At 35.7% G+C, this 60073-nt stretch overlaps 1 long non-coding RNA gene across 1 annotated transcript; it reads right to left on the bottom strand.

Annotated features, from left to right (window-relative positions):
* Positions 1-46077: 46077 nt before the first annotated feature.
* On the bottom strand, positions 46078-52335 carry LOC141584036 (uncharacterized). Its single transcript, XR_012516918.1, has 3 exons — positions 52225-52335; positions 48618-48863; positions 46078-47526 (listed from the first exon to the last, which is right to left on the bottom strand). It is a non-coding gene; the product is annotated as an uncharacterized LOC141584036 (long non-coding RNA).
* Between the last annotated feature and the right edge of the window lie 7738 nt (positions 52336-60073).

Here is a 60073-nt window from a genome sequence, read left to right as displayed (position 1 = left end):
CTTCTTAACATGGTTAGCCAATTTCCCAAGTACTGTTTATTTTCCCATTGTTTATACCTGTCAACTGTGTTGCTGATCACTTGGCTGCTGGTTGTAGATGTGTGGCTTTCTTTTCTTTTCTTTCTTTCTTTTTTTTTTTTTTTTTTTGAGACAAAATTTCACTCTTCCCACCTAGGCTGGAGGGCAATGTCACCAGCTCAGCTCACTGCAACCTCCTTCGCCTCCCAGGTTCAAGCGATTCTCCTGCCTCAGCCTCCTGAGTAGCAGGCATTGTAAGCACCCACCACCATACCCAGCTAATTTTTATATTTTTAGTGAAGACAGGGTTTCACCATGTTGGTCAGGCTAGTCATGAACTCCTGTCCTCACGTAATCCACATGCCTTGGCTGCCCAAAGTGCCGGAATTACCGGCATGAGCCGCTGTGCCCAGCTGATATGTGGCTTTATTTCAATGTTCTCTATTGTGTCTATTTTTGTATTAGGTATGGAAAAACATTTAATCTGTAGATTGCTTTGAGTAGCTTGGACATTTTAACAATAGTGAGTCATCCAATCCATAAGCATAGAATGCTTTCCCATTTGTTTGTATCATCTATAATATTTTCAGCAGTATGTTCTACTCCTTATTGTAGAAGTCTTTCACCTCCTGGTTTAAATGTACTTTATTTTTTCGAGTGGATATTGTAAGGTGGTTTGTGTTCTTGATTTGTTTCTCAGCTTGAACATTATTGTTGTGTAGATATGCTACTGATTTTTGTCCACTGAGTTTGTATTCTGAGACATTACTGAATTCATTTATCAGGACTGGAAGTCTTTCGGCAGAATCTTTAGGGTTTTATGGATATAGAATCATATTTTCAGTGAAGTGAGATAATTTGATTTCCTCTTTTTGTATTTGGATGCCTTTTTTCTGTATCACCTGCCTGATTGATCTGGCCTAGATCTTCAGTACTAAGTTGAATAGTGTTATGTAATGAGAGTGGAAAATCTTATCTTGTTCCAGTAATTATGGAGAATGCATCCAGTTTTGCCCATTCCTTATGATGTTTGCTTTGGGTTTTTCATGGATGGTTCTTATTATTTTTACATTTGTTTCTTCGATGCCTAGTTTGTTAAAGGCTTTTATTATAAAAGGATTTGGGATTTACGAAATGTGTTTTGCATGTATTGAATGATTGTATGGTTTTAGTTTTTAATTTGGTTTATATGGTGAATCACATTTACTGATTTGCGTATGTTGAACCATCCTTGCATCCCAGAAATAAAGCTGGCTTGTGGTGACTTAACTTTTTGATGTGTTGCTGGATTAAGTTTGCTAGTATTTTGTTGAGGATATTTGCATCTATGTTTATCAGGGGATTGGCCTATAGTTTTCTTTTTTGTTGTGTCTCTGCCATATTTTGGTATCAGGATGATACTGATTTCATAGGATAAGGTTGGGAGAAATTCCTCCCCCTTTATCCTACTTTCAACAGGATTGGTTCCAGTTCTTCCTTGTACATCTGGTAGAATTTGGCTATTACTCCATCTAGTCCAGGGCTATTTTGGTTGATAAATTACTTATTACCAATTCAATTTTATTACTAGTTATGAGTCTGTTCAGAATTTAATTTTCTTCTTGATTCTATCTTAGAAAGTGATATGTTTCCAGGAATTTATCCATTTCCTCTAGAATTTCCAGTTTGTGTGCATAGACATGCTTATAGTAGTCTCTGAGGATCTTTTTTATTTCTGTGTGATTGGTTGTGATGTCACATTTGTCATTTCTGATTGTGCTTATTTGGATCTCCTGTCTTTTTTTCTTTGTTAATCTAGCTAGTGGTCTATTAATCTTGTTTACCCTTTCAAAAAAATCAACTTTTTATTTTATTGAATCTTTGTATGATTTTATTGATCTGAATTTCATTTAGTTCTACTCTGACTTTAGTTATTTCTTTTCTTCTGCTAACTTTGGGGTTACTTTGCTCTTGTTTTCCTACTTTCTTTAGATGCAAGTTTAGGTTGTTATTTTGAGATCTTTCTATCTTTCGATGTAGGCATTTTAGCACTATAAACCTTCCTCTTAACACTGCTTTTGCTACATTCCAGGGGTTTTAGTATGTTTTGTCTCTATTTTCATTTGTTTCCAATAATTTTAATATTTCTTCCTTAATTTTGTTATTTACCAAAAAGCCACTCAGAAACAATTTGTTTAGTTTCCATGTATTTGTGTGGCTATAAGAGATACTCTTGGTATTGATTTCTATCTTTATCCCCTGTGGTCTTACAAGATGGTTGTTATGATTTCAATATTTTAAAATTTATTAAGACTTGCTTTATGACAGAGCAGGTGGTCAATCTTAACGTATGTTCCATGTGCAGATAAGAATAATATGTATTCTGTGATTGTTGGGTGGGATATTCTGTAGAATTCTACTAGATCCAATTGGTCAAGCCTTAAATTTAAGTCAGAATTTCTTTGTTAGTTTTCAGCCTCAATAATCTGTCTAATGCTATCAGTGAGTTATTGAAGTTTCCCACTATTATTGTGTAGCTGTCTCAGTCTTTTCTTAGGTCTAGAAGTCATTGTTTTAAAAGTCTAAGCACTCCAAATTTGGGTGTATGTATTTCAGATAATTAAGTCTTCTTGTTGAATTGAACGTTTTATCATTATGTAATGACTTCCTGTGTTCTTTTTTACTGTTGTTGATTTAAAGCCTATTTTATCAAATACAAGAATAGTGGCCAGTGCTCTTTTCTATTTTCCATTTGTGTGGTAGATCTATCTCTATCCTTTTACTTTGACTCTGTGGGTGTCATTACATGTAAAATGGGTCCCTTGAACACAAGAGAAGGATGAATCTTGTTTTTTGTTTTTTGTGTTTTTTTGTTTGTTTGTTCTTGTTTTTGTTTTTGTTTTGTTTTGTTTTTAATCCAGTTTGCCCCTCTATGTCATTTAAGTGGAGCATTTAGGTAATTCATGTTAAAGATTAACAGTTATATGTGAGCTTTTGTTCTTGCTGTGGTTTTTTACTAGTTCCTTTGTAGTTTTGATTGTGTAGTTGTTTTATAGAGTCTGTAGGCTATGTTCTTGTGTGTGCTCTTGTGGTAACATATATTGTTCTTTCATTTCCATGTTTAGAACTCCCTTTAAAACCTCTTAAAGGGCTTGGTGGTGGTGAATTCCCTTAGTGATTGCTTGACTAGGAAAGACTTTATTTACCCTTCATTTATGATGCTTAGTTTGGAGGGATAGTAAATGCCTGGTTGTAATATCCTTTTTTATAAGATTGCTAAAAATGGTCCCCTGATCTCTTTTTATTTCTAAGGGTTCTACTGACAAATCTGCTGATAACCTGTTGGGTCTCTCTTCATATACAATATGACCCTTTCTCTAGCTTCCTTTAATATTTTTTCTTTCTCACTGATCTTTGATAATATAATGACTGTGTGCCTTGGGGATAGTTATCTTGTACAGCATCTCACAGGAGTTTTCTGGATTTCTTGTATTTACATGTCAACCTCTAGCAAGACTGGGGAAATTTTCATGATTTATATCCTCAAATATGTTTTCAAGTTGCTTACTTTTGTCTCCTCTCTCAGGAATCCCAATAAGTTATAGATTTGGTCTCTTTACATAATCCCATATTCTTTTAAGGCTTTGCTTATAATTTAAAATTCTTTATTCTTAGTTTTGCCTGACTGGATCAATTTGAAGAAGCTGTCTTCAAAGTCTGAAATTCTTCCAATTGTATTTTGAAATTTCTGTAATGAACTTTTCAATTCTATAAGTTCAGTTTGATTCTTTCTTAATATAGCTACGTTGTCTTTCAAATTTTGGATCATCGTTATGCCTTCTTTGTGTTGTATTTCAATTTTTTCTTGAAGCTCAAGTTTCTTTGCTATCCATATTCTGAATTCGATACCAGTCATTTCAGATATTTTATTTCAGTTAGGATAAATTTCTTGGGAACTATCCTTTGGAGTTGATGAAATACTCTGGCTTTTTGTGTTGCTGGAATTCTTGCATTGGTTCCTTCTCATCTGAGAGAGCTGATTGTTTATTTGTTTTTTAATTTGCTATTGTTTGTAAGGAGATTCTTGATTTTTAATTCGTTTTTCCCTTGAGGGAATTACTGTGGTGTGTACTGTGTATAATTGATTAATTTCATTTCTCGGTGCTTTCAGGGTGTCAAGGCTCTGTACATGTTACTTGGTTTCAGATAGGATTGTGCTGTGGTTTTCTTATACATTGCATATTGTAGTAATGTAACTTTGTATGGTGATGTAATTCAGGGTTCAGTACAGTAGTTGGCACTTAGGAAGAAGAAATAGCATGTAGGGACAGGGGCAGAGGCAATGGAGAAGCATTAAAAAAAGAAAAAAGAAAGAAACCCTCCCCCAGTATATATTCACTTTCAGTGGGGATGGAGCTGCTGGAGAAACCTGAGAAGAGGTCTCTTTCAGCTCATGCTTCTCAGTCCTGATGGGAAGATCTGCTGCTGCCAAGTCCACACTGGTGCACTGATGCATGGAGGAGAGGGGGTTGTGGAGATGACCACTTCTACACATCCATTCCTAGGCTTTGGTGATACTACCTTCAGCAGCTGGTGCCACAAAGAATACTTTTGTAAAATTCACAGAGACACATTAGGATTTCTGCTTTGACCCTCGTGGGTCTCTATATAGAAGAACCCAACCAGCAGCTATATTCAACCAAGTGGTCTTTATTTGTATGCTCTAGATCCATGTCAGTCCAACAGCAGACTCCAGACGGCTGAGCCAGCACTGAGTTTGAATACACTACGTCCCCCCTTTTGACCAAGTTGTACCTGAAAGGCACGTAATCAGGTCAATCTGGGGTTGCAATTAGAGGAAAGAAATGCATCATATCCTGGGAAGGTCAGGTTGATTTTCAAAATTCATCTGTAGAACCCTCCTTTTCTTCATCTTCATTATCACCCAGTGTATTTGTTTTCTAAGAATGCTATAACAAATGATGACATACTCGGTGGCTTGCAGCAGCAGAAATTTATTTTCTTTGATCTAAAGGCCAGAAGTAAAAAATTGAAGTATAGACAGGGACATGTTCTCTCTGAAGTATTAATAAAGAATCTTTCCTTGACTCGTCCAGTTTCTGGTGGCTCCTGGAATTCCTTGACTTATGGCAACATAATTCCAATTTCTACTTTCATCTTCACATGGACTTCCCTCTGTGTGTCTCTCTGTGTTCAAATCTCCCTGTTTTTTCTCTTATAAAATCATCAGTCATTGAATTTAGGGCCAACCTGGATGAATTCATCCCAACATCCACACATCAGCAAAGAAAATTTTTCTTAGTAAGGTTACGTTCTGAGGTCCCAGGTAGACATGAATTTTGGGGGAGCACAATTCAACCTACTATACACCTAAGTAATGATTAAGGGAAAATAACTACATTCAGGTGGCAGCCACATTCAGTGACCAATTTTACAAGTTGTGTGAACCAGAAGAGGTGACAGAGGGTAAAATCAGAAATTATTTCAATTGATTTTGGAGGAGGTCAGTTAAACACTCAACAGTATTAATTTGGCTTAACCAACAGTTAGTGAGTGTCAGTCATTTAGTGAACTGAGAGCCCTACTGAGCTGGTTACTTTACTTTGAAGTCTTAATAAGAGATAAAGTTTCTCTCAAAAGAACAGTTGTCACTTTTTATTGTAAAGATGAGGCTTGCTGAAGCCAAGCCTGCTGTGTTCTTGGCTATTTCATTTTCACTGCATTTATAAGAGATATGGACTGGGCTCTTCCTACAGGAAGAGTCCAAGTTGACCCATTCCAAAGTAAGACTATTAGATTAAAGTCACAAGACCTTCACTGGCCAGGCATTCAATTTCAATAAGATTCCATAGCAAGCTAATAGCGCTTGTCAAAAGGAGATTACATGAGAGCCTATGACAAGGAGGAGAGAAATACAAAACCCCAAGGGGTACACCTTAACACCAAAGGATGAAGGCTGCCCTCCAAGGCCAGATGCTACATGCTTAAAATAGTTAGAGAAAATTGTAGCTCAAAGGTGTCACTAAGTCATGGAGCCCTCAAAGGTTTTTATTCGTGATCGAGGGACTCCCCTGTGACATTCATAGAACAGGAATGAATATACAAGCATATAGCACATTGGTACATACTACACAGTTAGACTGAAATCTACAGTAATAGAACATTGAGTTGGCTTCAAATGACAAGTCATACAATGTCACATTAGCTTCCAGTCACTACTGTAGAACTTTCTCAGGCCCCATCAGGTAAATTTGGGTTCCTTTCTCCATGTGGGACAGGATAGAATAAAGATCTGATGGTCTGTCTCTAGAAAACCCATTCAAGTTTGAGTCCCTCTCATTTCTGAAGTTCCCTAGCATACTAAGACCAGTGTACATTGCCTAAAAAATCCCTTAGGCACAAAAAGATATTGGTGGCTCCTCTAATCATCTTTCTACTTAAAGCAGCTGAAGTTAGGTAAAAGGAGAAAGTGAGAGATCAGGAGATGTGGAGGAAAGAAGAAGCTCCACACAAGTGAGTTAGGCATATTTGTATTCCATTTCAAGCAGCATAGAGGCTGCTCATAGGTAAACCAAACAAACTTGTAATGTTTTCATTTCACTGAAAGCCCTCTAAGAGGCAGCAAGGTTGTCTTTACTGATTCCATATACAGGTATCGATCGACTTACGACCTATGCAACTTACGACCATTCGACTTTATGACCACAATCGCTAGCCACGACTACTCCGCGTCTGGCAGCGCAAACGTTGCCCACCTGGGCGTACGACAGTGCGGACCAGCTTCCGGCAGCACTACCATCTCTGCATGCACCATTTTTTCAACTGTTATCCCAGACTTGGTACAGCAATTTGTGTCTTGTGTCTTGGATATTTTTCATCAAACCCCTCCCAAGATGTCTACCAAAGGAAATTGTCTTTGTCTACGCCTCAGCCTACCAAGAAGGAAAGAAAGGCCATCGATCGCGACACGAAAATGAAGGATTGAACTGATGGTGCACGATGTATTTCATCCATATTGTGAAATTTATGAAGAAAAAAAGAAACATACCATTCAGACAAAGCTCACCATGTTTAAGAAAAAACCAACTCTGGTAACCCCAACTGCTGCCTCAGATGACAACATCAATTATCCGCAGCCAAGCACCAGTGGCCAATAAAATGTTTCATACATGTTTATATATTTTGATATGTTTTGCAATTGGGAAAATGTTTCCTATGGTATTTTTTACACCTGTATTTTGTATTTTTGTATGCACCTGTGTTTTGTAATTTTGTATGTTTTGCAAATATTAAACCAGTTGTACTGGTAATGCAGTGTTTTACTTAAACCTGACGAATGTAAAAAGAAACAAAATGGTGTAGAGATGATACAAATGGCATAAAATGAGCAAAGAAAATTATGATATATAACAATAATGAAAGAAAGTTATGATAAAATATGACTTAAAGATTTTTATAACATCATTTCACTGTACTGTACATATAGCTTACTCAACTTAATGACCAAATAGTGTTAGGACCGGTCTGTCGAAACCAATCGTGGTCTTAAGTCGAACACTAGCTATATTCAGCTTGGAGAATGCTTCCCTAAGTAGGCACAGCTCACATGGTCTTCTATCGAGAGCTGCAGGTTTATGCTCATCAGTTGATTTGGGATTAACTCAAACAGCAGTAACTTTTAAAAGCGATGTTGGTGAGGTTATGGAGAAAAAGGAACACTTACACGCTGTTGGTGGGAGTGTAAATTAGTACACCCATTGTGGAAGACAGTGTGGCAATTTCTCAAAAACCTAAAAACAGAAATACCATTTGACCCAGGAATCCCATTATCAGGTGTATGCCCAAATAAATATAAATTGTTCTATTATAAAGACACATGAACATATATGTTCACTGCAGCACTATTCACAATAGCAAAGACATGGAATCATTCTAAATGCCCACCAATGATAGACTGGATAAAGGAAATGTGGTACATACATGCCATGGAATACTATGCAGTCATAAAAAATAATGAGATCATGTCCTTTCTGGAGACATAAATGGAGCTGAAGGCCATCATCTTTAGCAAATTAACACCAGAACAGAAAATGAAATAATGCATATTCTCACTTATAAGTGGGAGCTAAATGATGAGATCACATGCACACCTAGAGGAGAACAACACATAGTGGGGCCTTTTGGAGGGTGGAGGGTGGGAAAAAAGGGAGGATCAGGAAAAATAACTAATGGGTACTAGGCTTAATATCTATGTGATGAAATAATCTGTACAACAAACCCCCATGACACAAGTTTACCTATGTAACAAACCTGCACATGTACCCATCAGCTTAAAGTAAAAGTTTAAATGGGGGCTAGTAAGCACATAGAAAAATAAAAATAAATAAATGTAAAAATAGAAGTGCACATCTTAATCCAAGTCTTTTGCTGCTATGTTGTCATGATAACATCTCTCAAATTTTCACCAGTTTTAACATAAGAGATAGGAGCAGTCTGTATAGCACAGCAGGTCTGACCACAAGAATTTATCTAGGTCCTTTTGTGTCAATGTCTTATTTTACAGTATTTCACATTCATCGGCATTATGAGCCTAATCCAGGGCACTAAGACCCCAAACGCTAGTCAACACCTTATTTAACGATTTCCCATGGGAGTTTGTCTATCAAAGGGAAATCTGGAACTTCTGCTGTCATCTCTGAATGACTCTAAATTTGGCATGATAGACTGCACTGTAGCACAATACAACTCTTGCCATTATTCCTCGGCAGAAAGCAGTATCTCTATCAACATCTCTTCATTACAATCTGTCAAAAACCCTGAAGGGCATGAGATTTATTCTTCATGCAAGCTAACAAGATAGGTTGCCGCAGTTTGAGGAAAAACAACAACAACAACTTGGCACAGCAAGTAGCCAACATTATCAGCATAGTTTTCCAAATTCTTTAAACCCGTTTCCACAGAGTGCTTGGAATAGAGCCAGCTAACCACTGCATAGGCAGTGGTATGCACTATAGGAGAGAATCCTTCAGTTCAGGGATCCGAATCTTTTATAGTGAGCACTAAACACGCCTGTGCTTTGCTCCAGAGGGAAACACTACCTCTATCTTCCAAGACTTGCAAGACATGCAGAAAATGTGAGTGACTCATAGAGAATTATCTTCTAATACCAACACTCAACCTATACTTTATCTCTTCCCAAAGGTTGAATATTTTTTCATGACTTTTTAAGTAGATGTATATGTAAGTCTTCTTGGGAAACAGCACCTATGCTGGGCAAAAGGACAAATTATCTTCCCATGTGTCTGCACATTACGTGAAGGTATTGAGAAGTGTAATAAGTCAAATTGGAAACTGATTTTTTAATTAGATATTCTGAAACAAGAACAAGTGAATGGATTTCAAGCACAGGGAAGGTGAGGAATATGGGGGCTAAATTAGCAAGCAAGACATAGACACTATAGCTTTGTGGGGAGGTAAAGACCTCTGTCCAAATGTTGCAAAAATTACTGAATATAAGTCAAGACATATAGGGTGAAGAAAATACTCTAGACAAAATATAAGGGAAATAACATATAGTCATCCTTAGTCATTTGAAAAAAAGATCAATTGCTTCTCTTTTTTAATACAAATGAAGCTTGTTATCTATAGCTCAATGACACTTGACCTCCGAATTTGGTTGTAATAAGATTATTTATGAAACACTTCAGCAGCTCAATTTCAGCTCCAATAATAATGTGAATTTCAATAGTTTCATATTATTATTTGAAAATCTAATAAATCTGCTGAAGCAATAAATGGTGAAATATCAAAATATCCCTTCAGGGTTTCTTTTTTTTTTTTTTTTTTCCTTGGCCTGACTAATTTTTGTATTTTTAGTAGGGACGGGATTTCGCCATGTTGGCCAGCCTGGTCTCGAATTCCTGACCTCAGGTGATCTGCCCACCTCGGCCTCTCAAAGTGCTGGGATTACAGGTGTGAGTTACCATGGCCAGCCCTTTCAAGATTTCTTTAAAACACACACACTCATGTTTTTATATAGATTATTTGTACAACTGGGAACATTAGTAAAATTAGTTAATATTTTATTTATATAAAATATAAATTAAAATAATATAAATATATTAATGAATATTAATGGCACATTAAAGGAGGACCTATCATTTATTGCCTTTGATCCTTCTTTCCACCTTATGAAACAGAGTGAATACTATTTTCCTGACATAATAAAACTAAGATCAAAGATATCAACTAAATCTAATTTTTCTGATTGCTAATCTAATATTCCAGTTATCTCACCAGTGTCAGGGAGTGAATTATTATATACAAATATGTACATTAAATAATTACATCATTGATCATATACTTATCCATAATTTTTACATTAGTTCCATGACAACTGTGTCAAATGTACAAGGACTGTTTAAAAATCTGTTTTATATTAGTGCTTTATGAACCATGAAAATAACAATACAAATATATTTTAAGGGTTGAATACTTCACAGCAATTTTACCAGACCACACACGAAATGTTTTTCTGTAGTTAAACATATACTTTTATATTACATGAACTTGCAAACATCTTTGTCATAAATTATGAGGTATGGTTTCCTCAAGAATTTAAAAATGAGTGTTTTCTATATATTTTTGAGATTTTATAAAAGCTACAAATTCTAAATCTGAGAATTCCATGCTTAAAATATTTACCTTTAATTGTTGCTACACTCCCCAAATTTCTTATGACGATTTCATGGCCACTCTGTTCATTTGGGTAAAAATCCAAATAAAAAAATTTAATTGTTCAAGTAAACTGAATTTGCCTTTTATGTTTTTTAATTCAATCCCTTTTGCCTTAGAATGCTCTCTCCTAAAGTCATTAATGATACTTATGTCAGCTTAATTTCTTTAAAGCATTGTTTTGCACTGGGTACATATGGACACAAAGATGGGAACAACAGACACTTGCGCTACTAGTGGGGGAGAGCGGAAGGAGAGGAAGGGTTGAAAAACTGCCTTATTGGGTACTATGTTCACTACCTGGATGGCAGGATCATTCCTTCTCCAGGCCTCAGCATCACACAATACACCCGTGTCACAAATCTGCATATGTACCCCCGAACCTAAAATAAAAGTTGAATTTAAAAAAAAAGAAGAAGCTGTGGGTTTTTTTTTTTTTTTTTTTTTAAGGACTAGAGGGCATTTTAAATTAACCATGAGAATGAGAAGCCTTATTAGAAGAGAAAATTCTAGAAGAGCATATGTGAGATTTCAATCAGCTTTTACTTTAAAAATGTTTTAAAAACATACATTTTAAATAATTCATAGTTTAAAGATGAATAACTAATGTAATTATTTAAGACAAAAAAAGAAGCTGGAAACAAGTTAAGTATAGTTAAAAAGGTTGAACTAGATCTAGAAATACCAATATAAATATATCTCAAAAACATAAAAGAAAGAAAAAGAAAAAATATACAGGATATACGGAACAATATCACAATAATAATAATAAAGCATTGCTTTGGGCATATGTCTGCCTCGTTCTTAAACTTTGAATGGTCTATTTGGACACACACAAACACCATGTAAGCCAGGAAAGGAGAGTTTTCAATGGCCAGAAACTAGGCATATTTCTCACAAAGGGAAGAAGTCCCCTGATCCTGCTTTCCACACTTTGCACATGCCATTTTTTTTCTCCTGGAGTACATTCCTATCACCTTCTCATTTGATCCAAGGCTTTTGTCACCTCCACCAAAACTGCTTTTTGAGAGGATGGAAATGGCCTTTATGTTTCTAGTCCCAGTAGTCATTTCACAATCCTTCTTATTGAAGTCCTCAGAAACACTGACACAGTTGATCACTCCTTTCTCCTTGAAACACCTCCTGTGTCTTCTGAGTCAGCTCACTCTCCTGGGTCTTTACCCATTACATGACTTACTCTAAGTCTCCTTTGCTGGCTTCTCCTCATCTCGCCAACCGCTACATGTTGAGGTGTTCTAGGACTCAGTCCTGAACCTCTTCTTTATGTGCCCTTACTCTTCAGTGATCTCACCTAACTTTATGGCTTTACACACCACATAGACACTGACAATTTATGCATATATATTCCAAGCCTGGATTTATCACCTCAGTGCTGAAATCTTACATGCAACTGCCTATTTGAACCTATACTTTATGAACTTCTACTTGGATGTTAAATAGATTTCCAAACTTAACATGTCCTGAACTGCAAGCTTGATATTTGCTTTAAAAACTATTCCTGGCCAGGAGTGATGGCTCATTCCTGTAATGTGGCTCACTTTGAGAGGATGAGATGGGCAAATCACGAGGTCAGGAGTTTGAGACCGGTCTGGCCAACATAGTGGAAACCTGGTTCTACTAAAAATATAAAAAATTAGGTGGGCTTGGTGAGGAGCACCTATAATTCCAGCTACTTGGGAGGCTGAAGCAGGACAATCGCTTGAAGCTGGGAGGCAGAGTTTGCAGTGAGCTGAGATTACACCACTGCACTCTAGCCTGAGTGACAATGCGAGACTCCATCTCAAAACAAAACAAAAGTATTCCCCCAAAGTTTTCCTCAAATTAATAAATAAAAATTCTATTGTTACAATTTCTCAGGCCTTAATCCTTAAGGTCATCCTTGATTCCTCTCTTTCACATCCTACTTTTATTTCATCGGCAAATTTTATTCATATTATACACTGTTAATACTCACCTTCAAGACACCTTACTCTCTCTTTCTTTCTGAAAGGAAATATTAAATATTCTTTGAACTAGTTTTCCTGGTCACTTCTCTCTTCCAATATTTCTTGTCTCATTCACAGTAAAAGAATTCTCCAGATCATCTACTGGGCTTTTCATGATTTTGTTCCCAACCTCTGTGATCACATTCACTACAATCCCTGTGATTCATTCTGAGCTCTCCCTGCAGCAATTAAGCTGGGCCTTAAATGGAGGGGTGAATGAAATTTCAATGATCAGGTAGGCAAAGGAGTGGCTGCCATTTTAAATAGTATTCTCACCAATAGGATAACATTTGAGCAGAGACCCAAGGGAAGTGAGAGAGTAACCATGTGGCTCTCTGGGACAAGGATGTTTCCACTAGGGGAACAGTGAGTGCACAGACTGGGGCAGACATGTGCTTGGCAGGTTGAAGAAATGAGAGGAGTTTGAAGTCCAAAAAGGTCAACCTAACAGTCCAAGTGAAAAGTATAGAAGTTACTACCTGTTTTTGGTGTAAATTGAAACTGAAAAGAAGAAACAACAAGAAATGATGTCAAAAAAGTATTGCATTAACAAATGTTTATCAAGTAACTCCTTTAGGCAAAGCAGTTTCTTAGAAATAAGAGATCCAGTTAGACCAGAATGGTGCCTGCTTTCACAAAATGTATGATTTCGTGCAGAAGACAGATATTGAGTAACTGGCAATTGCTTTTATGTTGTAAGGCAATAAAGAGAGAGGATTTCAAAATAGGATTTGAACTTTGGTGGTAGTTCATGAACATAGTTGTATATGAACTGAAATCTACATAGGACTCCTATGAAAGTTCTTAGAAACTTCTTTATAGATGAGAAGCTCTTCAACAATGATCCCATTGAGAGGGGGTCCTAATCAGACATGTAAAATAGACATGTAATACACTCAGTGGATAAGAGTTTAATTTTTTAATCCAGGGCTAGCAACATAGACAGCTAGCTAGCCAGCCCTGGGTTAAAAATCCTATCTCTGTTAACTAATCACTCTAATCTTCAGTTGTTCATTTGAAAAATGAAGAAAATCATTGTACCATCATTACAAGGCTGTTGTGAAGCTTTAGGTAAATCACCTCACATGATAATTGCAATGAACATTCTATATTTGTATAATAGCTAATAGTGTAGAGAGACTTGAACAACTTAAAGTATTTCTGAGACAATACCTACTACTGACCATGATACACATCCTATCAAAAATTTCTGTAATAATATAGTGAATCAGTGCTTTCATAAGGCTTTGTTTTATTTCTGATGGAATGGAATAAAAACCAAATAATAGTTGACCTTTCATTTTATTTCTTTGCAAAATCCAATATTCTTCCACCTCACATGAAAATAGAGAGGAAAGAATTCATTATATAATTTAGAATTTCCTTAGATCATTTAAGTGAAAGAAAATTCAGTGCTGAGAAGGATTTGTGACAACTAGCATTATGCATTCACTGTGGTATTCAATATCCTTTACAGTAAAAAATGACAAAAGCATTAATGCATTTTCAGTTTCATAGAAAGATGTATGGTAATAATCTATGAGATCTACTTTTTATAGTGCAAAATTTCATTATTAATAAGAGAAGGGCTTTATTATCATATTAAAAAATATTTACTGAGAAAAAATATTTACCAAGATAAAAATTAACATAGTGAGTGCTGAGAGCTGTACTATGCAGAAAGGTAATCATCATCTTCTGAGAACAAATAATTGAAATCAGGCAGTTCAGTGGCTTAAAAATACAAGGAGCAGGAGAGAATATGCATCCTGGGCAGCTAGTAATCACAGGTCAACCTGAGTTAAAGGCAGACATTTTCATTAAAGTGTCTAAAGATTCTAAGTTTTGGGTCAGGATAACAGTTTTAATCCCTCTTGAAAATACATTACATAGAAGAAAATTAATTTTCTTTTTTTTTTTTTACTTTTTTTTATTGCATTTTAGGTTTTGGGGTACATGTGATGAACATGCAAGATTGTTGCATAGGTACACACATGGCAGTGTGGTTTGCTGCCTTCCATCCCCTCACCTGTATCTGTCATTTCTCCCCATGCTATCTCTTCCCACCTTTCCACCCCCCCCACCCCTCCCCCATTTCCCCCCAACGGACCCCAGTGTGGAGTGCTCCCCTCCCTGTGTCCATGTGTTCTCATTGTTCAACACCCGCCTATGAGTGAGAATATACGGTGTTTGATTTTCTGCTCTTGTGTCAGTTTGCTGAGAATGATGGTTTCCAGGTTCATCCATGTCCCTACAAAGGACGTGAACTCATCATTTTTGATGGCTGCGTAATATTCCATGGTGTATATATACCACATTTTCCCTATCCAGTCTATCGTCATTGGGTAATAGACAAATGGGACCTAATCAAACTCCACAGCTTCTGCACGGCAAAAGAAACAGTCAGTAGAGTGAATCAGCAACCAACAGAATGGGAAAAAATTTTTGCAGCCTACCCATCTGACAAGGGGCTGATATCCAGAATTTACAAAGAACTAAAGCAGATCTACAAGAAAAAAACAAACAAGCCCATTCAAAAATGGGCAAAGGATATGAACAGATACTTTACAAAAGAAGACATACAGGAGGCCAACAAACATATGAAAAAATGCTCATCATCACTGGTCATCAGAGAAATGCAAATCAAAACCACATTGAGATACCATCTCACACCAGTTAGAATGGCTATCATTAAAAAATCGGGAAACAGCCAGGCGCGGTGGCTCACGCCTGTAATCCCAGCACTTTGGGAGGCCGAGGCGGGTGGATCACGAGGTCGAGAGATCGAGACCATCCTGGTCAACATGGTGAAACCCCGTCTCTACTAAAAATACAAAAAACTAGCTGGGCATGGTGGCGCGTGCCTGTAATCCCAGCTACTCAGGAGGCTGAGGCAGGAGAATTGCTTGAGCCCAGGAGGCGGAGGTTGCAGTGAGCCGAGATCGCGCCATTGCACTCCAGCCTGGGTAACGAGAGCGAAACTCCGTCTCAAAAAAAAAAAAAAAAAAAAAAAGAAAAATCGGGAAACAACAGATGCTGGAGAGGATGTGGAGAAATAGGAACACTTTTACACTGTTGGTGGGAATGTAAATTAATTCAACCATTGTGGAAGACAGTGTGGTGATTCCTCAAGGACCTAAAAATAGAAATCCCATTTGACCCAGCAATCCCATTACTGGGTATATATCCAAAGGATTATAAATCATTCTACTACAAGGACACGTGCACACGAATGTTCATTGCAGCACTGTTTACAATAGCAAAGACCTGGAAAATTAATTTTCAAATGAGAAACGATCAGTAACAGTAAAGATAATTGAAGACGAGTAGGGGAATAAACAGAGAAGCTATATTAAATAAATTCTAAAATTCAGAAAGCAGATATAAGCATGAGGAGGACACCATAGCCCAGGGTAATATGCTCAGAGCTCCTGAGGTACTTGTGGATCTGTCCAATTCCTGAATTTCTTATGGTATATAAAACTTAAAATTATGAAAAAGGCATAAAGATAAATCTCCTTTATGTTTTCTTATAATATGCTGTATTTTGCAATGCAGAAAATTTATCTTTCCTTTCCAAATGTGTCCTTCACATGAAAATATCTTTATTTTGAAATTACGTTTGAATTTTTGGCAAAATAAAAATATTCACATTTAAAATAATTTTTCTTCTGAAATTTGAGACTACTCTATATTAATCTGACTTTCATTTCTTTGTAAGTTACCTATATTTCTTTCACTATTTTTTATATTCTTTCTTTGTTTGGAATTCAGAAACTTCACCAGGCTCTCTTTGTGTGTGGGCCTTGTTATTAATCTCATCTGACAGCAGGTGGACCCTTTGGAACCTTTCCCAGCTGAACGCTGGAACTACTAGATCAATTCTTCACATTTCTGAATACTTTTCCTAGACTTTGCACTTTTTTATCATGTAGCATGCTAGACTAGGAGCTTGCCCAGGCTTGCTCTTCCAAATCACTAATTCAGTCTTTCTCTGTGCTTAATCTCTTAGTACTAAATCTGTCTAATGATGATTTATTTTTTAGTTGAAGCAATCACATCTTAAATTTCAGTGTTCTTTTTTCAAAGCAAGTTTTGGTATCTTTGCTTGTTTTATGAATGTGATATTCTCTTATGCCTCTTTACTGATATTAATTTGATTTACTTTAATATATTCTGTTTCCTTTATTAACTCTGCTCATTGAAATATGTTCTCTGTCAGCTATAACAATTGTTAGTTTTCTGTTTGTTTTTGTAAAACAATTAAGAAAATAAGGCCTACACTCGAATACTTTTTGTGGCTAAAATATATTTCTTAAATTCATAACCCCAGGTATATTAGACTGGAAATGAATACAGATCTAATTACAGAAGACCTCCAATGATTGCTCTAGAGAAATCCAAGTGGACATGTTGCTTCTGAGGGTGGCCTCTTAGTAAACCAAAAGTAGTTATTTAGAGCAGTAATTCCTAAACTTAAAAGTTTCAATGATCAGGCTCTCTTCAAATTATTAAATTATAATTTTGAGAGGTGAGATGTGTAGTTTATTATTTTTCAAGTTCCACAGTTTATTCCAATGTGTGGCCAAGTATGAGAAACACTCCTTTACAGCACTTCTAATTTTCTAGTGCCACACGTGCTGCCAAAACCCTTCTGTCAGAACTCTCCTTTCAGTATGCTATTCTTAGCTTTGTGCCAATGCAGGCAGGAGCCATTCTCAGAAGAGTAAACTGACTCGCCTCTTCCATCCTATTTAATTACTTTTTTCCAGTTCTATAGTCTCTACCTTGAGATTGTCCTAAAAGCCTGCTGGGAAACCTCCTATGTTTTCTTGCTGTCTGTAATTAGAGACTTCCACACTCCACTCTCAGTATTAGCCAGATCATCTAGTCAGAAAATAACAAAGAAACATTGGATTGAAACTTCACTTTAGACCGTATGGACCTAACAGACATCTCTACAGAACATTTTATCCAACAGCTGCAGAATGCATGTTCTTATCAGCACATGGAACATTCTCCAGAATAAACCATATGTTATGGCACAAAACAAGTCCCAACAAATGTTTAAAAATCAAAGTCATACCAAGTATTTTCTCAGACCACAATGGAATAAAACTAGAAATTAATCAGAAGGTGAACTTTAGAAACTGTACCAATGCAAGGAAATTAAACAACATGGTCCTGAACAACCACTGGGTCAAGGAAGAAATTCAGATAGCTATAGGTGTGCAGTCTTATTTCTGGGTTGTTTGTATTTTTCTTGTAAATTATCAGTTTAAGTTCCTTATAGATGCTCAATATTAGACCTAAAAAAATCTTGAAACAAATGAAGATGGAAATGCAAAATACCAAAATCTATGGGATACAGAAAAAGCAGTGTAAAGAGAAAGGATTATAGTAATAAATGCCTACATCAAAGAAAGGAGAAAGATTTTAAATAAAAAAAATCTAATAGTGCACCTCAAGGAACTAGAAAAGCAAGAAAAAGTTAAGCCCAAAATTAAGTAGAAGAAAAAAATCATAAAAATCGGAACAGAACTAAGGAAAGAGACTAAAAAATACAAAGCATCAACAAATAAAATGTTTTTTGAAAAGAGATACAAAATTAATAAACAGCTAGCTAGATAAATCATAAAAGAGATAAGATCCAAATAAACAAAATCAGAAACAAAGAAAGAGACATAAGAACAGATACCCCAGAAATGCATAAGATCACCAGAGACTATTATGAACAACTGTATCCTAACAAACTGGACAACCTAAAATAAATGGATAAATTACTGGACACATACAACCTACCAATACTCAATTAGGAAAAAGTAATAAACCCGAACAGACCAATAATGAGTAATAAGAGTGATGAATAAGCAATAAAAAGTCTACCAATAAAGAAAAGCCCAGGATGGAATGGCTTCACTGCCAAATTTTACCAAACTTACAAAGAACTAATAAAAATTCACTTAAAACTATTCAAAAAAGTTGAAAAGTAGAGAATTCTAATTCATTCTACAAGGCCAGCACTACCCTGATGCCAAAACCAGACAAGTACATGAAAAACAAACAAACAAACAGAAAAAAAAAAAAAAAAAAAAAAAAAAGCACGACAGCCCAGTATCCCTGATGAACATAGATGCAAAGGGTTCTCAGCCTTGTTGGGTCTCAACATCAATTAGTTACCATCAACCTTTTGTTATACAGAAATTCTGCACTTTTGTCATCTATTAGTAATACTACCTCCAAGTTACAATGCTGCTCTGAATTAATATTATCTTCTTTCATTTTATTGTGACAGGAAGAAATCTATTCCACCAAGACCTAAAAATAATCAAGTTTGTATTCACTCTTCTTCAATTTAGCAACTACACGTTGAGTTCCTCCTGTATTTTCTAAATTTAAAGACAAGATCCAAAGTACAGATCCTGCCTCATGTGTGTTTTTGCATTCTAATGTATATTTTATAGTAGTAAATCCCCACTATCAGAAAATCAGAACCAATCTAAATATTCAATAATATATTATTGGTTCAATTAGTTCAACATACATATATTGAAATTGTCTTCAACTTCTAAATACACTTCAAAATTATGGCATAAGAAAAATTCTTACAATATAAGATTAACTAGAAAAAGCAGGATGCAGAAGGACATATAAGGCATAAATGCAGCTAGCAAAAATCAGTGCTTTTTGCCCCTGGATTGGGGAACCCTGCACGATTTGTGTGTATATTTTTCTTTTCTTAAGTTCAGAGGCACAAGTACAGTTTGTTATATAGGTAAACTTCTGTCATGGAGGTTTGTTATACAGATTATTTCATCACACAGGTATTAAGCCTAGTACCCACAGTTATTTTTCCTGATCCTCTCCCTTCTCCCACGCTCCACCTTCCAAAAGGCCCCAGTGTGTGTTAGTCCTCTCTATGTGTCCATGTGATCTCATCGTTGAAATCCCACATATAAGGGAAAATATGTGGTATTTGGTTTTCTTGTCTTCTGTTAGTTTTCTAAGGATAATGACATCCAGCTCCATCTGTATCTCTGCAAAGGACATGATCTTATTCTTTTTTATGGCTGCATAGTATTCCATAGTGTATATGTAACACATTTGCTTTATCTAGTCTCTCATTGATGGGCATGTAGACTAATTCCATGTCTTTGCTGCTGTGAATAGTGCTGCAATGAACATATGTGTGCATTTGTCTTTATAATAGAATGTTTTGTACTTCTTTGGATATCTGATTCAAATAGTATTTCTTTTTTCAGGTCTTTGAGGAATTTCTACCCTGTCTTTCACAATAGTTGAACTAATTTATATTCCCACTAACAATGTATAAGTATTCCTTTTTCTCCACAAGATTACCAGCGTCTGTGATTTTTGACTTTTTAATATTACTCTTTCCGACTGGTATGAGATGGTTTCTCATTGTGGTTTTGATTTGTATTTCTCTAATGACCAGTGATATTCAGCTTTATATATTTATAAATATATATAAATTTATATATATTTATAAATATATATATATATATAATTTATATATATATATAAAATTGTTGGCCTCATGTATGTCTTTTGAAAAGTGTCTCTTCATGTTTTTTGCCCATCTTTGCCTGTGCCTATGTCCTGAATGGTATTTCCAGAGTTGTCTTCCAGAGTTTTTACAGTTTGGAGTTTTACATTTAAGTCTTTAATATATATTGAGTTAATTTATGTATATGATGTAGGGAAGGGATCCAGTTTCAATCTTCTGCATGTGGCTAGGCAGTTATCTTAGTACCATTTTTTGAACAGGGAATCCTTTCCCATTGCTTGTTTTTGTCAGCTTTGTCGAAGATAAGATAGCTGTACATGTGCAGTCTTATTTCTGAGTTCTTGGTCTATGTGTCTGTGTTTGTATCAGTGCCATGCTGTTTTGGTTACTGTAGTCCTGTAGCATAGTTTCAAGTCAGGTTGTGTGGTTCCTCCAGCTTTGTTATTTTTGCTTAGGATTGCCTTAGCCATTCAGGTTTTTTTGTTTGTTTGTTTGTTTTTGTTGTTTTGTTTTGTTTTGTTTTTTCCATATGAATTTTAAAATAGTTTTCTTTTGTTCTGTGAAGAATTTCCAGGTTTTTCATATTCTAATGCAAACATATCTTTCTATGACAATATTTTAACATACTTTCTTTGAATAAATTAAAGTATCAGAGAAATGTTTTTATGTCATATCTTTTTTGAAAGTAGAAGTGCAAATAACAACAGACAGGACTTAACTATCCCACTTTAAATTATCAGTTGTTACAGACCCAGAAAATAAAGCTTGCAACCCAGACATCAAGTAAACCTTTACATTTCCCTTAAATATTTTACAGTGTAAGCTTCTTGAAAGTAAGTGGTCAACAAATTTTTGTTGTTGTTGTTTTGGTTGGTTTTGGTATAGCACCTTGCTAACTCATGTAGTTCATTAAGAATTATTTCAGCAAAAATAGATTATATGTTTTAGGTCAAAGGATTATTGCCCTGTGCAAATTTTAGGCTTTCCCACTGAGTCTCTTGCTTCAATGTAGAGGTTTGCTTGAAGCCTTTTAACTCATAAGCTCTGCTGATCCCACTCCATGTCAGTTTTAAGTGGGTAATACTTCAGATAATTTGACACAGCCACTCCTCCAAACCCATTATTAATAAATGAAAAAAAAGAATTAAAAAGTAGAAAGTAGGCAAAGAGGGTAAAAGCAATGCCAGGTATATTTATTGTTTATATATCTTAAAGGCTTTGAACCAAGGTAATATGAAAGCATCTTCTTAAAATCTCAAAGATGGTGGAAAGTGCAAGCAAGAAAGTCTCCTTACACTTTTGGCTAATGAGCCTCTTCTTGTCAGCCAGCCAACCACACCCCTCTTGATATGTAATATCTGGAGGTGGCTTAGAGAGCAATTACTACCTTCTGAAAAAAATAATGCAGCCCACCAGAGCCTCTTTCTACAAGGGTGGTGCACAGCCATGGGGAATCCAAACATGAAAACATATTCATCCTACTATGTAAGAGAGTAACCTGATCTATAGAAAGTTCTGGGCAGAGCTGCAAAGATGCATTGCACTGACTTTGAAGGAGACAATTACAGTATTTTCATTAAGTGCCACAGAAGATTATAAAATGGAGTCAATATTTCCTGTGGTACCTCATGAATGTAATGGGTCATATTAATTTAGCAGATCACTAGCCACGTAGATAATGTCTGACTAAATGAAAGGCCAAATTTTAGAATATTTAATTACATAAAAAACTTGGCCAAGCTGGTCTCGAACTCCTGACTATGTGATATCTAATCTGTTAAAAATTACATGTAGAGGCTGGGCACGGTGGCTCAAGCTTGTAATCCCAGCACTTTGGGAGGCCGAGGCAGGTGGATCACGAGGTCAAGAGATCGAGGCCATCCTGGTCAACATGGTGAAACCCCGTCTCTACTAAAAATACAAAAAATTAGCTGGGCATGGTGGCACGTGCCTGTAATCCCAGCTACTCTGGAGGCTGAGGCAGGAGAATTGATGAACCCAGGTGGTGGAGGTTGTGGTGAGCCGAGGTCACGCCATTGCACTGCAGCCTGCGTAACAAGAGCGAAACTCTGACTCAAAAAAAAAAAAAATTACATGTAGAAATTATTCTAACAATAAATTGTTTTATTCATTATTACTCCTATTTTTGTGGTAATATAGTTGGGTTTCTTTAATGGTGTTACCACACAGCCAATTTGATCACTGGTACTCTTTTATTTTAAAAGGTACAACCAAATGTTTTATATAGTTGTTCAAATACTTTTTAAAAATCTAATATATAGACTTTCAGAGTTTACTGGGTTTACCATTCGTTTTAATAACAAAAGAAACTCCTTGAAATTTAGTTTTAAACTGTAAAATATGTACTATGTTCACAATGTATAATATATTCTAAATGTTTAAGCATTTCTATCACTAAAGAGTAAATTATTCTACTGACTTTACCATGGATATTTAAAGACTTGAAATAACAGTTATTATTTTTTCTAAATGCAGTTGCCATAGAAACAATACTCTTTATTTCTTAGGCACAAAAAGACCAGAATTGACTCTACTAAGCTGAGAAGTTCCTTTAACCTTTGATTTTACTGAATTCACATATAGATTAAAATGCATTTTAAACATTTAATACATTTTGTGTAATACATATTGTCTTTTTCTATATAATAATATATTTAAAATACAAATGTTTTAGCATGTTCTCTTATGTATTTGTTTATTTGCACAAACACACAGAGAAAGAAAGAGACAGATACAAATAATGCTATCTTTACAAGTCTATTCATTTTTCTCTACAAATATTACACATTTAGAAATATATTAATGTAAAATATAGTAGTTTCATTACGCATAATTGCAAAGCTAAGTTTTCAAATAATCGAGATATTTTAACATAAATGCAGTCTACCATTATATATTTCAGTGTACCAATTCTTAACAGGTCAAATGCATCAGTGCTAAATTGGGGAGTGTAGAAATGACTGGTAAATATTTGGGACCTGTAAAAAACAAAACAAAACAAAGGTAAGGGATGACATCCAAGAGTGTGACTTTTTAAAAGATGTATTCTGAGTATTACTATTATTATTATTATTTTGAGACAGAGTCTCACTCTGTCACCCAGGCTGGAGTGCAATGGCGCTATCTCGGTTCACTGCAACCTCTGCCTCCCAGGTTCAAATGATTCTCCTGCCTCAGCCTCCTGAGTTGCTGAGATTACAGGCGTGTGCCACCATGCCCAGCTAATTTTTGTATTTTTAGTAGAGACGGGGTTTCAACATCTTGGCCAGGCTGGTCTCAAACTCCTGACCTTGTGATCCACCCACCTCAGCCTTCCAAAGTGCTGGGATTACAGGCGTGAGCCACCGCACCCAGCCAAGTATTATTTTTTTTTAATTATTTAACTTATCAAATGGTTACTTCATTACTTACAAAGAGTTAAGTCAGAGAAAAATCAAACTGCTTGCAAACCTAGAATATATAGCATTTATAAGTAATACATATAGTTATCTCCATTACTTATTAGTCCCTAGTCCAGTAAAAGTTCATGTTATCATATTTTCTTTTTTTTTAATTGCATTTTATGTTTTGGGGTACATGTGAAAAACATGCAAGATTGTTGCATAGGTACACACATGACAGTGTGATTTGCTGCCTTCCTCCCCTTCACCGATATCTGATATTTCTCCCCATGCTCTCTCTCCTCACTCCCCACCCTCCGTCCCTCCCCCATTTCCCCCCAACAGACCCCAGTGTGTAGTGCATCCCTTCCTTTCTGCTGTACAGTACTTAAATGAATAAGCATCCTGCCTTGGAAACAAAGCTGTAAAGTAAACAAAAATAGTGAGGAATTAGCCTTCTGTCCTTAACACCCGATATGGTTTGGATGTGCCCCCACCCAACCTTATCTTGAATTGTAGTTCCCGTAATTCCTGTGTGTCATGGGAGGGACCAGGTGGAGACAGGAATTATCTGGGCAGTTTCCCCCATCCTATTCTCATGACTGTGAGTTAGTTCTCATGAGATTTGATAGTTTTATAAGGAGCTTTCCCTTTTTTGCTCATTCTTTTTCCTGATGCCATGTGAAGAAGGACGTCTTTGCTTCCCCTTCCACCATGATTATAAGTTTCCTGAGGCCTCCCAAGCCCTGTAGAACTATGAGTCAATTAAACCTCTTTCCTTTTTGAATGACCCAGTCTTGGGTATGCCCTTAAAGCAGAATGAGAATGACACCAGTGCTTACTAGGATGTGAAAACATTCAATAGCCCCCCAAAATTCTTTAATTTAATCTTGGTATGTATTTGAATAAGAAAAGTGGGCCTATTTAATCAAATAAATACAAAGCCAAGTTTTTAAGTGTGACAATGTGTACCTTGTCAGTTTCTCTCAGGTTAGGGCAAATGGCAAAGTATTTAGGTTTACAGAAGAATGAGTTCTGATTAGGCATTAAAATAATGTCTTAATTATAAGAATTGTTGAATAGCAAATTGAGGTACAGAGGAAATTATGCAGCTTGTTATGTAAAATAATACAATCCTAATGAGATCAGCCAAAGACAAAAATAGAAAGTAGGTGAAGTCTGTCTGTGTACCATACATGCACTTCCTACTCTAGATCTTAACTTCCTACCTCCAGCCCATTTATGTTTTTCCATGGCTTCCCCACTCCTCTATCCGATCTCATCAAGGAATGTACAACCACCCTGCACTGATAGAATCTACATCCCCTCATCTATGCATTGCTCTTTCTCAATCAAATTTAAGACCTTGTGAGCCATTCTCTAAAGTTACTGTCCAATTAAAGTGGGCTAATCACAAAAACAATGCCACAAATGTACACTAATGATTGATAATTGCTTCGTCTATTTTTCGAACTATTGAACCCTGGAAAGAAAAAAAAAACATTTTCTTTGGTAAGTATTCAAGTATTACTTTAGGTACTTTGAGTTTTATGAAATATTGTTGCCTCATTTAAATTATTTCTAAACTACAGACGACTCAGTTTTGAGTGAGCTGTCTCTTATCTGGTTTGAATTTCTAAATAACAAATTATATTAATATTAAGATGTTTTCTGCCAATTGACAAAAGAGAAGCCTAAATTCAGCATTATTTATCTATAACAGGATTTGAGATTTGATAAAACACATGTGTTAAGAAGCAAAAAATTAGCAAAAGTAATTGGCTAGATTTTAAGTTATTTTGCTTCGTTGGGTGTTGTTGTACAAAAATGTTATGGTTTTTATTTGTGGAATTTGAAAGTGATCAAACTGATCCAAAGTTCATAGTATAAGACAATTTGAACATGTAAGCCAGGCCAAAGAGATTATTACTGAATGAGCAATTTAATAAGAAAAAAGTAATATATAAAAAGGAAAGGATTTTTTTCTAATAGAAACATAAACTTTCACATATTATTTCATTTTACCCTTCAAAGGAAGTCAGTCAACAAATGATTCCAGTACAGTTTAATTAAAGTAGATTGTTACTTGTATGTAACAGCTTTAGGCAATCCCCATTGATTGGGATCTTAGTCCATCCTAAAGGATAAAAATCTCAGCAAAGATTCCAAGAACACAAACTCATTGGTTTCCACATGTTCACAAATTGCTAAGATGTTATACTAATACTTGACATCTACATAAAGAATTTATGCATAAACAAAGAAGGAATAAATTAAAACCCAAAATTATTTTAGTTGGCATTTAAGAAACAACCATGGGAGCAAAATTGATCTCTGATCTTGATCTTACCTTCTGCCTCTCTTTTCTCTCCTTAACATGCTTACTTATGAATTCCCTTTCAGTATTTGTCACTCACCTCATCAGCTCTACTCTAACCATAATCCAGAGAACCGGATCCCTAAGATAAACCAGAACAGTGCTCCAGTCCCGAGTGTGGCCTTGTGGGATGTGGCCTAGCTCATATATTAATAGCTCCTTGATTTGAAGATTTGGCTGTATACTGTCCACTCCAGACTGCCTCTCTGGACAAACAGCCAACTGTTAACATTTTCACCTTCTTTTCTGAGCTTAGGTATTTGTACTTCCCCACCTTTCCCCTATCTGCCGTGGTTTCTAATAGAGGCTTTTCACCCGGGGCTAAAGTTTCTGTTTCAATGTGGCCTCCCAAGCTAAACAGAGTGGTTCTTAGCATGTTTGGCCACAGATGCTAGAGAAGAGCGAGGAAGGAGACAAAGGAATCTATGTCTTGGATGACCTATTACTTCCCAGGAAAGAACCTAACCTCTTTACATGGCTTCCACTCAAAGCAACACTGTAAATTATGATGATTAGTTCCACTTTCCAATTTAAAAAACTGAAAATCAAAAAAAGTTTGCATATTTTATGCTGCTAAGCTGTCAACTAGAAGACAGGGTTTCCACTGCCGGCTCTGCCACTGAGTGACTTCAGTCGACTCCCTCAATTTTGTTAGCTCTCAACTGCCACATCTGCAAAATACTGTTATTGTATGAGGCTGATTCCTTTGAGGCCCAACATCTCTCAAGTTCTGTGAAATTGTGATAGAAAAAAGTTACTCCTGTGATCAAGGTTGTTAACATTTGATAGATGGTAATGGGATTTCACTACACTATTCTCTTTACTGTTTTACAATTAAAATTTGCCAGAAGTTTAAAAAACCTCTATTATCTAAGAAACAATACACCAGCCCATTTTCACTAAAACATGTGAATTAGTGGTAATTTAGAAATTATCTTAATTATCTCCATATTTATTTTGCACATGAAATAGGAAAAAACTGCTACCACTGGCAATTGAATTTTTCCATCTGTTCCATATTTTGCTAAAACAAAATCCTTATGTAATAAAATCAAACAAGAATATTCTTCTCCACTTAAAAATAGCCTAGCATAAAGCATTTCATTTCTGTGGGCACCCACTCTGGTATAACTAAACCATATGTTTTATTTACAATTCTGCCAGACCTTTTCCAGATATATTTCTTTAAGGGATCTCTAGCTGGACAAGAGACCTATGTTCTAACACACACTTTCACCCTGGATATTGCTTGGTAGAAAGATTGAATCTCTGAGAGCTAGAAAATCTGCCCTTTAAACCACGCCATTTCTGCTGGGGTATGCAATGTTCACCAAACAATGAGCAAGTTAATTCAATGACAAACAATTTCCCACATTACTAAGGTTCCGAAAACAATGCCATGTTCTCTTTTTAAAGTTCAGAGCTATGAACAGTAACAATTATCCCACTTCAATTTCATTCATTCAAATAATGAAAGCTGTAATGCTTAAAATATAAATAAAGAACAAAATTCAACCAGATGTTTATTATGGGTGATTTTATTTCATTTTGTTTTAATAGCTCAAATTCCCTGAATCAATTCAGGAAGAAATAAATGATCTGAGTTTTAAAATGTCTCCTTCAAATTTTCATTTAGTTGCCAAACTTTATCTTCTGTAAGTTCACAAAAGAAAGGGAATTCTTGCGTACCTTAGGACTATCTTTTTTTCTGGAACGGCAATTTCCCTGCAGTCTTCAAATCTCAGTGTGAGGTATACAACATTTGATTGGTAAGAGGCCCTATTCAAAATGTGTAATTAAAGAGGTAGTGCTATATTGTGTCTTAAAATACTTGAAATCTCAAGCCAATTTAGTGTTTACAGATTGTTTGTGATTGAGAAATAACTGCATGTTAGAGTCCAGATGTATGAATTGGATATTTCAAAATTCAAAATTCAACACTGGCCCACCCAGAAACATGAGATTAAACAAAGCGACCAAAAACAACAATATTCATCTCATAGCCACTTTGTTGTTACCAGCTTCCTCCAGCCCGTACATGTAAAGCACACATCTTTGGACATGAAAAAATTAGTCAGAAGTACTCTATTGCAGAAGCAAGTAAATGGTTTTAAGAACAGCCGTTTCTGCTGCAGGGAGGGTAAATATTTGATTCTGTGACACAGAAAATACTAAGCAAACATAGTCCTTTAAAGAAAGGACAGAGATGGACATATGGTACTTTCAAGTAGCATTTTCAAATGTTCTTATCCCACCAAAAAAGAAAACAGAAACATTTCTTAGTGAATACATGAGAGAAAAAAAAATCATAGATATGAGCAGTTTTGTAAATGGGAAGGGCTCAATGAAATAGAGTTTATCAGCCAGGCGCGGTGGCTCAAACCTGTAATCCCAGCACTTTGGGAGGCCGAGGCGGGTGGATCACGAGGTCGAGAGATGGAGACCATCCTGGTCAACAAGGTGAAACCCCGTCTCTACTAAAAATACAAAAAGTTAGCTGGGCATGGTGGTGCTTGCCTGTAATCCCAACTACTCAGGAGGCTGAGGCAGGAGAATTGCCTGAACCCAGGAGGCGGAGGTTACGGTGAGCCGAGATCACGCCATTGCACTCCAGCCTGGGTAACAAGAGTGAAGCTCCATCTCAAAAAAAAAAAAAAAAAAAAAAAAAAAAAAAAAAAAAAGAAAAGAAAAGAAATAGAGTTTATCCAGACAATAGGACCTTGGAGATAAGAACATTTTTATAATTCGTTCTTTTCCCTTTTGCACATGCAAGCCCACATGATGTAAAAAGCAACTGTTTACAATAGCAAAGACCTGGAACCAACCCAAATGCCCAACGATGATAGACTGGATAGGGAAAATGTGGTACATATACACCATGGAATATTACTCAGCCATCAAAAACGATGAGTTCACGTCCTTTGTAGGGACATGGATGAACCTGGAAACCATCATTCTCAGCAAACTGACACAAGAGCAGAAAATCAAACACCGTATATTCTCACTCATAGGCGGGTGTTGAACAATGAGAACACATGGACACAGGGAGGGGAGCACTACACACTGGGGTCCGTTGGGGGGAAATGGGGGAGGGACAGGGGGTGGGGAGGTGGGAAGAGATAGCATGGGGAGAAATGACAGATACAGGTGAGGGGACGGAAGGCAGCAAACCACACTGCCATGTGTGTACCTATGCAACAATCTTACATGTTCTTCACATGTACCCCAAAACCTAAAATGCAATGAAAAAAAAAGAAGGAAAAAAAAAGCACCCATTCTGAATGAAGAGGTTCAAATAATCAGCTCTAAATGAAGAGTTAGAGGGATGGAAGAATTGATCCCAAATACAGGAATTAAAAACCAGGGATGGAAGTTCAACTTCGTTTCCAGTTACATGTAAAAATGGAGTCAGTAAATGTAGCCCAAGACTCACTTTTGAAATAAATTTGTAAAATAGCATAAACTTCATAATTTTACCAGTTTTGATCATTTCCCTCTAAAGACTAGTAGTAATCGACTAAAATTGTAAAAGGCTTACATTTTGGCTATTTTTATTTTTAAAGAAAAAAAACCTCCCACCTTACCCACCATACTCCCCATCCTTCTCGATTTTGCTTGTGGTCCATCTGGGAGGCTAATCTATATGGCATGCACCAATAGCTGCCACACTCTTTGGCTTCTGGTTGGTTTGGCCAATCAGAAGCACAAGCAGATGTTGAAAGGATAGAAAAGGATGAGTTAGGGTGTTTATGAATTCTCTCAGGACCCTCCCTGCTGGGTTGCAGGGAGTTGGTTTCATCACAGCTTCTGTCAAGTGGCCCTTTCCGTACAACCATTCTCATTGGTTTTAGTAAAGCTTCTCTGCTTCTTACCCCTTCCCCTTTACCCCACGCAAAATATAGCAATCCAAAAGTGACACCACATGCCTGGGTGAATTGAAAAAATTCGTTCCAAAAAAAAAAAAAAACAAAAAAAAAACACCATTTTAAATGTAGGGGAGGTTGATGCATACCACATGCTCATCTAAATAGCTTGTTTGGCTGGCGCACAAGCTTGATAGGTCTTGGATAATGACTGAGTTATGTCTTAATCTGCAGCTCCAGATGAGGAAAAATCAGTAAGAGTCTTCAGCAGCTAGAATACAGCTGTTGACTTAGCCAATTAAAAAAAAATCCCTCAGAGAGAATTAGAAGCAGTTTCATAGACACAAAAGTATATCTTTACCACTTTGCTTCAGGACAAAGTCAACTCTTTTTCCCACTGTCATAATTTAGTCATTTACCATCTCTATATACTGTAGAACATCACACTGGCTTGTTCATTATACTGATGATGTTATACTAATGTGTCTGGGGACCAGGAATTAAGAATCCTGGGTGTCTTAGTAAAACCCAGGTACATGAGAGGATGGGAACTAAACCCTATGAAGTTCCAGAGGTTTGCCACATTGGTATGGATTCTTAAGAATCTAATGATTAGGGAAATATCAGGATATTGCTTTTAAAGTAAGATATATGCTCACCTGCCACAAAGAAAGGCACAATGCTTGGAATGTTGGAGCAAAATACAGCTGGTTTAAGTTGTCAGTGTGGAATGGGTTCCACATCAAGAAAAGGCTTTGCAGCAAATCCAGGCTGTGATAAAAACCCTGCGGACACTTGGACATTTTAACCCAGAAAAGCCTGTGGAGGTACAAGTTCTGCTATACAGAGAATGGCACAGGGAGGAGGTCTCGAAGGCTGGAGGAGAGGGAGATGCAGGCTCCTATTCCCTCAGCTACTTTCCACCTGTTTTGGCTATCTCTACTGAAAGACCTTGTTCTTCTCAGGCATCCTTCCCAACAGAGCCTCTCTCCACCTTCATATAACTGCTCCCTTCCTCACCTCTTTAGGCCTAGGACTGACAGTGGGTCCTGGCTGTGGCCAAGCACACAGGACTGCACCATTATTTGGTGATGTTCCTCCTCCCTTTTGCAGTCAATGTTATTAACCTCTTCCATTTCAAAGTGACATCCCTTTCTTGTGCCTGCTTGTTTTCAGCAAGAAAACAGAAAATCTGATGAAATAGGATCCCATTTTAGAGAACAGACAAGAAGCCTGTGGATATTTAGCAGTAGTAACACATTCACAGGAAGGTAAAATAGTGCTGTGAAGATAAATTGAGAAATTAACTGTGAATATCTCAGGTTTTCAATTTATGTCATTCCTTCTTCCGTGGCCTCTTGTCTCTTCCTCCTATATTACTTTCATAGTAACTGTTCTTCAGTGGCACCTAGTTTTTGAATGATGTATGTTACACAGCCTTAATAATAATCATTTTCATAGCACCTCTGGTGAGACACTGCTTCTGTCACACACCACACTGTTTTCTAATGATCTTTCTCTTTGTTTCCTGAGCTAATATTTCTTCCAAACCACCATATTAAGGTAGGCTGATTAAATCTCTTCCAATCCTTATGGCTATTGTAGTAGCGTTTTAATGTTCTGAGTCATATCCTATATTCCTTTTAAGATTTAACCCATCTGCTCTTTCATATGTATGCTCGCTCAAATATGGGATAATTATGTTTCCTTATAATTATGTGACAACTCCCTTCTACCCCACTTTTTTGCCCCTATCTGAAATTCCTTAGAATTAAACTTCTGTTATAGACCATTCTTTTTTAAAGGTTGACAAATTTGCCAGACTCTCAATAAATTCAACAAGTATTCATTGAGTGCTTACTTGATGCTGGGAATATAACAGTGAGAGTATTTCTACCTTTAAGAAATTTGTACTTCAACTGGGAGCTCCCAGGTTGTCTCCTCTCCAGAATAGAAATCCCTTCCTTAAGACATGGCATCCTATTTGTCTAAGGGTGGGTAAAGTTCCTAACTCTCCATCCCACCATGGAAAGCGTTATTATTATATCAACTCAGACCTGAGATAAAAAGACTTGCATTCAAATTATGACTCCTCAGATCTTGAGCTAGCCACTTACTGGCTGGGGAACTTTTTACTGCATTACTTAACCTTTTCTCACTGGGTTGTTTTGAGATTTAAATGTAGTAATCTGTGTAAATAATCTGTGTAAATCACCTAGCATAATACCTGGAACATTCATTAAATGATTATCACTCATTAAACAATCACTTAAAAAGAAGTCTCCTAGAGAAATACATTAGGATGAGTAGAGGGTTCCAGGCAGAGACAGGGATCATGGTAGTCTCCAAGCACAGATTTTTCATAACTCAACCAATATTCTCAGTTCTGTATTTTAAGTAGACTTATCTGTGCGTTGCATTTTTAAGACTTCCTTTAAATGCCAGCTATTTAGTTTTCAATTCAAAAACACGATTTAGTCATCAGCCAAGAAATTACTTGCCTGCCATCATGCATGCAGAAATCAGATGCTTGTAGTACAAATATTTTCATTCATACAAGCTTCCAACCAAGTCTCTTTCTCTGACAACTTTCAACCCAGATGGTTTACTCCATTTGCCTTGTTTTATATATATTATCTAATGGAGTAATGCTAAATGAAGTACTCTACTTAATGAAGTACTAATGAAGTAGCTTTTTGACAAGTTATTATCACTGATTTTATAAACCTTTATTCATATTTTTTCTTTTATTCCTGTGATTCTTGGATAGTAAAGAACCTTGATTAAAAAAAAAATAGCAGTAAAACAAGCACCACTTTTTAAAAATTTCTCCATGGAGCCACCTATCAGGTAAATAGAGACTCGAGTCAAGACATGTTTTCCACCTGTGCCATCTCTCTTGCAGTTATTTCCAGTGTCACACCAAAGATACTGTTTGAGGAAACACTACATTGAGATCTGCAGACATGACACTTCTGCCAATATTGTCATCGGGTAATACGTATGACCTCAGGCAGGTAATTTCACTTCACTTCATCTGTAGCTCGATGATGGAGGGACTCATCCATTGTGACTTCGCTTTCTAAAAACCTACATCATGTACTAGATTCTTCTCCTGTGTTTCTCTGGGTAGATATGCATCACGCCTGTTTATGCCTGCCATGCCTATGCCCAAGCCACAGAACACTGATTTATGTTGACCAAAGAACATGTAAGATTATTTCAGACGTGAGAAAAATTTAAAAACATGAATAACACTGCTCTTCAAATGCACTGAACGATTAATTAAAAATACTCTTTTCGTTTCAGTGACAATAGTCATGAAATAACAGACTCTAAGTGGAAAGCAAATAACATTTCCCAAAAGGTTGTCTTGAAAATGATTTTTGTATTGTCCATGGATGTTTGCATACAATTTTCATCTTTGGCCAGAACCTGAATATAGACCAGCCTAGAAAAGTAATGGCAATAAAACAAGAGACTTTTGTAATGAAGTCTAGTGAAAGAAAATAAAGGCATTCTCTAAAATACAAGTTTCTAACAATGGTTGCTTTGAATTCGCTGCTATTAATGTTCCTCCACAGGGTAGGCACCACCTTTATACAAAACTGGCAGTGTTAGAAATCCCAGAAAACTCACTTAGTAGTATAAAAGCATCTCTGTTCCTTGTATAAAATGTTTTGTCCCTGTTGATTTTGAGCTAATAACACTGTCAAGAGCACAGAGTTGGCAAAAAGACACCTGCATGGCCATTACATACCAAAGGCAGAAGAGAGGAGAGTTTTTCACTTCAATTATGGCTCATCTACAGCTGAGAAAAATGTAAGCTCACCGGAGAATAGAACTTACTTTTGTTACATATCCATGTCCACCTAAAACCCTTATAAGGAGAAGCAGATTAGACATAAATGGGATTATCAAATGTCCTATGATGACAAATAAGGTTAAATAGTGACTGATGAAATGTAAAGCATTCAAAGTCAAAGTGCAAAAACAATGACAGCTTGGGGATTTGCATTTATTGTGGTTTTTCTATTTGTTTGTTTTGAGACAGGGTCTCTTTTTTTGCACAGGCTGGAGTGCAGTGGCACGATCATGGATCACTGCAACCTTGAACTCCTGGGCTCAAGTGATCCTCCCACCTCAGCATCCTGAGTAGCTGGGATTACTGGCATACAATCACATTCAGTTAATTTTTTTTTTTACTTTTTATTTTTAGCAGAGATGAGGTCTCATTGCACAGGCTGAGTCTTGCATTTATTTTTAGAAGAGAGGTAGATTAAATATTAGCCTTCTGCAATTAGAATTAGTTCCTTCTTCCCTGCTTCTTCTTTGTCCATATAAAATTTGAACCTTTAAAAAGATAGAGTTAAGAATTCTCAGGTATAAGTAAATAAATCTTTCAATAATTGTTGCCTATGTGATCACAAGAAATACTATAAGGAGGAAAAATACCCAGGAGTTATCGAATGTGAATAAAATCAAAGTTTGTAGAGTAGAATATATGAATGATTTCTTATGGAGGGAAGGGAAGGAGAAAAGGGGAGGGCAGGAAAAGGGAGATGAGGTAAGAGGGGAGGGGAAATGAAGAGGGGAGGGGAGGTGAAGAGGGGATGGGAGGAGAAGAGGGAGGGGAGAAAACAAGAACAGGGGAGGGGAGAGGATAAGAAGAGGAGAGGAGGGGAGGGGAGGAGTGGAGGACAGGGGAGGGGAGAGGAGGGGAAGGGAGGGGAGAGGAGAGAGAAAATTGGTGGTTGCCAGGTTCTGTTGTTTGAAGTAATGAAAATGTTTGGAAGCTGAATAGAAGTGGTGGCTGCACAGCATTGCAAATGTACTAATGCCACTGTATTGTGTTCTTCACAATAGTTAATTTTATGTTAAGTAAATTTCGCCTCAATTCTTAAAAAGTAAAATAATTGTAATGTTAGAACAGTTTGATATCACTGGAGAAGAAGTAAACAGCCCAATGAGAAAACAGAAATCCTAGAAAAAGTCATATTTTTTGAAAAAAAAATTATTTCTATGATTATGTGTTATACTTGTAAATTAAATTTAAATTCTAAATTAAATTTACAGTTACTGTTGTCATATGCCAACAACAGAAGTAATTTATTTGTAAAATTACATCATTAATTTGAAATACATTAATTCACTTTCCCAAAATTTTGACAATGTCCTAGTGAGATAAGCATGACACTATAGTCCAGTATGGCTTTCAAATGAGAATCATATATCTGTATGTATTTCCTAAATTTATTGATGGTCAGAGAGATAAGCTGACAAGTCAGTTAGCTATCAATTATCTATGACAATGGAATTATAGCAAATGACCTGAATAAGTTGCTAATCCAAAAGGATTCATTTATTGTTTTGAAGATTGTTATGACTATTTCCAGGATCTTTATCTCTGTGCTGAAATGTAATTCCATTGCTTTACTGCAGGCAGAATTAGATTCTAGCTTTGAAAAAAGAGAAAATCTTAGAGAAGCGATGAAATGCCTGTAGTTATCTCATTTGTACAAGAGTCATATCACCTACTATGCACATGTCTTTCTAATTCTGGAATCTAATTTAATCATTTAGATTAAATCTATAAACCAGTGATGCCAAAGTCTCTCTTCGTCTTTGTCCACTTCAGAGTAAAGCTTATTTCTTCATTTTTATTTATACAATACATAATTATTGATTGCTAAATATGTCACAGGCATAATTCTATATAATGGAGACAGAGCAATGAGCAAAGCAAATTAAAATCCTTGCCTTCATAGAGTTTACTTCCCAGGGAAATAAATGTTCATCTCATCAGTGACTTTTCATGAGAAAGCCATCAGTACCCTATTGACTGAAGGGTCTTCAGTGCTAGGGCAAGTTTATGATACAGTGCGACAGGCTCCTGATTCAGAAAATCTCCTGATAGAGATAATTTTTTATCCCACCAGAGTCTCCGTTTCCACTGCAAAGTATTAACGAGTAGATTCACAAGTTGTCCTAGGGATTAAATTAGATGATATGGAAAAAAGAATGTATACATTTGTAAGTTTTATATAGTTATATGTATTTTTGTGTATATGTAAATAATTTACAGCTCTGTGTGCCTGCTTTATGTATTTATATGATAGATATTATCATAAAATTGTTACATTGTATTTTGGGACCATTGTATGTCCCCAGTGTCTCTCATAATACCTGGTAAAGAAAAAACATTCATTAAAGTTTGAGTAGGTTAATTAATGGATTATTCACAAACAAGTTCCCAAATTATATTAATTTTATTTTCAAAATATTCAATATTAATTTTATTCCCCATATAGTCCCACAGTTGCCTATTATTAAATGTTCCATAAAAGTGAGAATTGTATCCAGCAGGAAATAGTTGTATTTACTTTTAAATGAGAGCAACCAGTAAATTTTTTAAAATATAAGATGCCATTTACAATAGCATCTACATTTTAAAAAAATACAATAGCATTTACAATAGCAAAACTATCAAATACTTCAATACATGTATAAAATACATTCAGCATCTCTACACAGAATATTATAAAACTTGATGGACAGAAGTGTTAAAAGACTTACATAAATGAAGGGAAGTGCTGTAATCATATATTAGAGGAACCAATATTATATAAACATTATTTTTTCTCAAATTGATCTTTATTTTTGTTTTCTGCTGAGTTAGATAAGTGATTCTAAGATTTATGAGGAATCACAAAGAGCCAAGAATAGCAATACACTCTTGAAAGAATATAAGGTGGGATTTGTTTTACTGAATATTAAGACTTATTATAAAGATGCAATAATTAAGGCAGTGTTGTATTGGTACAAGAATAGAAAAAGAGTACAATGTAACAGACAAGGGAGTTAATACATATTTCTACCTATTTTTTGCCAAAGTGGCCCTTTAGCACAATGAGGAACAAATGGCTCTTTTTATAAATAAAATAGGTTTAACTGAACACCCATATGAGTCCTATCTCACACCACACATAAAAAACAATTTCACCTGAAATTGATATAAATGTAAAAGCAAAGTAATGCAATTTGATAAAACAAATACAAGAGCATGTTTTCACAACCTTGAGTTAAGTGAAATTTCTTAAGTATGAAGCAGAAGTCCTAACAATAAGAATAAAAAATGATCAATTAAACCACTTTAATATGTACTGATGGTGTTCATCAAAATATAGCATTAAGGAAATTAAAAAGTCACAGTGTGAGAAATGAGCAAATATATTTGCTGCACATATACCAGGTAAGTGGCTTACATGCAAGATAAATAAAACACGAGTATAAAAATCAATATACAAAAAAAAAAACCTCAGAGAAAAATGAACACAAGACCTATAAAACACTCCATCAACATATAAAAAATATGGAATAGTACTAGCAATTAGGAAAATTAAAATCACAATGAGATAATACTGCATACCCATTCTAATGGCTAAAATAAAAGGCCTTTCAATACCAAAAGATGGCAAGCGACTGAAATTCTCATAAACTGTGGGTTAGTGTTTTAATTGATAACACGGAATTTGGGAATCTATTTGACAGTATGCACTAAAGTTGAACATATACAGACCCTATAACATGACAATTCCACTACTAGGATTGTTTCTAACAGAAACACTTGCACATGTATCTCAAGAGGCCTGTAGAAGAATTTTCATAGCAGCATTATTCATAAAAGTTAAAAACTGGAAACAATCTCAATTTCTATCAACAGTGAAATGGATAGAAAAATTGTAGAACTTCTGTCCAGTGGAATAATAAACAGAAATAACAGAGAATGAAACACTCTATTCATAACAACATGGATGCCTCTTACAGGCTTAATGTTTTAAGAAGAAGCCAGCCACATAAAAAAATGCGTATTTTATGATTCCCTTTATATACGTTTCAGATCAGCCAATAATAAACTGTAGTAAGGAAGAAAAGGCTAAAGATTGGGAGCGTATGAGGGCATAGCTCTTCTGCAGCATGGAAATTTTCTGTTTCTTGATTTGAAAGGTGGAGAATTCATTGATATTTATTACATCCTGAATTTATGTACTTTTTGATAAGCAGATGATATTTTAAATAAATTTAAAACATAATAGATAATATTTTTCCTAGAAAAGTTTGACAGCCATAATATACCATTGGAACAGGTTTTAATTATTTTAAAGTGCAGGCATGTATTTAAGGTAGAATTACTAAGCATTTACATGAAACTCTCACTGAGAAGAAAAATGTTCATGGTTTAGCAGAAAAAAAAAAGTATGTCTGACTTTAAATACTAGTCTTAAATGATTTAAATTTCCAAAACCTGTTGGAAAGTTTCCACATCTAAGACTGAAAACTGGATTCTACCAACATGACCAAAGGTTGGAGGATCATTTGTCATCAGTAAGAAATTGGTTAAGGAAATCTTTCAGGGGAAAAGAAATAAAGAAAATTATACTCTCTGTATTAAAATGTATAAGAACATGAGTTAACATAAAAACATGTACAATTTGACATTTTAATAAATAATCTTAATGGGTAAACAATAGCCTCTTTATGCTTACTTTGTTTAAATTTTGATAAAGGGTAAAAGTCTGTCTCCTTCATATTCTCTCTTCTTTCCCTCTGAAATCTTTTTTTATTACTCCTGTTGTTCAGTTACTCGTTTGTTCATTTGTTTCACTAATATTAAGTGAGGATTACTGCATACAGACATTGTGTTGGGCACTCAAATTTCAGTGGTAAATAAGAGAGAGAATATTGCCATAGAGAATATGGGAAATAATTAAGCAAACAAGTAAGCAAGCAAGATAAGTAAGTGCAGATTGAAAACTGCACTGAAGGAAATTAAAATGGTATGGGATAGAGTGTAATTTAACATAGAGTGGAAGATGCTTTAGATACAGTGGTTAGAAAAAGCCCATTTTAAGAGGGGATATTTCAGCTAAGATCCAGGGATGAAATTTATGCATTTACTTAACTCAGCAAATACAAACTGAACACCTACTGTGTGACAGGCACCATTCTAGATGCTGAGAAATCAACAACAAATAAGAAAAAGATGTGACTTTTATGGCATTGACATTGAAGTCTGCAAGGAAATCTTTCATGTTGATGCAACAATGACTTCAAACACCCTGGATGAAAAGAGCCTCTGATGGCTTCATTAAACTTCTGAAAGGCTAGAATGTCAGTAGCAGTGAAGAACTGGGAGAGTGAACTGCAATGAATTTGAAGAAGTGTGTAGAAATCATAACATGGGTGATTCTGTAATTCATGGGAAGAAATCTGCCTTTTATTCTTAGTAAAATTAAAAGCCATTGATGGCTTTTATGCAGAGGAATAATATAATTTGACTTAACTTTTAGATTACACTTGCTGCTTTGTGGACAATGGTTTGAAAAAAAAAACAATAATAGACAAAGAAAACAAGTTAGTAAACTACCTTCCAGGCAAGAAAGGATAGTAATCTGAACTGAGACAGGAGAATAGAGACAAAGGAAAGTAGAAAGGTTTGAAGAATAATTTGAGAATACAAGGTACAAGAGAATACCATATTCTATTGTATTGATAATATAATACAACAGAATGTATTGATAGATGAGTACAGTAAGTGAAAAACAAACACATTCCTCTTTTGCTTTTAGAAGAAACAACTAAGTGAATTTTGATGATGTTTACTAAAATGGTTAAAAAAAAAAAGAGTTTGGAGAGATTTAGGATAGAAAATCATGAGTTTCTGTTTTGGGATAGATAGTGTTTGCAAGGTATATGTAACACCCAGCTGTAGTGTCAGGTAAACAGTCTGAAATGAAACTCAAGAGCTTGGTGATGAATATAAACCTTTGAGAGTCATCAGAATAAATACTGAGTTCATATTTATGTCAATTGATGAGATCACCTAGAAAATGTATGTTGAAGAAGCAAAGAAGATCTAGAACCTAAAACCAAGAAGCCCAGATATTTAAAGGAAGGGTAACCGCTAAGAAAATTAAGAAGATGTCACCATTAAATTTTAAAAAATCAGTAGGGTGGTGGAACAGAAGCCAAAGGAGAAAAGTGAAAAGGGAAAAAAGTAGTATTTACTGTCTCACATAATGGCGAGAAATCGAGGAAGATGTAGACAATGAAATGTTTACATTGACCTAGTTATGAGGATTTTCAGTGGAATGTGGGGTTCAGAGAATTGGGCACAGAAGCCTGACCGCAACAGTGGGTTGCGGTGTAAACAGAAGAGGAAAAAGTGAGACAGCACAGTGAGCAGTTATGAGCAGAAAGAAGTTATGCGTGGTTTGAAGAGAAAACAGAAGGTATGAAGTTCTCATTTTCAAAGTGGAAACATGATCCCATTAGAAGAAAATGAAAGGATAAATGAGTGGTGTTGAACAGAAGTTTGAAATTTGAGACCACAGTGTCCTGGGATCTTTACTCAGCAAAGTTTACCCACTCAAATGAAATCATAAAAAGGCACATGGCCAAGTTTTGCAAGGTAACTAAAATGAAAGAAGAGAGGGGTAAGGGACTGAAGGATATTTGCCATGAAGTAATCTAATGATGAACAGAGATCACAAACACCAGGGTCAAATGAACGTTGGAGTGGACTGACTGATAACAGATGTGGCCAGGTTTGGAGTTGTGATGTATTTGAAGACTTGTGGCAGTAGAGATACTTGAATAAATGTTCCAGATAAATAAATGATTATTATAGGAGAATGGAATATTTAAAACCAAGCTTTCAGAAGTGGTAAATTTTCTGGGGCTGAAACGACATTGAGTGAAAGTGGTTAGCCAGGAATAAAAAGAAATTTGGAGATGAGAAGATGAAAGAACAAAAAAAGCTCTATTTTAGATGTTTTATTTATGTGGATGCTGAAGTCATAAACAAATACTGTCCAGAATTTAGTAATCTATATGCTTGAATAAAAAAGTCTTAATAAGTAGGTAAATAGACAACAGTAACAAAAAGGTAGAGGAGGCATAAGCCTCAAGAACACTGGTAGGCATTTGCGGAAGGGAGACAAATAAAGAGCTAATACTGCAAACCAAAATCAGAGAGGACACCAGCCAACCCTGTCATACCAAATGTAGTCAGTACAAGAAAGAACAACTTTCTTTTGACAAGGCCAAATAGAGCTGACAATAAAAAGGGACAGGCAGTTGTTTGATAAAGCAAGAATATAAGGGAATGTTCCTAGAAAAGATGACACATTTGAGGGAGTTTTGTCATGAAAAACAAGAGAAACAGGTTGGGAGTGAGAGGATCAAATTAAGGGCTCAGCAGAACAGTATAGGGATGAGTTTTGTGAAGACAGATGTTCTTATAATCAATTGTCTAGGTATGACTATGACTAAGCAATACAGGGCTATTGATCCATCTCTCAGAGGATTAATATTAATAGCTCATTTACAATATCATGAAAGCAGTGGTTGATTGATTAAAAAAAAAAAAGTTTAGGTCTACTAATGCCAACTCATTATTTGTGGGAGGGTGGTGGGCAACTGAACTCAGTATTTGCCCATTCTTCTTGATGGGAGAAACTTAATCTGATCAATTTCAAATATATTCAGACATTTATGGATTTCCCAAGAACATATAAATGGTATCTGTAATATATGTTCATCTATGTGGCATATTGGGTTAAAAAGTTATAATTTAAAACTCAAAAACATAATATAAAATTAATCAATCATTACCTAATACAGCTCATGATGGAACACTTTATCTCAGAAAAATATTTAGCCCAGTCATTCACTCAACAGATATTTAGAATCTGCTACTGGTACCAAAGCTTACATTAGACCCAGGACACACAGGTAGGAGACAAAAATTAATCAGACATAGTTACTTGTCTCAGGAAACCTATAACATATTAATATAAATATAAAGTATTTCCCATAACTATATGGTTTATATATATTTTTATCAATAAACTGCTTTCATGATATTGCAAATGAGCTATTAATTGAAAAAGGTATCTGCCAGGTAAGGCATGTGGTTAAGCGGCAGGCCCCATACATAATCCTTTAAAACTGGTAAACCAAAACTTTAGCCATTGTCTAATTTATGATAGTTACATTCAAAAATGATTATCATTCATTTCCCCAAACGACAATACTACACTTTTACTATGCATTAATCACCTAGAAGATCTTAAAATATTTATTTATATTGATTTATATTTCCAAGTAGTATTTTTTTACAATCTGAAAACAAATATTTCAATGTGTCTTCTGTTTTTTAACACAGAAAAAATTTTCTTCCACTCAGGTATATGAGCGAATGTACTTGACTTTAATGCAGCAAATATTCAGAGGTAGAAAAAATAAGTTTATTAAGTGCTTGTCATTATAAAATAAACAGAAAAGGTGACACAAAATTATAATAATGCATGTAATACTAGAATATTCTATAAAGATGGTTGTTCCTTGGTTTAAATGATGAAATTTGGAGATTAAACGTGTTTTGACAAGCATTAAAAAAAAAATACTGGTAGACCATGGGGTTAAAAAGCCTAGAATGGTCATGAAGAAACTGACAGAAACCAAAACAAGCAAGATACAAAGTATGCCTTATTTAACTGAAGTTCAGATCAACTAATGTACACACACTACAAATTTAAGCTGTCCCTAGGCGTTGCTAACCTATATAGCCAACTTACATTGTTGATTTTTGTTGGGAACTCTAGCATTACCACAGTTGGTGGTCAATATTCAATGAGTCTTCTGAATTTTGTTACTTTTTCTTCTGTAAGAGAGTCAAGATACTCGTCAAATAATTGCCTAAAAATTAATTTACAAATTGTAATCATACTTGATCTTTAAAGGAAAAAAACAAACACTGAAAGTCACGTGTAGTTGGTCTTTAAAACTTTAAATACATGTGACCTCAATAAAAGAATCCTCATTTTAATTAATTTGCTAAGAGTTAATTACCTAACCTGTATTTATGTACCAAGCCAAAATGCATGTGGTAAGAAGTTGAAGATAGATAGATTAGATAGATAGATAGATAACATACAATATAGGTTATTTCTGTTACATTCTTAATAATCACATACATATGCATATAAAACATATAAATACAAAAATCTTAGACAGAAATTTTGGTGCCTTCTTAGAGGATCATAAAACTATTGACCATTTATTTAGTGCCCCTTTGACTTAGACTAAATTTGACTTTTGAATTGTGATTCAGACTTATTCCTGCTTACCATAAAAAAGCCTTATCCATATTCACCAGAACACAGAAACTTAAATTAAAATGAGAGGAAGTAAAACTGACTATACTTGTTTAAAGAGGAAGCAAAGGGTAGCTGATTTTTCAGGTTGGGCCAATGTAAAGTATACTTTGTAAGAATACAGCAAACAAATATTTTCTATGAAATGGATTTACATTTCTACTCACTCCAATGTAATATTTCTAAAAAACATTTTAATGGGTAGAAAATGAATACAAACTTAATTTAAAATCCAGATTTTATTTGAAAATTAAGTAGATGTCATTTAGAACTAAGTTACATAACAAAGAAAATTATGAAGGACTCTTTCAGTTACTTTGTTTTTGTAATAATACAGATACAATAAATTGCCTAAGTGACAGTTGTTCTATTGGGAAGTTAAAGGCAAAGGTGGAAGAATGTTCCCTTCGACATCTTCATCTATGCTCTAAATTAATTCAGCAACTCTCCTAAGAAACAGTACTAATTATAAAACCTAGAATAAGCTCTCCATCTCTGTTGGTTATTGCATTAATTTCCTAAGGTTGTCATAACAAAATACGAAAAACCGAGTTACTCGGATTAAGGCCCACATCAACATTCCCATTTTAATGCAATCACCCCTGTAAAAGCCTTGTCCCCAAAACAGCTTCATTCTGCATTACTGTGGATTAGATTAGGACTTCAACACATAAAGTTAGAGGGAATACAATTTAGCCTGTAACAGTTATTATTAGTGTCATCACATTTATTACATTAATTCATTTTAAAATACTGTTTTAATCTTCATAGCTACACCAAAAGATATGTATTTTTTTTAGTCTCCATTGAACAAAAGATTCTAAGACCCCAATTATCTCAACTAAATTTCTTAAACAAGAATTGATGAAACAAGAATGCCTTCTGTGATATTAAGTTTCTTCCGGAAAGTGTGTAACAAAGAAAACTTCCAATGTGGACATTTTTCCATATTATCACTCTTTCCAACCTGCTGCTAGGAAAGTCCAACCTGTAGCTTAGAACATGCTCCCTTTAGACAGGCAGAGCAGCCACACACAAAGCAGCACTATAAATTGTTGGCCCAGCAAAATTACTCCAATTCTTATTTGCAAATTCTTTCCCTCTGGTCAGGATTCAAAGCTTCAACCCAATCAGGATTCAAAGCTTCAACCCAAAGAGTTGATGAGCATTTATTCTTCATCACAAGTCTTCTTGAATCAGGGTTTGAGCTTTAATGTTTGGAAATGAAAAGCTGGCATCTTGAAAATGGCCGAAAGAGCATATCTAAATACGTGAGACTAAAACATTCATACTTGCTTGGAAGCATAATATGGTTACCATGGCAGCAGCTTTGGGGACAAACAGCAGACAGCAGCAGCTACAGATTATTTTAGCCATATAGATATATAATATGATATATATAATACACTATATATTTAAATAGTCATGTTGCACAAAACAACATTTCCATCAATGATAGGCCACATGTACAATAGTGGTCCCATAAGATTATAATACCATATTTTTACTGTCTTTTCTGTATTTAAATATGTTTAGATATGAAAATACATGCCATGTGTTACAATTGTATGCAGCGTTCAGTTCAGTAGTATGCTGTTCAGGTTTGTAGTCTAGGAGCAATAGGCTATACCATATCTAGGTGTGTAGCAGGCTATATCATCTAGGTTTGTGTAACTACACTCTATGATGTTCACACAATGACAAAATCACCTAACGATACATTTCTCAGAATGTATTCCCATCATTAAGTGACTATGTATTATATACTAGAAGCTATTCAATTGAGCTCAATAAACGTACTCTGGAACCCTGCTCTGTGGACTGTACATTTGGGAAGTTCTTTATTTCACTAAGACTAGGCTCTTTTCAGAAGTTCCAATACTTTCTCCAGTCGATGGAGATCTCTCTGCAGGACTCCACGTCATGTTATTCTATCAGACCACACAGATATCTTTATTCTTGTTTTTCTTTCATGCCTTAATTCCTTTCTCTTTTCTCTAAGGAATAAAACAACTGAAAAAAAGAAAAAGTGTTTTCCAATACAAGCTCAGGCAAAAATTTAATGAGTTATTTTGTTCTGATTTAGAAGCACTTAGGTATAACAAAAAAATGTTAGGGAAATATATTAAAAGCTATGACTAAAATGGTATATTTTATCCTCTATAATTTTCACTTGTTTGTGTTTAGTTAGGAATCATGATATGCTGTAAGAATCTCTGGTGATTTAAGCTGGCAGGATATATTAGCTTGTTTTGTCACATTGTCTTTTCCAAATTCAAAAACTGTTAAATGATTTTACTGTTCTCTTGCTTCTAAATTCCATATAATAGATAATAGAGTAATATTTTTGAATTAATTCTTGCTAGTTTATACAGATTATATATATATATATATATATATATATATATATATATTCTACATTTTTCAAAATGGGTGACATTTTAACAGGTAATATCATTTTCATTTAAACAACATAACAAGAACAACCAGTGATTGAAGAAAAACAAATTCCATTTCAAAAAGAAAATCTGCTCTACTATAGAAAAATAACTTAGGATATTTATGTCCTCTTTACTCATTCCATGATTCCATCCTTTTATAAATCATACTGTTTTATTCTAGTATAAAAAGAGAGAAATACTGTAGCCTTCGGTAACTTTCTGAATCTGCCCTGTGTCACGGATGTGAGTGGTCCCTACGGCCTTTTCAAAACTGATTTCCTGTGTAACATATTGTTTTTGTCCCTCCACCCAAGTTGCTATGATAAGGCAGTTCTCAGGCTAAAAAGTGGCACAATGCCTTTCAAAACCAATTGAATTTAAATAGTTTATTTCCCAGTTGGAAAAGAAAAGTAATGAGGTATACACGGGTTGGGTTTTGTTAGGTTATAAGTTTTCTTTATCCTAGGAAATACTTAACAAAGGAACCAGTTCATTTGTAACAGAATTTTATTGGTAAGTCTATGAAATGGCAGATGTCCTTTTTCTGTTTCTGTGTTAAGTTCAGTGCTGGCATTAAACTTAATAACATGCAAAGATACAAACTTTGAGAAGGTTGATTTCAATATAAAAATTGATATGCTGACCTTTTAAAATTTTTATGTTGGTCAGAACACAGGAAGTTGGGAATAAATTCTTAAATATTGTGCAATCAATCTATTGGTAACACATTCTCATGATTTCTGCCAGCTGGCACAAGCATAGGAACTTTACTCATAAAGTAAAAGTTTAGTAACTTATTGTTTTGTTACATGAGGTGATGGGAATTTGAAGGAACAAGTAATATATAAACTCTTACTAAGTTGAAGTAACTGGGCTAATCCCTAGCATAAAATAAGGCCTAAAAAGAAAGGCTGTGCCTTTAACAAGTTTACAAGATACTTAAAAAAAAAAATACGTAAACACAAAATACGCCAACTCAAGAAACTAGTCATGAAATCCTATGATTTTGAGATTAGAGTATTAGATGGATGAACAAACATTAAAGACTCAGAGTCTTTAATGAGTCTTAGGACATGTTTTCTCCAAGAGGTTATCTTACATATGTAAATAACCTTCACCCCCACAGGCCAATTATTATTTTCATAAATCCTTAAAAGGACTGCATCCTGAGCTTGCCAGATTTTTAAGACTCTGAAAAAAATTATTGGCTCAAAACTATGAAAATAAAATTATAAATTAAAATTATTAACTAATTAATAATGTTTTTGAAATAGTATATTATACCAACTATTCAGCTACATTGAAATACTAGTTATCTAATTCTATATAAATGATGTTGAATGTAGGATATGGGACCATCTTAAAATATTTGACATAGCACAGTCAAACCTGTAAGAGAGGCTAGATTATATGAAAGCTTTTGAATGGTCGTGTTCCAACCAAAGCAGTCACATGCCACTGCTAAGCATTTGGAGTAAACAACATTTAAACAAAAAATCAATTTTTAGTTCTATCAAATGATGTTAAACATTTCAGGTAAACAACACACAAACAAGAAATTAATCCTTAGTTTTGTCTAGTACTAACATAATTAGATAGCAGAATTAAAACCATATAAATAATTCCATAAAACTCAAAGGAAATAGGATGTCTTTACTAAAATAAAAAAATAAAGAATATAAAAGATATAGTAGTCCTATGATCTGAACCATGTAGTAAAATTTTAGTAAATGCACCTCCCAAATCGCTGCAGTGGCATTCTAATTGTTCCATTTTCAGTAATTCAGTCATTCCTCCACGACTGCTAACTTTGTTGGTAGATGAATTTTCTCACTGGAAAAATTGTCATTCTTTCTTCCAAGTCTCAGTTCATGCTTTCCTCATGAGTAAACTCTTTGCTTTTCTCTTCCCAAATCCAAATCTACCTATCTCTTCAAACTGTGCATTGAGACAAAAACATTTCATGTGAATTAACAAAGATGTGATATCTTATTTTTACTGGTCATGAAAGACACATCTATTTATTTACCTTTTTTTTTTTTTTTCAAAGTTAAGAAGATTTTTAACTGCCTTGGTCTTTTGATCTGTTTCTATATATTCGCAGAATGGGAGCTAAGTGGGGAGAACTGTAATATCACCTCAGACACCAAAGCCCAGAACCATCTGTACTCACGCAAAACCCCTAATTGTCTACTCCACATTGTCTATTCCTATCCCCTGAATCCAAGAGGGCTGTCTCAACAGTAACCTGGCGTTGGACTGTATATACACTGTCACTAGTGTATATACAGTCCTTCACTGGCCTCTGATCTCTCCTGCCCAGGTTCTGCCTTGGTTCTTTATCAGGGGTTCTGGGACATTCTCACTAAGTTTTGGATTTGTTCCCTCTCCAACCTATGCTTCAACACTATTGACAATTCGGTTATTGCTCTCTTTACGGTTCTGATCTTCACTTTTTATGCCTTCCCACTTTAATACCTTCTCCACCACTCTGAATGGCTGGCTCATTCATGGCCTCAATCACCACTTTCCTTTCTTCTTATATTATTTCTAAACTCTCAGCTTTTGAACTTTAATCTTACTTAACTAATCTTGCTCTCCTGGTTGAAGTTATTCAATCTACATTACAGTCAAAGGGGGAATAGATGCAGCAAACTATCTGGTTATGTGTGCACCCATGCAACTACCCTGCATGAACTGCACATGTACCCCAGAACCCAAAGTAAAATAAAAATAAAAATTAAAACAAAACAAAACAAAAGCAATTTTATTTTTCCCCAGGTTTATTAAGTTATAATTGACAAAGAAATAATGTATTTACAGCTCGATGTTTTGATAAGCGTATATATTGTGAGACATTGTGATGCACCGTATATGTTGTGAAATATGCTAGCTGGTTTTTAAATAGTGGTTATCCGGATTAACAATATTTGGTAGGTTTTTTCCATATGATTTACTCTAATCTTGCAGCACTTTCCAAAGAAGATTATCATTTTTCCCTCTTTAATGATAAGAAAAGTGAGACTCACCAAACTTAGATCTTGGTCTCTCTGACTTCAAGTCTACTCTCTGGCCATTGTAATAGTAGCTCCCATATTAGAAAGACTCCAAAAATAAGCTTCTCAGTACACATCTTGCAATTTCTGATTCCAGACGTTGCAGGGACCACTCCAAGTGATTCCAACAGTGATGCAGGTTTGGGAACTGATGTATTGCACATACTGCCACTGCTCTACTGTACCTCAAGCATGAAGCACTCCACCTTTGAAATTAAACTGGAATCATTTTCAAAACCTCAGTGTGCAATCATTAAAATATTTGTATACTTATATGATAATCCTTCATGATCTGCGCATGTATCCCAGAACTTAAAGTATAAAATTTTAAAAAAAATCCTCAGTGTGTTCTTACAGATTCATGAGACATATTTGGTTCAGAGGTGTTTCATATACTAGTCTGCTCATATGAAGAATATATTATCTGGTCTAGATTATGTGCTATAATTATTTCTCCTGCTCTGTCTTTTTCCCAGACCCATTTGAATGACAGTTGGTTAACACCAGTAGTTCAGTTTCAGTCTTGAAATGAGATTTTTTCTCTGTAGTCCCGGCAGACCTACATAAGGACAAAAACCCTGTCCATGAGGTCATAATCATATAGACGTTTCTAAGTTACCATTGTATACTGCGAAAAAATGAGAATAAGCTACCAGCCTGGTCTTCTACAAAAGTTAGCATTAAAAAGTGTATGCAGTTGTTTTGTTTATAAAAGGAAATCAAATTTTAACCTAAGTATTCTAAATAAATATTTCTCCTGGAATATAGCCATGAATATTTTTCATGACTTGAGGATATTGCTATATTCCAACAACAATGAGACAAAAATCCATTCTTTCCTCTCAGACCTGCTAGGTTGGCAATCTAATGTTGTGTATTTTTAAAATGCAAACTGAGATACATAGAATCGTTGTAATTATTTTTTTTTATAGTTGAGCTTTGCACATCAAATGTACATCAAAACACTCAGGAGTTTTAGAAAAGTGAGGAAATCTTCAGACTGATGGATTTAAAAAATAAGAACAAAGCATCTAGATCACTATTTTACCAAACACGTTTGTGACCATAATTTTTCCACATTTATACAGGCAAGGAAGTGAGGTATGGAGATATCCAGTAATCTTCTGAATCAATTAAAGATACACTGGAAGATACAGAGAGAAAACCCAGGATGTATGACTGAAGGCTGCATATTGGACTCAGCAGTACCTCACGATGCTGTTATTAATGTTTCTACAATGCTTTCTCATGGATACAGAATCCTCTTAGTCAACATTATCAATTGTATTTGTCCTGTAAGTCAATAAAATAATTTTAAAATATATTTTTAAGAGATGGGGTTTCACCACATTGCCCAGGCTTGTCGCAAGAAATCTGCCTGACTTAGCCTCCCAAACTGCTGGGATTAAATGCATGAGCCTCCATGCCTGGCCCAAAAACTGATCTTTTAAGCCCAATGTAAAGAATGCCAAAGGAGAAATGTTGCCTCTGCCTGGCTCTCTCTCATCTGTGGTAGAGCTAAAAGTAAATAGACCTGGGCCTCAGTTGGTCAGGACTTCACTTTAAAAGTTTCAGTTGAATATAGTTGATTTTGGAGTAAGTCCAAAGAATGAAGAGGGTTCTACTTCCGAGATGGCAGTCAAAGAAGTCATTATGCCAGGAAAGATTTTAAAATCGAGGAAATGAATCAGGATGACTGTGAATGGAGAAAGTCAAATGCATCACTAAATCAGGAGGGCCAGGCAGATGAGAAACCAAAAAATCGTAACCAGCTTTGGAAAATGCTCATTACAAATGAGATTCCAGCCAGATGAGCTGATGGTTTACTCATTCACTTCATTGTTCTTTTCATCTATGACATAATGGTTCAGTGTAACTTCCATAAAGCAAGTCTGTTCACTTTAGGTTGTTGTGTTCATTAAACGGAGAAATCATGTTTTCTAAATTCTGACCTATTATTTGGTATTGCACCTTTTGTGAACTCCAAGAATAGTCTAAGAGGAAAATCTTAAGCTTTAGTATAAGTGGCATCTTTTGTCAAGGATGAAAATTTAAAATGTAAGCTAGCATTAAAATTCTGACAAATATTCATTCATGTATTCAACAAATGTATTTTTTACTGTGCTTAAGGCAGGATGGTGCAAGGAACTAGAGACTGAGCATATTACTAAATGGCCATGGCCTTGAGGTTTAGTAATGTTTAATAATGTGAACTTAAGGGGAATAAGAAGTTTTCCAGTTCTCCACTCAGATTATTATTGCTCAGAGCAAGGTATTAGATATAAATCTGAGAAACAAAAGAAAGACCAATTAGATAATCTACTTATGCCTTGGAGAACTAAGCAAAATGAGAATCCTTCTAATTTATTTTGTTGAATAAATTCCAATCAAAAGGTTGCCCTTTTTGCATAATAACATAGTAGAGAGATTTATAAATCTCACATTTATAATTTAAAGTTTTGACAAGTATTTCTAAGTGGCATTTCAGGATTCTTATCAATTATTTTTTTGACTGTAAAATCATGGTTAGTGACTTGATTAAGATTTTTCTGCAAATCAGGAGTTAGAATCAAATCCTTGCTTTACTTAATAATATTAATTCCCAACACCATAAAATTTTTCCCCATATAAAAAGCACTATTTTGTCTGTTGTATGGTATAGCTACAGGCTGTAGTAAAAGCTACAGACTTTTTTACCACTTTTTTTGGTGCTGAAGGAAAGGAGACAGAAGATGTCCACGTCTGCTTCATAAAGCATTAGAAAAGGTGGTCTTCTAGATGGAAAAAACATTCAACTGAGATAATTATAAAATTCAAATCTTATTAAACCCTGGCATTGGGAGGTTTATTATTGCCTCTTCCTATTTAATATATAATCATTGATAAAGCAATACCTCTAAAATAGCCCTTTGGAAACCAAAAAATGTGTTTGCTTTTCCTGTAACAAAAAGGTGAGGAAATTTGAAAAATTAATTTATTTGTATGTTTATCTGTATGTTTTGAGGTGCTTAATTTCCTGCTTGTTTAGCTTTCTTTTATAATTTAACTTTGCTCCTTATCATAATACTAAGTTATATAAAGTACTTAGAAATGACATATAGATTTTTTTATATATGTAGTCTTTAAATCCTCATAACCCTATGAGATAATAAATTATTATTCTTATAATAATTATTCTTATAATAAATTATTATCCTTATTTTGTGGCTTGAGAAACTGAAGCACAAAAATATATGACTTGCCCTGAACATTCTTGTTTTATATTTCGACGACATCACTGAAATTTACTATTCAAATATCACAAATAAACAATTCCTTGAAGGATTTTCACGTAATATAAAATAACAGCCAGAGGAAATTCTCTTTCCAATTACTGATTTTTAAGTTAACATATAATTTCTGAATTAATTTATTTGTCTTTCTTGAGGTTAGACAGCCAATGTGTATATGAGTTTAGGACTGAATTCAAGCTAGGCATTTTTATTAGAAATTAACACATACAAATATAAATCATTATTTAAAAAAAAATCCTTGCTATAAAGAAGATTTTTAAATGAAGCAAAACAGATACATTAACTACCTTTCTTTGTCTTTGTGCGACCCTCAGAGACCCTTCCCGAAGTAAATGAGAGCGAGGAGTTGTTAAGCCGAGTCCAGGTTTATTGGGGTTTGCGGGCAACCCACGCGGGAGAGGAGCTGAGCTGCACCCAGCAGCTGCCGGAGAGGGTTTTTATAGGGGCGGCGGCCTGTTTAGGCGAGGTGTTGCAGAGTGATTGGTGGAAGGGAGAGCAGAGGAGGGTTTTCTGCGTGCCAGAAGGGGATTGGTCACCTCTTGGCGGGCTTAGGTTTGAATTTTATTGGCTGTCTTGTTTCTAGGCAGACTACTGCAACTGCCAAGGGGTGGGGGATGGGGGCTGGCTTTAGGTTTGGCGGGTTAAGGCTGAGCAGTGATTGGTCGCCCTGCGCTACCAGGCAGAATAGGGTCTGCAGGCGGACTCCAGGAAGTGAGGGACAAAATGGAGGACTGTGGGTTTTTCTACCAAACAGTCTTTCCCTCTACACATTGATTTTTCCTTTTTCCAAACACAGGTATTTTTAAAAATTATATTTTTTTTATCATCGATTTTACTTCTGTATTAACTCCAGAAGAGGAGTGTGGCTGACAAGATAGCCAAATAGGAACAGCTCCAGTCTGCAGCTCCCAGGAAAACCAACACAGAAAATGGGTGATTTCTACATTTCCAACAGAGGTATCCAGTTCACCTCACAGGGACTGGTTAGCCAGAGGGTGCAGCCCACAGTGGGGCAAGCTGATTCAGGGTGGAGTGTTGCCTCACCCAGCAAGTGCAAGGAGTTGGGGAACTTTCTCCCCTAGCCAGGGGAAGCCATGAGGGACAGTGCCATGAGGAACAGTGATATCTGGCCCAGATACTATGCTTTTCTCATTCTCTTCTATTTTTGAATGCCTGCTGTGCGTATTGAGTAAATGGAAGAGTTGAGCTTAAAAGACAGGCCTTGCTGATGCCAGAGTTTAAGAACTGCCCTTTCTCCAGTACCATGCTGCGTCCTTCTCACCCTCTGGTCCCTGCTCCAATGCTATTTTCTCTCTCAGCAATATATTTTCATCTATGCAAATAGAAAGGCATCTTTTCAGTTGCCACATTGCTTTTTTTTCTCACAGGGACCACTGTTCTGTGCTGCCTGATGTTCAACATCTGAAAACCATTGTATTATATATTTTGTTTCTCTAATTGTTGCTTAAAAGGATAAATCTGGTCCCTATTATTCTATCCTGGTGGGAACTGTCCAAGTCCATGTACACAATTTTTGTACCTACAAATGGTTGTTTATACAAAAGGACTTCTTACAAGGGGAGTATCTCACATAAAGGCAGTTCATGTAAAAAAAAAAAAAAAAAAATCCAGAAGACATTGAACTGTTACCTGTGAATAATTCTATAAGGCAATTTCTTGTTAAGAGTGATCAACTTTAATAAGTATTACACAATCAGATAAGGTCTAGGCAAGTCTTTCACTTGTCACACTTAAAAGGACATAGTCCTACTCAGAATGTTAGTGAAAGCACACGCCTCCATTCAGGTGTGGGATGTCAAGCATGCACATTTTCTGAGAGAGGGCTTTAGACCATTCTTTGCGGGTGTTTTCTGGCAGTCTTTTCTATTTGCCTCTTCTACAGAGAACAGCAGAATTCCATGCATCTCACGCACAACTTTCAAGAATTATTTTAAAATGAAAATCTAATCCCATCAATTCAATTCCTTTGAAATGCTGCTGGCTTTATGACCAAAATTGCTAAGAAGTCTTACTCTGTCCTGAAAGATCTGACTTCTCTTGTCCCGTCTGGAACCTCTATTCCTCTTACCTACTTTAAACCACTTTCTTCCTTACTTTAAACTACTCTGCTGCCTCAGGACCTTTCCTTAAACTTTTCTCTTAGGTCTGCTTACCATTAAAAAAAAAAAAAAAAAAAAAAAAAAGTGATTTTTTTTTTTTTTTTTTTTTTTTTTTTTTGAGACGAAGTTTCGCTCCTGTTACCCAGGCTGGAGTGCAATGGCACGATCTCGGCTCACCGCAACCTCCACCTCCTGGGTTCAGGCAATTCTCCTGCCTCAGCCTCCTGAGTAGCTGGGATTACAGGCACGCACCACCATGCCTAGCTAGTTTTTTTGTATTTTTAGTAGAGATGGGGTTTCACCATGTTGACCAGGATGGTCTCGATCTCTCGACCTCGTGATCCACCCGCCTCGGCCTCCCAAAGTGCTGGGATTACAGGCTTGAGCCACCGCGCCCGGCCGATTTTTTTTTTTTTTAAAGCTATTGCCAAGAGTTTTAGAACATTTACTTAGAGCTGACTGTAAATCACAGGGAATCATTTTGTGGCCAACGGCTCACTCTAACAATCTAACTAGGTTAGTAGGTCATTGAAATTCTTTTCCCTCACTTGAAGCCGATCTTTTCAGTAGTGGTGGGTGGAAGGGAATGCCATAATAAAATGTCAACAGAATTCATTTTTTTTTGCAGTTTTTAAGAATTAGCTAGGAAAAAGTGACAGTCCATGAACTACATTTTAGAGTCTAAAAGGAACCCCATGTTGGCCATCTCTTTTGAAGTATGCTACCAACAGTAGTGTGACTTGCGGCTCCTTTTCTATCTCCTGTCTTCCCAAAACTTGCTCTCTTCACTGAACCAACTCACAACATAGGTAAATATATAGTCTCTACTTTTATTTTATCATGATAATGGTGAAAATTGCTTAATTTTTCCCTCAGTGCTTCTATGTTCATCTGTGTGTTTTTAGCACTGAAATGTGTGTTGTTAGCTTTTTCTATTTACACAATTCAATTTTGAACAATTGATTTTTTATCACTTCAATTATTATTCACCTCCATTTTTTAAAATGTGGGGTTAAAATGGTTTTGTTCCTTTCATTTTTACTTAAAAGGTAGAAGTGTTTAGAAGACAGGAAAAGGCAGCAATCTACGGTAGAAGTCGTATCGGATCAGAGGGTAAGGGATCTGAGTCTAAAACGCAATTCATTCATTTAGATGTTACATACGTGTTTTTATATCTCAAATTCTGTGTCAGATACTGGCAATATCGTGCACAATATTTCATCTTCCCTGCTTTTATAACACTAACAGTCTGATGGGGAAGGCAAGAGATAATCACATAATAACAAAATAAAAATGTAACTACAAATGTGATAAGGGCATTATAATGCAGAAGAACTCGAGAGAGGTTAAAGAATGCTTCCTGGAGGAAGTGATATCTAACCAGAGATATGAGATATAAGGTGGGGTAGAGAGCAGTGAAGACTGGTCCAGGCAGAGAGAAAAGTTTAAGAAAGGCCCTGAGGCAGCAGAGTGGTTTAAAGTAAGGAAAAGAGTGGTTTAAAGTAGGTAAGAGGAATTAGAGGTTCCAGATCAGACAAGAGAAGTCAGATCTTGGAGGACCTCATAGGGCTTTTTAGTGATTTTGATCATAAAGCCAGCAGCATTTCAAAGGAATTGAATTGATGTGATTAGATTTTCATTTTAAAAGAATTCTTGTGCCCAATCTGTGGAGAATGAATTAGAAAGGTGCCAGAGCATAAGCAGGAAAGAGACTGCGGAGTTTCAGAATGTAGCCTGTGGTCTTTCAGAATTCCATGATGGATTGTATGTAGTTTCAGCAGAGACCTGCGTTTTGCCATTAACTAAAATGAGGAACAACTTTGCAAGGGAATATCATGGGTTTGTTTTTAGACTATTAACCCTTGAAATATCTTTGAAGGATATCTTCACAACTGAAGCTTTTAGGGATTCACTTGCTATATCTATAAAATGAGAAAGTAAGTAAATCAGCTCTAAGATACTTCTTTTACCTATCTACTTTGACTTTATTCTTTCTCCTTTAATTCTTATCCATAGAAGAAAGTGGGATACATTGCTTGATTATAACCAGAAAATTTTAGAATTGGAAAAGAAAGGACTTATGCTAATCTTGACCAAGTATATTTTCAAAGTTAGAAGAAAAGGTGTTTGGAGTCCAAAGTGTCAACTATAGTTTTTTTTTTTTTTTTTTTTCTTGTCTCTGAACTGAATATGGCATTAAATTCCCTATCTGATTTCTTTGCCACCTGTTCCCAATCATTACAGGTCTTTTTTGCAAAGGAAGTGAGGTATATTAGTTTGCTCTCACACTGCTAAAAAAGACATACCTGAGACTGGGTAATTTATAAAGAAAAAAGGTATAATTGATTCAGAGTTCCACATGGCTGGGAAAGTTTCACAATATGGCAGAAGGCAAATGAAAAGCAAAGTCACATCTCACATGGTGGCAAGCAAGAAAGCATGTTCAAGAGAACTCCCATTTATAAAACCATCAGACCTCGTGAGGCTTACTCACTACCACAAGAGCAGTATGGGAAAAACTGCCCCCATGATTCAAATACCTCCACCTGGCCACACCCTTGACATGTGGGCATTATTACAATTCAAGGTGAAATTTGGGTGAGGACACAGCCAAACCATATCAGTGAGAGAACACCAGTTATACCAAAGATTTTTTTAATGCCTTTTAAAAATAGTTAAAAGGTAGTAAATACACAAAAATAAAAGATCCATAAATAGATTTTAAGGTCAAGTCTACAAATGCATTCATTAACGGTGCATATATCTCAGAAAATCAAAATCATAATTAGCTTAAGACAATACTGTATTTGCAGTGATAATACAGGATTCTTCCTGAAAACAGTGGCAATTGCAGCCACCTACATGGGAATGCTGGAAGTAAAAATTCAGGTAGCATAATAGGCAGCCTCTAAAATGGCCCCTAATGATGCTACCTCTTCTCATTTACACAGTTCAGTGGGGCTATACTTACTGACTCTCTTCTAACATACAGAATATGGCAGAAGTGATGGGTTGTCATTCCAGCATTCAGTCTTAAAAATCTCAAGAGAACAGCAAAAAAATTCACCCAGGCTCTGATTTCTCCCAATTCCCACCTCAGGCAGGTCTAGAAACAACATTCAAAATTCAAAAGACCATAATTTCTTGAGAGATCTTGACCTACAGGCAACCAGTCAAGGCATGCTGGGATTTTGTACTTAGAAACTATGACACAATACATGTTTATTGTTTCAAAATACTAAGTTTTAAAGTGATTTTATATACAGCAATAGATAACTATTATAGCAACAGGAAATAATCACCAGACATCATTATGAAACAGTGAATTAGATTCCACAGTTAACTGTAGCAGAAACATGCCAATTTTGGCCAGGCATGGTGGCTTACACTTGTAATGCCAGCATTTTCAAAGGCCAAGGTGGGTGGATCATGAGATCAGGAGTTCAAGACCAGCCTGGTCCAGATAGTGAAACCTTGTCTCTATAAAAAATACAAAAAAAGTAGCCGGGCGTGGTGGTGGGCATCTGTAATCCCAGCTACTTGGGAGGCTGAGGCAGAGAATTGCTTGAATTTGGGAGGCAGAGATTGTGGTGAGCTGAGATCACACCACTGCACTCCAGCCTGGGCAACAGAGTCAAACTCTGTCTCAAACAAACAAAAAAACAAAAAACAAAAACAAGAAAACAAAAAACAGAAACATGCCAGTTTGGTTCATGAACAGCAAAATTTTATTACTCTTAGTCACTCATTTTGCTGTACTTAATCACCCTTCGTTGTATTAAACCATGAGTAGATAGAATTCCCAAGCCATTTTTTCATAAGAAATAAAGAGGGGATGTTAATTTCTGAATCAGTTCTTGATCTCTTGGCTGACACTGACTGCCTATCAGTGGGCCATAAACTTTACCTAACACAAGCAAATAAACAAACAAACAAAAAACAAACACTGATTATGTCATCTGTACTTTCTTTAAAATAAATGCAAAGTGGAGAGTCTTGGGCTGTGGGGATCAGTATGTTCTAATGGAATCACTTTTGGCTGGAGATTGAGTACAGTTAGGAAGAGCCAAATCAGGTGTTTTCCCAGAGAGCTAGATAGTATCAAATGGAAATGAAAGTAGAGGGCCACACTTCCACTTAGGATATATAAATTTGCAAAAAAAATGGAAATCATTCTACTATAAGGACACATTATTGCAGCACTGTTTACAAGAGCAAAGACCTGGAACCAACCCAAATGCCCATCAATGATAGACTGGACAGGGAAAATGTGGCACATATACACCATGGAATACTACACAGCCATAAAAAAGGAATGAGTTTTTGTCCTTTGTAGGGACATGGATGAACCTGGAAATCATCATTCTCAGCAAACTGACACAAGAACAAAAAATCAAACACCACATGTTCTCACTCACAGATGGGTGTTGAACAATGAGAACACATGGGAACAGGGAGGGAAGCATCACACACTGGGGTCTGTAGGAGGGAAATGTGGGGAGACAGCAGGGGGTGGGGGGTTGGGGAGAGATAGCATGGAAAGAAATGCCATATATAGGTGATGGGGAAAAAGGCAGCACATCACACTGCCATGTGTGTACCTATGCAACAATCTTACATGTTCTTCACATGTACCCCAAAACATAAAATGCAATTAAAAAATTGCAAAAGGAGTATCACTTGCAATATAACAGTGAGAAACACCTGGATAATCTATTATATAAAACAGTCATTTTAATTGAGAGCTTACATCTCAAGGCAATCAGGTGAACTTTATTCCAAAGCAAGTCAAGCCACTCAGGAGAAATGGGACATATGAACTGTTTACCTTTGGCAGAGTACAGGAGAAAGAGGTGATAGTCACAAAAGCAGTTAAGTAAAACTGTGCAAAAATTGTAACAAATTATTAAAAACTGAAGGTTGGATAGTATGAGCGATTAGAATCTCTGGGAGCCCCAAACACAGGGGGAGTCCCTATCCGTTCATTAGCTCCACAAACGTCCTCTAGGCACTCAGAAGGAAGAATGGGGACAGGGCAGGAGACCTGAGAGACCCCCTCCTTGGTAGCCAAGTTTTAGTACCTGCCAAATCAGAGGGAAGAACAGGAATACCTAAAGAAGCCCATCCAAATGTCAGGTTCTGCTGCTGAGAGACAGAAAAAAAAAAAAAAAAACCCACCTGTGCTCCAAACTTTTCTCAAATATGAAGCAAAAATACCAGAAGAGCGAGAAAGACACCCATGCCCAGGATCTGACCCTACTTTGACGGGAGGCCAAGACGTCTGCTGCAGTCGTATGGGCATTCAGACCTCTCTGCCTTAACGTATGCTCTTACCAGATTTGTATTTCTTTCATGTTATTTAAGATTTCACTTTCTGTTCTTTTTTTTATATATACTTTAAGTTCTGGGGTACATGTGCAGATCGTGCATGATTGTTGCATAGGTATACATATGCCATGGTGGTTTGCTGCCTCTATCTCCCCATAACCTACATTAGGTATTTCTCCTAATATTATCCCTTCCCAATCTCCTCACTCCCTGCTATCCCTCCCCTAGCCTCCCCATACCCCAACAAACTCCAGTGTATGATGTTTCCCTCCCTCTGCCCATGTGTTCTCATTGTTCAACACCCACTTATGAGTGAGAACATGCAGTGTTTGGTTTTCTGTTCTTGTGTCAGTTTGCTGAGAATGATGTTTTCCAGTTTCATCCATGTCCCTGCAAAGAACATGAATTCATCCTTTTTTGTGGCTGCCTAGTATTCTATGATGTATATATGCCACATTTTCTTTATCCAGTGTATTATTGATGGGCATTTGGGTTCTATTCTTTTTTGGTTTTACTTCCTCCATTAACTGCAGAGGCTCTCCCATCTCTAGAGCTATGCAATGTGTGGAGAAGTGCTCCTGAAGAACTTCCCCCTTCTCAAATGTTCTATCTGGTCTATTTATGATGCTTATGTTCACCTTTGGCAGGAAGGAGCACTCTCCCAATTTCCATGGTCTCTTTTCATTCA

Source organism: Saimiri boliviensis, chromosome 3, assembly GCF_048565385.1.
Source record: "Saimiri boliviensis isolate mSaiBol1 chromosome 3, mSaiBol1.pri, whole genome shotgun sequence".
Taxonomy (NCBI): domain Eukaryota; kingdom Metazoa; phylum Chordata; class Mammalia; order Primates; family Cebidae; genus Saimiri; species Saimiri boliviensis.
This window is presented reverse-complemented; position numbering and strand designations above follow the sequence as displayed.